The following is a 72,089-nucleotide window of genomic DNA, read 5'->3' on the forward strand; positions in this document are numbered from 1 at the left end:
AGGTGGCCAGATGGTGTGCCCATGAGCAATACGATATTCAGCCCCGCAGACATGACAACCCCGGCCACAGAGGAGATGCCCTTTTATGTGATAGTTTGAGATCCAAAATCTACTTCAACAACATTAGAACCGTCCTCCCTTAGCAGCAGTGATGTATTCTACCTTACGGATGTGGATGCGGATGTGGATAGTAACAACACACCAAAGCTAACATGTTGTATGTATAGCCCAAGGCCCTTAGACAAGCTTTCGTTTATCCATTTCATTTCATTTGTTACCAAATTTTGTAACACAACTTTGTAACTTTTTGTCTCGTAGTCCCTTATGGTCTTTTGAAGATGTTTAAGCCATTACTGACACATAAGGTTGTAGTACTAGAGTTTGGGTGGCTCCATTGGTCAAACGCCCTCTTCTAGACCATCACCTATATCTAGCATGTACATAAGGTTATACTAGTAGAGTATGGGGTGACCCCACTGGTTAAACGCCCTCTTTTGGACCATCACCTATATCCACCATATACATACACTTGATAGGGATCGCCTCTCCCAAGGCTAGTCCTAGAGCCTTCAATGTAGTTATATCACGATAGCGAGAGGGAGTTGGTTAGGCGGTTGGACTACCCTCCTCATTAATACTATCACCATCATTATCCTCACTAACATGGTACTCTAAGGTAGTGGAGTGGTTGATGCACACGGCGTCTGGACGGGTTGTCTCCCCGTTTTAGTATAACATGGACTCTCCATTATTTGATCTCTCATAATAGGAGACCAACCATATTATTCAATTGAATCTACTAGGGCTTCATACATTGAACATGGGTGTCTCCTTCCCAAGCGCTTGGCATGAAAACACATTTTATAGGGACCACTTCTTAAGAGCTTTGGGGGATGGATTCATTGAGATCCTGAGACCATACATATACATATGTCACATGCCATGTGTATCATGATTGGCTAGCTCAAGGTATCCTCTCACTACCTAAAAGTTGAGAATGGCATAACTGATAATACCTCACAGAAGGATGATATGCAAAGTATTATACACTAAGGGAAGGACATGTGGAACGTGACGTGCACTATATGGTGGTGGCCTCTTTTGAGAGGGGTTTGGTCCACTCGCATCATGGGTGATGCAATGTGATGTTTCTTGGGCATATACTTGATGGAGCTCACATGGATGTAGTACTTAGATAGCATACTGAGAGGCATACCAGATTCCATAAGCAGCCTCTTTTGAGAGGGGTTTGGTCCACTTGCATGGGTGATGCAATATGATGATTCTTGGGCATATACTTGCTAGAGCCCAGATGCCATAGGACGTAGTATTGAGATGGCATACCGAGAGGCAGACCAGACATGATACTTCTCAGAGGGCCATTGTAGATTTCTTTAGTCTACATGCATCCATATCAAATCCCACCCCCTGCACTACCAGTTCTGCCCTGCGCTCCAGTCATATACACTAGTCATAATTGTTTTTCATTTTCATTTCACCTACTTTTTCCATGACTTAGTTCACCCATGGTATCATTATATCACTTCTCGTCTCATAAACCCTTGGGGTCTATGAGACCATAAGTGATATGATGATACCCTTGGGGTCTTTCACTTATGGTCTCATAGACCCTTGGGGTCTTTTATAGATGTTAAAATACTTTCTTTGTTTTTCTCCCTGACACTTAACTTACTCCTCCCCCTCCCCTCCCCACCACACACACACCCCACATCAAAGGCACATTCATCTTTACAATTTTGGCCCTTGATAGGAGCTCGAAGATCACCAACCTATAAATTTACCTATTTTCTACCAACATATTAAAACCTATTGTTTATATTTTCCTCACCCTTCCAAGGATAGATAACTCAAAGGCAAGCAAGGTAGGGCCCCAAAGATAACCCATTAGATTAATGCATGTTCTCTATATTCTTTGTACAAAGGTTTAGTAACATCTATAACACCAAGTGCTCTTTTTTAAGTGGGGAAAGGCACGTTCCCCCATGATTATTTATTTAAGGGGGCCTCTAAGAAGAAAAAGTCTCATGAGCCATTTGCTTGAACATGGAACAAAACAACCGAGTTGTATGCACAATGGGAATGTCAATCCAACTTGTTCCTATCTGTGCTATGTATACACTCGACTTGTGGCATCGTTTCAAAGTCGGGAAGGAAAGGCGATCATCCATCTACACTAGGCAATGTTGTTCTCCTTGAAGCTTGTAAGGAATTGGGTATTCACATACTATGGAATAGTATGTGAAGCTTGTAAGGAATTGGGTATTCACATACTATGGAATAGTTGTTTTGCTCACTCACACGCGCTAGGTGGGGACCACATATTTTCACAATTGCTCATGTATTAGACATCTCTGTGTAAGTGTGATTAATGCAATTAATTAATTGCACATGGTGTCCTTGACCGATTTTTAAAATCTTTGCTAGACAAGACTCTCAAGTCACCTACAATGAGCAATAAGAGCGAAATGAAGGGGAAAAAAAGAAACATTCCTAATTAAAACTTTTAAAATATTCTTTTTCCAGTGATGAGAGAAGGCAACCAAATACATCAAGGAACGTATGGTAAAAGCGTCTGAACGTTTTGCTCCTTTCCTTTTCCCTGCATATCAACTCTCATGGACGTATCACCTGATGAACCCAGCACCAAAGATGCAGCCGAGGCCCAGGTAATCTTCCAGTTTTTTATTGCGTCGGGGTAGATGTACCTTGTTTAGCTTGATTCTTGTTTTACTCAGAGATCACGATCAAAGTAGAGTTGGAGCTGGTTAGCTATACTTTCTGTGTAAGTCTGTGCTTTTGTTGAGACTGTGATTTTGCAAGGGGTGAAGAAGTTGTTAGGTCTTAATTTAAGCATATTATCTGGGGTATCTGGATCCCAGTTGTGATGATAAGTGCTGGAGAACCATAGAAATTGTTGCTACCTCACGGCCAGATGACCCTGTAGAGGTGATTGTGAACATTAACTTCTCCGCTATGATGTAGCCAGGCTTGTAGTCCTTACAACGTAATCTAGAGATTAACCTCATGGTGAACCTTTTACACCATTATAAACGACTGTTGACCCTTGCTTTACGGGAAGTAAGATGGATAAATCTCTCAGTGCAATGCCGAATTGTTTCCATATTTGATCGACATGGGACTGAACAGGTGATTCACCTTCACTAGATCTGCATGTGTTTATTTGCAGCCCTAATTGAGTAAACTTTGACTAAATATGTCATTCTGAAGGCTGTGCCCATATCTTAGCAATGGGATTAAAGACACCCTAAGTCATATGTATGGGATTAAATCGGTGATACACCTTTCATGAGTTCAACTTGGACCCCTAAATAAATGATTTTTAGCTCTCTCGATTTTCTGCCAATGCTGTAACCAAACCTTAGCAGGAGCCTTTGTCAGGCCTATTTCACTTATCGTATGCACCCTTTAACTTGTGAGGGCTCTCTTAAGGTCCTTGGTCAAGGTGCTGGGTAGGGTTGCAAGGCATCTTAAGGAGATCTTAACTTCTTGCTATCACTCTCCATCCAGATCTCAAGTTTGAAGTGATTTTCAACACCAAATCTTTTAATTTGAATGAAAGAGTTTTACTTAATCAGTTCATGTTGATCCTTTTTCTTTGTGTTACACTGGATTCTTTATAGCCCATATCTGGCTGCTCTAAGCTATGGGTAGCCTCTTTGAAAGCTTATGCATGTTTTGAGCAAACGCACATGATGAGTCATTACTTTGTGTGTTTTGCATTGTACATCTTGGACTGAACTGATCGTTATTCTAGCAACACAAAACTGTCTTCACTGTGTGCTGACTTCGTTAGGTACATTTGTAGTGTTGATTTTTGCCTTGCATGTGGATGTGCCTTTTTGGGACCCCTTACCAATCTGCCTCACCTATCTGAGAGTTCAGGTGGAGAAGCATGTTTATTAATGAGCAAGGTTTTAGAACATAACCCTTCAAGCCGTTTCAATAAAACAAGTTTTAGGAGAATGAAACGTGTTTTGGGGTTGGACTGGGGTTTTTAATCGTTCTTCATGCCGAGGGAGTAAGTTCCTACAAGGGGTCTTGAGAGGCAGAATGGTGATGCTAATGGAAGACAGCTCCTCTTTCTTGTCTGGGAAGAGACCATGTTCTAAGCAGTGAAGTGTATCAACCAGTCTTGAATTGCTATCCATTTTGCTGCAGAAAAGCAGTGTTACTGTGCATTAGCCTCTGCACAAGTTGATTGCTAGTAATCGAATACCTGCGTGCATACGAAAGTAGCCTGGGGGGTGTTTGGGTGGGGATGTGTCTTGCAAGGTGTAACTTGTGCTGGAGCCTCTTGGGAGTGTGTGCCTCTGGTAGTGTGCTCATTGTTGATAATATAGTTCTGTTAATTTCAGAGTGAATAGTGTCTAATCAAATGTTTTTTCATGGAACAAGTATGCGTCCAGAAAAAGTCAGGCAAGGTGTAAGTGTGCATGGGGAATGGTAAATCAAAGACATGGGGTTGTCAACAAACATGAGGGGAAGCTGGGCAGTACAAGAAAAATTTAAGAATGGGAGCACCTTAGTGCATGGGTGCATGTGACATTCCCTCTTGGTTAGCTTGGCGACAGCTGCATGGTTTCCAAGTAGTCCACCAAAATCTGGGGGTACTCTTGGAAAAACTCTTTGTCGAGCCAAATGGCTTTGTGAGTGCCTCGGTCCTTGAAGTTGGTGTAGAACCGAGTGAGTCTTCGACTGGAACCATGCTTCCACTTGTGGAGGAGAATCTGCTCGGGCTCGATTACTTCTGCCTCGTCGACCACTTCAGGCTGTTGCTTATCTAGAACCTCGTGTAAAGATGGTCATGGTGTATGACAAATAAATCCCTAAAAAAGTTCTACTAATGTACAAATGTAGAACTGATGATGAGCCAGTGTCACATAGCACCTTAGTGCATGGGTGCATATGACATCCAAGGACTATATGGCCAGCAACTAGTTCCCTTTCCTGCACCCGTACTGTACGGCCACCATCTCTTAAAGTTTGAAGTGATAAAAGTGGATTGCTAAAGACTCGCGAAACTCAGGATAAAGAAGGCGGGTTGAGACTTTGTGTGACAGGATTCTTCATTACGCATAATTCTGTTGCATGTTACATTGGAGCACTTAACCATTAATTCAATTGATAACACAATTAGACCACAAAACACCAAGACCATCAACACCACATTGGGAGCCGAAGCCCCTCTTTTAGGTATTTAATTACCAAAAAGAAGTATATCTAGTACAACCTCGTGGGTGACTCAAGTGATCTCTAGCCCATCACCAGATTTCCAAGCACAACAATTTTATGAAAAAAATTATCAAGCAAAATGTTTATGGAGTGGGTTCACATGGATCTTTTGCTAGCAAACCACCAGGCAAGAGATTCCATGTCACAAGTGTATCCGAGACAAAGGAAGTCAACTCTCCCTCTAAAGAACACCCTAGTTCTCCTCGAGCTCGATCCACAGGCCTGCCTATGCCTTCAGCTCCTCATCAGCAGGGCAGCCTGGTTCTCCAAGGCTTTCACAAGTCTATCCGTGCCTTGGACACTCACCACTTCTGCCTGGATAGCTTGGTTCTCCAAAGCTTTAATTGTAGGATCAATTTCCGCGAGTCTTCAAAGGTCTTCTACAAGGCTTCAAAGATCTCCCAAGGTCTTCACATCATCCTCCAAGATTCTTCAATCATTGCAGACAGCTTGCGCAACGCCGCATGGTAGTACTAGCTCTCAAATCCTCCCAAGCCCTCCCTAACAAGATGGCTGATAGAACAGCCTTAAAACTGGACGTACAGCAGCATAAAGCAAAGATAGCACCATACAGAAGTCGGCTTTGAAGGAAGTAGCCATACATGTGAAGAGGGGCCATACAGCTTTCAAAAGCCCGTACTGATGCAAATGAGAAGGCTGTGCAATTCAAACAGAAAGCAAGTAGCCATACAGATCAGGATTGCTATTGAAGAGGCCATATAGCAACATTAACAGACTATACAGCTGCGTGGAGAGAGAGAGAGAGAGAGAGAGAGAGAGCTCTGTACACCTTATTGGGTCCCAAATTACCCACTGAAGGGCCCCTCCTATTGCTAGGAGTATTTGCTTTATTATCTTTGAAGAGAATGAATGAAGGACTGACTTTGGACTGTAGATAAGCCAAATGCAAGACCTTTGGACTGTAGATAAGCCAAATGCAAGACCTTTGAAAGACCAAGAGTCGGGCTGAACTGTACACTGTACACGGCTGTAGAAGCACCAATGATGACTGATCTCAAGCCTATGCAGTCTTTCGATGGAATGTAGGAAGGTTGCAAATCTCAAACTGAGAGAAGGGGGCTGATTGGGACTGTTCTAGGCTATGTGTATATGCTGAAAATGAATGAATGAATGCGTTTTACCTTCACCAATAGGGCTGTAGCAAACCGATGATATGTATAGATGCTGAATTTTGCATGAAGGCTGAAAATGCATGTACTGAAGCCCTTCCTTCCTTGGCTGAATATGGGCTGATGCGTTTGTTGATGTATGCTCTATATGCTCAAGCGATGAAGCTCCAAGAGGCGGAAGACTGAAACGCTTAAGAGATGATGATGGAATGATGTGAAGCAATGTTATTTATATGCACTTTAGGGGCTGGTCGGTTGGCTTTGAAGCTAGTTGATTGGCTCAATAAAGCTACACAGCTCGATAAATAGAATAATGGTGATAAATGCTAGAAAACTATGGAAAAAATGCCAAATAAATAGGATAAAATACTCAATGATATTTTGAGGCTTCTGTAATGGTCTAGATGGTCTATATGCATATGGGATGCATGATATGCAAAATGCAAACATGATCTGATGCAAACCCTAAGGCTTCTACTGACTCTATATGCATGAATGATTCTCTCCAAGTGGGTTAAGGGACTTGACTGACTCACTAAGGTTGAGGAATGACCTACATAGCTCGTGCTTGACATATCTTGGATTGAGGATTACAATGGGGTCACGGCGTACGACAAATATCAAATCCTAAAGGGTTCTACTGTTGTATAGTGCTGCATTGATGATGAGCCATCTTGTCATCATGCACTACAGTGCAGAGTGCATGTGACATCCAAAATGCGCCCCCTCCCCCCCCTGCCCAAAGCATGTTGATCAGGAGAGATTTCCTTCCTCTCTATGCCGATTCAACTCTATGTGGTTGTTTTCAAGGCCTTGCATTGAATAATGCCTTTAATATAACTTGATAGATTCAATTCTACAGTGGATTGTGCCGTGAGTTTAATTTTCTGGAATTTGCTTGGAAGTGGTTCTTTAAACTGTCACAGTATTTGCTTTTAATTTTTTTTGTAGAAGATAGATAGAGAGTTTGATGAGATAGATATTGAATATTGGGGGCACAGGGTAGGATGTTTAAATAGGTGGATTTGTTGACTCATGATTTGACAAATGGGAGCATGTATGTGGTGTTTGTTCTATTTTCACAGGCCTTGTTAAAGGCAATGGCTGAGAATCTTGGACGAGAAGTAAAGGTGTCTATTAGCAAGGCGTCACTCATAACGAAGGATGTGAATCTCACAGGGTCTTCAACAAAACAAGGTAATTTTGCTATTAAAAAAATAAATAAATTGCAGTTGGTCCTCTTCACCTCTCTTTGTCCCGCAGAGGAGGAGTTGGATGATTTCTATGAGTTCACAGAAGAAGACTATGCTCGAATGATGGCTAATAAGAAACCAGGTTGGCTTCTTTCTCCTTAACTTGCAAACTTTTTTGATGGTTGTAATAATCAAAGGTATGGTGTTTGGGATACAAAACTTTTTGAGTTTAAGTTGTTGGAACTCCCTCTAGCCATGCAGCAGTTGCCTGCTTAGCCCCTGCACAGTTTTCTTTCATGTGTGCCCTCCTTGAAACTCGCGGCCCCCGGGGGGACTAGGGTGTTTGGCACACTTGTTGATACCATCAATGCATATTAAAACATTTAAACATGGCCACAGCCTTAACACATATCCATCATCACTTTGCATAAAACATAAAGCTGGACAAAACATCCACAAATGTTGAAAATGGAGCTTGCACATGTGACACCGCATAGAGGTCGGAATGGGCCGATCCCCCCCTTGGAGTATTTTATTACCCAAGGAGAATAATCATGTACAAGCTTTGAGGGCCTTACTCTCCCCACGGGAGATGCCGGATTATCCATATACAAATGCCATAACACAGCCCTACACGAGGCTACCAAGCTGGAACACAGGTTGTAGAAATGCCGAGCCAACAATATAATCCATATACCTTTGTGTAGGTACTGATTCTTCCCCAAAAACCATAGGTCTTCATGCAATAGAGCTGGTACAGCAAGTACAACTTTGCATTCAGCCGGTACAAGTACAATGGCTAGTACAACAAGTACATTGGTTGGTACAGCAGACACAACAAGTACAAATGTTGGTACAGTAGGTACAATGGTTGGTACGGTAGTTATAGTGGCTGGTACAACTGGTACATTGGCTGGTACATCAAGTACAGTGACTAGAAATCATAATAAAGTGAGTAAATACCTTGCCTTCAGTATTTCTTCATGATGGAAGCCTCCAAAACAGTCCCCAACAGCCGGTATAGTCCATGGGCAGCCCGAGAGAGAGAGAGAGAGAGAGAGAGAGAGAGAGAGAGAGAGAGAGAGAGTAGCCATCATTAGGCAGCCTGTAACGGTGGTAGAGGCTAGTGTGCAGCAAGTGAGCCTCCATTAATGAAGAGAGAGGAATCCAATTTATAGATTTGGGGCTCCCATGAGTGAAAATGGAAAGAGAAGGCTATGATGACAAGTGGAGAGCCACACAAAAGCTGAAGTGACAATTGTGAGGCCACTTGTCTCACTTTGATCCACTTTCTAACAAGTGTCAGGCCACTTGTCTCACTTTGGTCCACTTTCTTGCCACATGTCCCAATCTAAGAGATGGGTCCGTCCATACACTTTATCTCTAAAAATATCCCAACTAGTAGACATTCTGTCATAGGCACTCTGCCAACTCTTGGTATCTACTCAACTCTAGATGTAATGACGCGAATAGAATTTCCATCGGAGTCGGGCCAAAAATAGCAACGCTCCTAAATTTTAGGAGTGTGGTCCTTTGTATTCCAGGATAATCTTCCATTCCCAAAGCTTGTACTTTCCAAATATTTAGACATCCTGGAGTCCACCAGACCCCTTTCATACTGGGAAATGTCCAGGCTGGTGACATCCTCCCCAACTTCTTAAAAGTTGTCCGCAACTTTAAGCTTCAAGCCATATATTCAAGATATGATCATGTCCCATCAAGTGGGCGAGACGAGACGGTCTCAAAAATCCAATATAACTGAAGAATCCATGTTCCAAATAAATGGGCAAGACTAAATAAGTCTCCATAATACCAATATCAAAATCATGTCCCAAAATAAATAGGCGAGACAAACAGTCCCATAAATCCACATATCATAATCATGTCCCAAAATAAATGGGCAAGAATTCCATGGAAGATATGCTAGACACGGGCACAAGAGCCAATTGTGTCTTAATCACTAATATCAATGAGATAATCATATGCCAATGAAAATCACCAACCAGGTGCTAAGACACTTAAATAAGTGCCATGCACAAGAAACTAGTGTCTTGCACAGAAACATGTGCTATGCACACAAATTGGTGCCATTCTAGATCACAAATCATGGTGATAGAAAAGCTGGTTCTCCATAGTTAATATCATAGGTATACCCTGTTTCTCCTAGTTTATAGGCATTTCGGCCAAATGAGAAACCATAGATATAGTGTCACCATAAGTCCCGAGGCGGACAAGACTCAATGTCCAGGACCTGATCCTCCCTTTTTACTCATAAATGGGCATCTCCCCGTGTCCCTTCACGTGATTGGACCCCAATTCACTTACTTATTAAGAGAAATTCGTGTTTTCTCTTCATGAGGATTTTTGGAGGCTGAAAACTCTGTTTTTCCACCATTTCTCTCCATGTCCAAGCTCTCCATAGCCATACCCAACTTGCTAGGGTGTTTTCCAAGCTTCCAAGAGTGTTTCCAAGTGCTAATCACTCTCCTACTCACTCCCAATGACTGAAATTCAGCAAAACAGCTCTCATTTTTGCTGTAATTTCTGGTCTTTTTGCTGAAAACCCTAATTTTAGCCTTCCTTTCTCAAGTTGAACCATAGGGGAAGCTTTCCCAAGGTTCCCTTCATCCTCTTGAAGACTTTTGTCGCGAAGGATTGCGGCAAATCGAAGATATCAACACTTCTAAAGCTTCCAACGCGAAGGCTTCCGCTTGCAACAACTTCTATGAAGACTGGTAAGCTAATTGGACAATGTGTTGTCATTACTTACTCAGTAGAAGGGCAGGACTCCTTGTTTAGCCGCCCTGTGTAGTATTTCTCTTGTCCTATGTGCTCTTGAAGATGTTGCTACCTTGCTTGGTAGAACATAGAGCCAATGGTAGAGAGAATATGGGCACTGAAGTCGGGCCGGGCATCAAGGCAGCTCCTTGGTGATCTACATCGACATACCATTGTTTTCTAAATGCTGAATTTCATATGCATTGGCATGGAGGATTTGGCAATGGATGCCCGTGAAGCTATGTATTGAATTTCTCCAATAGTAATACAATTTACTCAAGGGAGGGGTCGGCCGTTCCGGCTCATTGTGTGCCTCTTGTCAATTCAGCAATTTACTTCTTGTATTTGAGCAAGTGTCCTTCAAATCTTAGTGTATTTAAGTGTATTGATTAGCATTGTGTTCAACCAAGTTACATTGGTATCAGAGCATACGGTTCTCTTTCACTTCTATCGTGAGAGACGATCACCGTGAACACTAGCTATCTCTACACTTAGAACATTATGGACAGCCATACAATGAATGTTGGAGATGCTAATACAAGTGGCAGGGACAATGAAATGCATGCCTCCAATGCTTTACAGGATGAGCAAACTCATGTGGTGCACAATAGGGAACATGAATATGTGGGACAGCCGTCTCGTGGCAAAGAGAAGATGCAAGAAGAAGAGTCGATAGTCTTGAGGGCTGAACTTACTCGTATGCAGGCTCTTGTCCAAGCACAACAAGAAGAATTGAATCTCTATCGCCGCGAGGATCCATTGGTACATGACAGTTTGAAGACCAAGAAAGCTGAATCTTATATGGATCATGCAATGGCAATGATTGCTCAAGAGTTGCACATGCAACCAAGGGATGCAGCACGTGCATACTTGGCTCGTACTGAGGATGCCTATGCAGAAAAGGCAACCATCCCACATGTCTTGGAATCCCCACAAGTGCCCGAACAAGAAGTTATGTCTAAGAGGATGAATCTCCATGCTATGGGAGAGGAACAATCAGTGACTTCACGCCATGCAGGAATATCTCATGTAGCCCGTGAAGGATACAATGTTTATGGCAGTGGTCAAAATGTATGTCAAATGCCATTGCCGGCTGAAAATGTACATGCACAACACATGCAACATGGGCTGCAATTTTCTGTTGGTGCAGGTATTCCGCGTATCTCTCATGCCACTCATGCCTTCGAGTGTGCTCGTGAGGGAGAAGCTATGGCTGAAAATGTATCAATGCATGTTGAGGGGCCAGTCATGCCTCATGCTTACAGGGCACATGTATCTATGCCTTATGCATCACCTTTTGGTCCAAAAATGATGCCAATTACAGGGACTGTCCCAATGGACAAACATGGGGGAAAACATGTTGAGATGCACACACATGCATCAAAGTCTCGTGACTTCAAAGCCGGAGACAAATCTGTGAAGTTTGACACATATCATGGAGAATATGATGTATCAAAGGCACTTGCTTTTATTGCCCAGTTTGATATTGCTTTCAGTGATGAGGATTTCACTCAGAAATCCATGATCCGGCATGTAAGCATGTTCATGAAAGGCACTGCTGCCCATTGGTGGCTCACGGAGAAGCTCTCACCGAATCCTGTTAGATCATGGAAAGAGTTCAAGGAGAGGTTCTATGCTCAATTCTTGCCTCCCAATGCATTGAATGAGATAACAATGAAGTGGGATTGGGTAAAGCAAAATGAGGGGGAATCGGTAAATGCATATGTACAAAAGTTTTGGAAAGTGCTTTTGGAGGTGTCTCCATTTATGCATGTCACCGAGGCGGAAAGGAAGAGAAGGTTTCAATCGGGATTGCAACCCGTATACAAAGCGGGATTACAAATGTATCCTGGTCATACCTTACACCAATTAATCGCAGCCGCCACCGCCACCGAGCAATTGGAACTCAAATTGAGTCGATCCAATAAGGCTAAACCCTCATTTCAAGGCAAAGAGAGGGCTGTCCAAAACCTGCAAAATGATGGACAGCCACCTAAAAGGGACCAAAACCAAGCCAAATCAGGTCCAAAAGCTGAAAATAAGTTTGCTAACAAGCGCCCTTATAAGCCGGCAAACTTTGGTCTTAGTGCTGAGAAGAAGGAGCAATATATGCGTGAAGGCAAATGCTTTACTTGTGGCAGCACTGAGCACATGGCAAGAGCATGCCCAAATAAGAAGAACAAAGCTGAAAATGCTAATGTACCGAAGCCTAATGTGCATATGGTTCCGGATGTGCAGGGCAACACTTCACATGATAGCAAAGATAGGGTTGTATGTAAAGCTTGGGGACAGCTCAAAGATCAACCCGCTTTGTTCATGTTTGATGATTGTGCATCGGAGAATTTCATATCCACTCAGATGGCAGCTGCTTTGGGTATTGAAGTGGAGGACATGGGTCCTCAAATTGAAGCAGGGGCTGCCTTTGTTGGTAGAGAAGTGCAGGTCATGCCTATTTTTGGCAAGTTGCGCATACACATTCAAGGCTATGTGGATCATGAGGATTTTCTTGTGGCGCCTTTGAATGGCTGTGATGTATTGCTGGGAAAGCCTTGGCATACACGTATTGATCCGTGCAAGGCTTACAAGACTAACAGGATCACCTTCATACATAAAGGCCGAGAACATGTAATTGATGCTGGTGAAGAGGGTGATACCATTCCCCTTGTATCTCATGTACAAATTAAGAAAGTAATGAAAAAGAGTATTTTTGCGTACTTGATTTTTGTACGAGATCCTATTGAGAAAACTAATGTACATGTAAACACTCTTTGTAATGATAGGCTGAAATTTTTGCAAGAGCACAATGATTGTTTTGCTGATGAGTTACCAAATGAGTTACCACCTGTACGACCGGAAGATCATCGCATTGATCTTGTGCCGGGTAGCTCACCACCTAATAGGCCAGCCTATCGTGTAAGCGCATCCCAAAAAGAGGAGATCATGAAGCAAGTGAATGAGCTTCTTGAGAAGGGTTTGGTTTAGCCAAGCTCTTCTCCATATTGTTCACCCGTCCTCTTGGTTCAAAAGAAGGATGGATCCTTTCGTATGTGTGTGGATTATAGAGCTTTGAATAAGCTTACCATCAAGAATCGGTTTTCGATTCCACGCATAGACGACATCCTTGACAAGTTGGATGGATCGGCATGCTTTAGCCGAATTGATCTCAAGAGTGGATATCATCAAGTGCGTGTAGTGCCTCAGGATGTACACAAAACTGCTTTCAGGACAGCATTTGGGCTTTATGAGTATCTTGTTATGCCTTTTGGTCTTACAAATGCCCCGGCTACATTCAATAGAATGATGGATCGCATATTCCGTGGATACAGGAAATTTACAGGTGTCTTCTTTGATGACATACTAGTCTTCTCGAAGACCGAAGAAGAGCATAAAGCTCATTTGGCTATTGTTTTTGAAGAGCTCCATAAGCATAAACTCTTCATAAATGCAAAGAAGAGTGAGTTCTTCTTGTCAGAGATACATTATCTTGGGCATATTGTGTCCAAAGATGGAGTGCGGATGGATCCTGCAAAGATTGATGCAATTCGGAATTGGCCCGAATTGAGTTCAGTGCATGAGATCCGTAGTTTTCTTGGATTATGCTCTTACTACCGCAGGTTCATTCGGCACTTTGCATGGATTGCTTCTCCTTTGCATGATTTGACAAAGAAGAAGGCCGTGTTCAAATGGACTAATGTAGAGAGAGATGCATTCCTCAAATTGAAAGATGCAACTACTCATGGTCCAGTGTTGATCGTTCCGGATTTGCAAAAGCCTTTTTGTGTGGAATGTGATGCATCTGGAAATTGCATAGGGGCTGTCCTTAATCAAGAGGGACATGCTGTGGCTTATGAGAGTCGTAGATTGCATGATGCAGAGCTATCTCTTGGCATTTATGAGAAAGAGCTCGTGGCTGTAATTCATGCACTTACTATATGGAAACATTACCTTCTTGGGGCTGATTTCACTGTGAAGACAGATCACCAGAGTTTGAGATATTTTCTTACTCAAACTAAATTGTCAGAGAAGCATATGAGGATGGCCAATTTCCTCTCTATGTTTCATTTTCAGATCTTGCACACCCCGGGAAAGAAGAATGTAGTGGCCGATGCATTGTCACGAAAGCCGTATGTAGCAGCTATCTCGGTTGCCTCTCATGGGGACTTGTCTACCATGCGTGATTTGTATCATACGGATGCTGATTTTGCCACTATTTGGGCTGATTTGATGGCTGGTCATGCACATGCCTCATATGTGATCAAAGAGGGTTATCTTATGAAAAATAATTGCCTATGTGTGGTGTCTGACATGAGGCAAAAGGTTTTGGATGAGTGCCATGCTCCTCCATATGCTGGTCATAGAGGCATAATGCCTACTACGCACATGATTGAGCGGTATTTCTTTTGGCCAGGTATGCGGAAGGACATAGAGGCACATGTACGTGCATGTATCACCTGTCAAAAGGTCAAATTTGATAGGCAAAAGGCACCAGGTTTGCTTCAGCCATTGCCTATTCCCACGCAGCCATGGGAAAGTATTATAATGGATTTCATTATGGACTTGCCATGTACCCAACAGGGTAATGATGCAATTTGGACAATTGTGGACAGGTTTAGCAAGCAAGCTCATTTCTTGCCGGTCAAAAAGACCATCAAAGCTGAGCATATGGTTAAAATATATCTTGCACAAGTGTTCAAACATCATGGAATGCCGAAGTCCATTGTGGGGGATAGAGATCCCAGGACTACAAGTCTCTTTTGGCGGGCCTTATTTGATAATATGGGCACCAAATTGGACTTCTCATCAGCTTATCACCCTCAAACGGATGGGCAAAGTGAAGCTGCAAATTCAGCTGTGTTGGATCTCTTGAAATGTTATGTGGCGGATCAGAAGTCTTCTTGGGAGAAGTACTTACCGCTTGTGGAATTTGCATACAACAACACGGTGCATGCATCTACGGGAAAGGCCCCGTTTGAGATTGTTTATGGTAAGGTGGTTTTGCCACCCATCCTTCGCACAAAGGATGAGATATTTGCAGCTGATGAGTATGTAAGAGACTTGGATATTGCTTTTGCTCAGGTGCGGACAGCCATTGCAAGGTCACAAGACAAACATAAAAAGGCTGCCGACAAGCATAGAAGGCAATTGGATGTTAAAGAGAATGATTGGGTATTGCTGAAATTTGAGAAAGCAAGACTTGCAAAGAGGCCTGGCAAAGAGGGTGCATATCCTAAGCTTGCAACTAGGTACTATGGACCTTTTCAAGTGATCGAGAAGATCAATGAAGTGGCTTTCAGATTGGCATTACCTAGTCATTGGCACATACACAATGCTTTTCATGTGAGTCTCCTTCGCAAGTATGTAGGGCCGGAGCCCAGTGAAATGGTCATTGAGGATCCACCAGAAGTGGATGAACTTGAGGAGATCTTGCAGCCAGAGCAGATTGTGTATCACAAGGAACGCAAGCTTGCTGCAGGCAAAGTTGTGAGGCGTTACCTTGTGAAGTTTAAGAACTATCTTCCCATTGATGCTAAATGGGTAGATGAAGAGTTCTTCAAAGATTGCCCGCATGTGCTTCAGACATATTTGGATGCATTTCAGTTGCGGACAACTGTTTAGAAGCGGGGGGGAATGTCACCATTTGGCCACCCAAATGGTTCACTCTTGCTTTCACACTATGTACATATTGGATTGGTGTCCATGGCTTATGGAATATGCCTATGCAGGTGATTGACACGTGTCATGCTGTATAGTTGGATATGATATTCCGCTAGGACTTGATGTTATCATGCCCGGAAACGCCTGGAGGACTTGGCTTTCCGCTGGGACTTGTGCCTTTGTGTACATGCCCGGAAACGCCTGGAGGATTGGCTTTCCAGTGGGTCTGGTATTGCGTATACTTGCCTGGAAACGCTTGGTCTTATATGGTTTCATGAACGGAAATTGCTCATGCTAATGCTGCATTGCATAGCATCTTTATGTGCTTGCCTGCAAATGAAATTGCATGCTGTTTTCATGCCTGCATGACCTATGTGTAGTTCCGGGCTAGGGGACGCCCGCCCGTGAACCGTGCGTGTGAAACTGTCTGCTGACATGGTTGTGTGGCATGTGAACAGGTGGTAAGTATTACCCAATCTAGGCTCAAATAGCCCTTAGGACTTAGCCAATATTTATAAGTGAGTGCGTTCCCACTTCATTAAAGTTTGGGCGTCCAAAAGTCACTTATAAATTATGACCGCTTCCAAGTTCACACTCACTGAAGTCCCGAGGCGGACAAGACTCAATGTCCAGGACCTGATCCTCCCTTTTTACTCATAAATGGGCATCTCCCCATGTCCCTTCACGTGATTGGACCCCAATTCACTTACTTATTAAGAGAAATTCGTGTTTTCTCTTCATGAGGATTTTTGGAGGCTGAAAACTCTGTTTTTCCACCATTTCTCTCCATGTCCAAGCTCTCCATAGCCATACCCAACTTGCTAGGGTGTTTTCCAAGCTTCCAAGAGTGTTTCCAAGTGCTAATCACTCTCCTACTCACTCCCAATGACTGAAATTCAGCAAAACAGCTCTCATTTTTGCTGTAATTTCTGGTCTTTTTGCTGAAAACCCTAATTTCAGCCTTCCTTTCTCAAGTTGAACCATAGGGGAAGCTTTCCCAAGGTTCCCTTCATCCTCTTGAAGACTTTTGTCGCGAAGGATTGCGGCAAATCGAAGATATCAACACTTCTAAAGCTTCCAACGCGAAGGCTTCCGCTTGCAACAACTTCTATGAAGACTGGTAAGCTAATTGGACAATGTGTTGTCATTACTTACTCAGTAGAAGGGCAGGACTCCTTGTTTAGCCGCCCTGTGTAGTATTTCTCTTGTCCTATGTGCTCTTGAAGATGTTGCTACCTTGCTTGGTAGAACATAGAGCCAATGGTAGAGAATATGGGCACTGAAGTCGGGCCGGGCATCAAGGCAGCTCCTTGGTGATCTACATCGACATACCATTGTTTTCTAAATGCTGAATTTCATATGCATTGGCATGGAGGATTTGGCAATGGATGCCCGTGAAGCTATGTATTGAATTTCTCCAATAGTAATACAATTTACTCAAGGGAGGGGTCGGCCGTTCCGGCTCATTGTGTGCCTCTTGTCAATTCAGCAATTTACTTCTTGTATTTGAGCAAGTGTCCTTCAAATCTTAGTGTATTTAAGATTAGCATTGTGTTCAACCAAGTTACATATAGTCCATAAGATTCATGTTAGTGTATAATCCAGTAACAAACAAGCTCAAGACACACAAACATATGCCAATCCACATGACCCTTGGCGTACACATAAGTCCCTTGCAAACCAGGTATCATGTCCACTTTACCACTTGCACTCCGTGTTGGTACTCTGACCACACACCTTGTGGGCTTAAGTAACAAGATAAAACAATCACTCGCAGGCATAGATAGCCTGGTGTTCCATAAGCATTTCTGCTACACGTAGTTTATAGGTGTAAAGCTTTTATAGCTTTATTAACATTATTAAGACTTAATTAACAAACATAAGACAAATGCTATTAGAAAGATTGAGATGAGAGATGGCAAATGATGTTGTGAGTTGAGTTTGAATCCATTTGAGTAGGTCCAAATTAGAGCCACTGAGTGTCAAATCATCCACATAAAGCATATAATACTTGGATCCACCAAGCGATTGTACTTCCATAGGTCCTGCATGAATAAGCTCAAGTATGCGTGTGGCCCTACGAGTAGCCTCCTCTGGAAAAGAAGCCCAATGTTGCTTTCCTTGAGCACAAGAAGAACAAATATGATGGCGAGGTTTCTGAAGCTTTGGTAGACCTGTAACCATGTCATGTGAGACAAGATGTTGCAAAGTAGCAAGAGGAACATGGCCAAAGCGGAAATGCCATAGATCACTATCTTCATTAGAAACAAGTGCTTTAGGAGAAGCAAATAATTGATGAAGATGAGACTTATGTGGTGGCAACTGTGCTGTAAAAGAGCTTATATGATAAAGCCGAGCATTTTGATAACCATGTGCCACACAAGAAAGTGACTGTCTATCAATGATTTCAATCACTTTATCATCAAAGTAAACCCCAAGACCTTTAGAAGTAGCCTTAGAGATAGAAAATAAGTTGGCAGACATCTTAGGCACATGCAAAACATCATGTAAGATAGCATCTCCAAAAGAAACATCACCAATACCAATCACAGGGAGAGACGAAGCATCACCAATGTGTACTGATGACCAATAAGGAAGAACTATTCGTCATGTGAGAGGTAGCACCATAGTGATAGAAAGATTGAGATGAGAGATGTTTGCATTGAGACAGGGGCCTTTCTTAAATAGAGGCCGAAAGGGTACAAGTGAAGAGACACATCCCTGGGAAGGGGTGTGGCTCTTGAGTCAACGGTTATGTCCTTTGGACTTAGGGGTGTGCCTTTTAATGAATAGACATGTCCTTTGATAGTGACCCATGTGTAAGGGTGTGACCCTTCACAGGTGTCCTTTCAGTTAATAAGGGATTAATGAGTAATTAAGGAGAGATTAAGAGAGTTAGTCACAATCGTGACATTCCCTCCCACTTAAAATAAGACTCCGGAGTAGTTGTTGAGACTCTGGAAGAAGGGAAATGATTGAATTGCTTCTGCATCCAAAGCTCTAGCTGCTAGATCCCATGTCATGGCATTATTGTTGACCATAACAATCTTGCATATACCAAACTGAATATTAACTACAACCGCAACTTGTCGCAACTTTACCAAAAGCATGAGAATCATATCTGTAACTTGAGTAGAACTTTTGTTAACATCATTGGTAACTTCGAGCTTTGTCCAAGAAAAGACCGAATCTTCATTTGCCTTTAGAGAAACCATAAGCAAACTGTCTTGAATCTCCAATATCAAGGATTGTGTCACCAAACTTTGCATTTGGTTAGTGACCATCATTTGGAAATCTGAAAGGGATTCCATTGGCTTGTCTGGAACACGGATGTCTTCAAGGGTTGTTGTAGACGAAGAAATATCTTCCATATGCTTTTCTTTGCTTAGAAAGTTGTTCTCGGGACAAATTATGTCCAAAGATTCATTTGCAGTGACTGAAGTCATGCTGCAAGAGTCTGCGTCTGATTTATCCTTTGCACCATTGAAGGTAAGGACTGGAGTCTTCATTTTTGAAGAAGAAGCATCATTCACCATGACGTCAGGTATCCAGTCAGAGGCAAAGACTCCGTTTTGCACGGGCGGTGACGAGGGTATCGCTTCTGCCTGGGTCACGGCAAGAAAAGGAGTTGTGGACATTGTATTTGTCACACATGTACAAGAATCTTCTGAATCTTCAACTTTCTCAGCAAGTATTAAGGCTTCCAATGTAGAAGGGGGAGGTTGAGGTTGTTTGCGCCTCTTAGACCTCTCAAGGATCCTCTTGCACAACATGAGAATGAGTAAGTCTTCAACACTGCCACCAAGAGCTTGCAAGGACTTGAATGTAGGGCATTGCTCGCGAGGGGAAACTTGTCCAACGTCGCGGCGTTCACGACCGAGTACTCGACTAGGGTTGGACACACGTGCCACTAAGTAAGCCCATCTTGATATGGCTGATTTCTTTCCAAGATGTGATCCTTTGGAAGCTTCATGTTGCTGCTTCTGTTGATAGTGATTCAAAGATGGATCTTTCTCATAAATGCAGAGAATGTTTGCGACGAGCATGCAGAGGCTCGAACGAAGGTATTTCATGTCTGGTGGTCTCTACAGAACTGTGCTGAGGACAAGAAACCTGTTGTGGGTGTTGTACGCCGAGGAGTTGCTTGCCAGGAGCTTGAGGAGGCTTTGGTTCACCACGGATCAAGTGTGACGAAAAGGTTGCCAGAGAAGGCTTCAAGAGTAGTTGAAATGCCTTCATTTTGATTGTGCTAGTAAGAACCATTCAATGGAACATGTGCTACCACGAGGATATGTGCCAAAGAAATCTTGGAAATAGACAAGGTAGCCGGAGAAGTGTGAAAGGTAGTCAACATGCATGCCAAGAAAGCCATTGCCGGAGACAAGAGGGGCGTACATGAAGAGGGTGGCATCCTGACAGCCGCCCGGGGGGGCGGGGGGGGCGAATCGCCAACGGAAAGGGGGTGCCGGTTCACATTAGTGCACGCCTGTTGGTAATTTTTTTTTTAGTTGAGAGAGACCCACGTGGCAATATGAGGTAGTAAAATTTGTGTGTTTTTTTTTTGATGCGCTGGTCGGCAGCTTCACGTCGGGTTCTCCCTTTAAAAAAAAAAATGCGCTGGTTGGCTGGCCGTTGGGTTCTCCCTTTTTTTTTAATAAAAAATGTGCGCTGGTCTGCGGCTGGTTTCGTTGCGCTGGCGGGTTGCCGCTGGGTGCTGGTTGCCGGCTGCTCACGTGGCTGGTGGAAGCCACGTGCATAAAGGCTTAAGTATAAGCCTTAGTTTATGGGTGTAAAGGTGACGGCCAGCAAAGCGAAGAGGTGCAGCTTCGTAGGGGCGCTGCTAGCAAAGCGAAAAGGTGGCGGCAACCACGAATCGGCGACGAGGCGCTTGGTCGGCAGCTACATGAAACAAGCGAGGGCGCACAGCCTACAACGCCCGAAGCGAGGAGGGGAGAGCAGTCGATATTCAACAGCTAGGGGCGCTCAAGGCCGGCAGTTGCTCATAGCGAGGAGGGAGCACATAGCCTGTAGAACGAAGCAAGGAGGATGATGGTGCGCCAGATCTGCCATTGCTCCATAACTCCCATACCACACATGTGTGGGTTGTCGAGGGGGGAGAACGCCGAGTGAAGAGGCTAAGTGGCCCGCAAAACCCACGGGGAAAAAGAAATAAATATTTTACATCACCATGGGCAAAGCTTTACGCCAAGTCCACCATCGCTCTGCTGCTTCCATACAACACCGAGAAGAGGGGTGGACGAGGGAGTGCCGTGGAGAGGGCGAGGGCTTCACAACCCACGGGTAGGAAAAAATTTTGCTCTGATACCACTGTAAAGCTTTTATAGCTTTATTAACATTATTAAGACTTAATTAACAAACATAAGATAAATGCTGATAGAAAGATTGAGATGAGAGATGTTTGCATTGAGATAGGGGCCTTTCTTAAATAGAGGCGGAAAGGGTACAAGTGAAGAGACACATCCCTGGGAAGGGGTGTGGCTCTTGAGTCAACGGTTATGTCCTTTGGACTTAGGGGTGTGCCTTTTAATGAATAGACATGTCCTTTGATAGTGACCCATGTGTAAGGGTGTGACCCTTCATAGGTGTCCTTTCCCTTAATAAGGGATTAATGAGTAATTAAGGAGAGATTAAGAGAGTTAGTCACAATCGTGACAATAGGCATTTCGGCAACCGATAGTTTGTAGGCATTTCATTCGAGAAAAGCAAGTAGCTCTTCTCCATGATGCCCATGCATAGTTGCTATGAAACGCATTTCATTCCATCTGCATGAAACGAAACGTTTCATTGGAATGAAACGCGTTTCTTTCATGCTGCCTGGGAAAACCTACGTTTTTTAACGTTTTCTATCCAACGAGCACGTAAAAAAAAAAAACGTCTACAAGCGAATGGGAAACTGATTGAAGGAGCTCCTGCCTTGCACAAATCAGCTCCTCTAGTTTACTATCTGTCATCATTCATGCATGATTGCATCTATCAGGCTTCACTTTGTGTATTTCAGACTTCGGTTTACTTTTTTTGTATCAGCTCAGGATTCAAACTTTTTTTGATCACTTTGAGTGCCATTATTGAGTAGTTGCCATTATTGATGATGAAATCCAGATCTTGATTCTTGATGTTGCCGGTTTATTTATGCCAATTGGTAAGTGACTCAGTTGGGTGCCCATTATAACTGGGTCACCTAGATTCTTTAGTTTTAGCTTGTAAACATGTTTTAATGTGTAAATGATGCATGTTTAATATTGTTTTGCAGGGAAGGCAACATATTTTTAATGAAACGTTTATGAAACACGTTTCATGAAACGCCTGGGAACAATGTGCCCATGACTCGGTCCCTTTACTGGCCAAAAATGAGGCATGATATATATTCACATGTTCAAGCCTGTAAGATTTGTCAAAAAGTTAAGGTTCCACATGTCACAAAATTCCTTATAGCTTCTATTTTTCTATTGTTCATGTGTGGCATGTGGAGCCTGACATGACATACATGTATGGTTGGTGTAGCTTGACATGGTGTGTCTGTGTGGCATATGGAGCCTGACATGATAGTACATGTATGGCTGGTGTAGCTTGACATGATAGTACATGTGTGGCTTGTGGGGCCTGACATGGTGTACATGTATGGCTCATGGAGCCTGACATGGTGTACATGTATGGCTCATGGAGCCTGACATGATGTAATTCCCTAGCACTAGCTATCCTGGAGATCTTGGCTCATGGAGCTTGACATGATGTAATTCCCTGGGACTAGCTATCCTGAAGATCTTTTGTATTAAGGTTCTGGAAGGATCATGAGCCTTGGATATTTTATCGGATACAGATGGGAGTTTCTTCCGGTTTAGCTGCACTCATGTGTGTGCATGACTTTGATTTTATCTTTGGATGACTTGTATTGTTTGCATGATGCTTGAGATTACTGCCTTCGTTGTCCATGGGGCCGGGGACGCCTGGGCACCGTGTGGACATGTATGTGCACACCTATTTGGGACCAACAGGTGGTCTACATGTGTTTTGCAGGTGGTAAGTGTCCCCAAAAACCCAACTTATAGCTTTACGTTTTCACATTCTAATAAATATTTGTGCAGGTTCACACACACTTAATAAGTGGCCGGGCAACTTATAAGTTGTACAGGACTTATTTAATACATGTGGCAGCCATAAGGTGGGCACCGGACTTCATTTATACCCACTTCTAGTCCTTTTTGGACCCAAAAAGCACACGTTTGAGCTATTTCCGGCGGGGAGCCCTTATTACTGGCAAAAAACTCAGATTTGGAGCATGCACCTGCTTTTTTGGGTGCATGGGAGCTGGTCGACCAGTTTTGCAGCGTGGGCAGCCTTTTCTCACCATCCATCGCGATGGAAACCATCTAGGTGTATGGTAGAAGTTAGTTGACTACTCCTGGGAGCCTTTCTTACTGCTGGTCGCTTGTTTACAGCTCTTAAAAAGCTGCTGGTTAGGGCACAAAGCTGGCTGATTGGAGGGAGAGTCATCTTTTGCTGATCGGAGACTTCCTGGAATGTGTGCTGCTGCTAGTCGACCCCTTCTGTGGCTTCTGAGAGCTGGTTGACTGTTGCTAACAGCCCTATAAGGCTGGTCGACTAGTTCTATGAGCCAGACAGGAGGAAGTTGAAGATGCAGAGCTGTCCCGGGCTGATGTGGGAGTGCTATGGGCTGTCCATGGTTGTCCTACATATGCTTTAAGCCAGGAATGCTCACTTGTGCTGAAAATTGTCAGCAAATTCAGTTGATGTTATGTTTTCTTGTTTTCATATTGTATTGGAAGAAAACAGGTGCAGCCAGTGGTGAACCTTGGGCACCCGCAAAGTTGTATTGGAAGCAGACTCCTTTTTGGTAATCTAACCATAAGGGGGGGGGGGGGGGGGGGTCAGCCCATCTTTTGGCCCCTAGTGTGGTGTACTCTGTAGATTTGCCATCTTGTTTTATCTGTCATGCTTATGTGTATTTTCAGATTTCATGATTGATAAGATTTTTCGTGTATAGTTGCCCTGCCGTTTACACCACATACAAAGAAGGTTGGGTTACTTCAATCTTTGCGTATCCCTGACGAACCTTTTATCGACATTTCTATGGACTTTGTAGGGCCTCTACCAACATCCATTGGGTCCCGTAACACTTGGTGTTTTACCATTGTGGATCGCTTCAGTAAGTATTGCATGCTCATCCCATGCAAGCATACGGCTGCAACAGAGGACGTAGCCCACCTTTTTCTCAAGCATTGGTACCCCATTTGTGGTTTGCCTAGCACCATTACATCAGACATAGATTCCAAGTTCACCTCGCATTTTTGGAGGGCATTGTTCGAGAACTTTGGAACCAAGTTACAGTTGTCTAGTGCATTCCATCCACAGACAGACGGCCAGACAGAAATCTATAACCAGTTGGCCTTTGATGTTCTCAAGTTATATTGTCATGACCAGCAGTCAAATGAAGCCCTCTTGAACAATACTTATTCATCTAGTGTCGGATGGACTCCGTATGAGGCAGCCTTTGGTCGCCGTTTCTCCTCTCTTTTGACGAGAATGGTGTCTCCATCACTCGAGGCTAACAAAACGACAGAAGCATTTTCTGAAATCATTGAGTCAGTTAAGCAGGAGGGAATGTCACATGCACTCTGCACTGTAGTGCATGGTGACAAGATGGCTCATCATCATCAATGCAACATTGTACAATATTAGTACCCTTTAGGATTGATAATTGTTGTACGTCGTGATCCCATTGTAATCCTCAGTCCAGGATATGTCAGGCACGAGCTGCGTAGGTCATTCCTCAGCCATAGTGAGTGAGTGAGTCAGTCAAGTCCCTTAACCCACTTGGAGAGAATCATTCATGTATATAGATGTCATAGAAGCCTTAGAGTTTGCATCAGGACACGTGTGCATTCTTGCATAGCATTCATCCCATATGCATTTAGGCCATCTAGACCTTTGTGGAAGCCTCATATTATTATCTAGTATTTTTTTCATATTTTATATTATTTATCTGGCATTTTTCCACATTATTTTCACCATTATTCATTTAATGTAGGACATGAAGCAGTCGGCCAGCCGACCTGCTCATGGATTGCATATAAATAGCATCACTTCTTATTCCCTCATTCATTCATCATTATTCAGCATCCATACACTCATCGTTTTGCTACAGCCCTTCCGGTGAAGGTAAAACGCATTCATACATTCATTTTCAGCATTCATTCACAGCCTAGAACCAGTCCCAAACAGCCCTCAGATTTGCAACCTTCCTATATTCCATTGGGAAGAGTGCATAGGCTTGAGATCGATCATCATTGGTGCTTCTATAGCCGTGAGCAGTTCAGCCCGACTCTTGGTCTTTTAGAGATCTTGCGTTTGGCTTATCGTTAATCCCAACTCATTCTCTTCAAAGTAATAAAGCAAATACTATTACGGTAACGGGATAGGGGGCCCTTCAGTGGGCAATTCGGGACCCCATACGGTGTACAATTTCTCTCTCTCTCTCTCTCTCTCTCTCTCTCTCTCTCTAAATCTCTTAAAGTTTGAAGTCATAAAATGGATTGCTAAACTCGTGAAACTTAGGATACAGAAGGCGGTGTGAGACTTGTGTGACAGGATCCTTAATTACGAATGCTTCCGCTGCATGTTACAGGTATGCAGTGGTTGCCGGACCATTGCATGATCTGACAAAGAAAGCAATGGGGTTTAGGTGGGCCAAGATGGAGAAAGAAGCTTTTGAGGCTTGGAAGTTTTATGCCAGTAAAGCACTAGTATTGATTGTTCCAGATTTGTCAAAGCTGTTTATTGTAGAATGTGAAGCTTTAGGAGAGTGTATTGGTGCAGTCTTAAACCAAGAAGGGCATGCAGTTGCTTATGAAAGCATAAGATTACAAAATTTGGAAAAGAATGCTCCCACGAATGAAAAAGAATTAATGGTTGTCATCCATGCTTTGAAGATTTGGAAGCATTACTCTTGGGTGGTGAGTTTATCATCAAAACGGACCATCAAAGCCTTGGGTATTTTCTATCTCAGCCTAAGATCTCTGAAAAGCATCTTAGATGGGCCGACTATCAGGCATAATTTCATTTTCACATTATGCACACACTTGGAAAAGGAAATAAGGTAGCCGATGCTTTGTCAAGAAGACCCCAGATACTCCATAATCAATTATACAGATTTCATTGTTATGAGGGATATGTATGCTTTTGTTGAAGATTTTCAGCTTGTATGGGACAAATTACAGTATGGTGAAATAGCGACTTCTTATGTCATCAAGGATGGATTTCTGTTAATGTAGGATAGGTTGTGTGACAAAGGATTTTAGGTCTAAAGTGATGGAGAAATGTCATGCTCCTCCTTACATGGCTCATTGTGGTATTTTAGGCGCACAACTTAGGCCTCGGAGATGTATTTCTTTTAGCCAAGTATGAGAAGAGATCTTGAGCGGTATATTAGGGAATGCTTGATCTGTCAAAGGGTCAAGTTTGATCGAGGGAAACCAGTTGGACTTCTGCAAGCGCTGTCAATTTCCAACCAACCTTGGGAGAGTATTGCTATGGATTTCATTTTTTGATTTGCCAAAATCAGCCAATGGAAATGATGGGATATGGACCATCATTGACAAGTTCAGTAAGCAGGCCCATTTTATTCTAGTGAAGAAAACTATCAAGGTAGAGCATATGGCTAAGTTGTTCATCCAGCAAATCTTTAAGCATCATGGATTGTCACAATCCATTGTGGAAGACAAATCTGAGAACTACCAGTCTTTTGGGCTCTCTTTGATAACATGGGTACGAGGCTAACTTTTTCTTCTTATCATCATCCCCAAACAGATGGACAGAGTGAGATAGTAAATCTCACCATGGGAGAATTACCTACCATTGGTAGAATATACTTACAATAACACAATACACACTTCTACAGGTAAAGCTCTATTTGAGTTTCCACGCCAATGAGTTCGTGCGAGATATTTGCTCAGGTCACCAGAGCAATACAAAGGTCTCAGGCCAAACATAATAAAGTAGCTGATAAGCATAGAAGAACTCTTACTTTTGAGGAAGAAACTGAATTCCTAAATTAGCCGCTAGAAACTATGGACCTTTTCAAGTCAACAAAAAGATAAATGATGTTTGTTACAGGTTGTAACTTCCAGATCATTGGAGGATTCATAATGCCTTCCATGTTAACCTTTTAAAACCCTATGCAGGACCACCTCCAGAGGAACCTGTTATGGAGAAGCCACCAGAAGTGGATGAAAATGAAGAGATATTGCAACCAGAACAGATTATCTTTCACATGGTTAGGAAGAAAGGAAGGAACATCACCAAAAAATTCCTCTTGAAGTTCCAAAACTATTCTCATATGGACGCTAAATGGATGCCAAAGGAGTATTTCAACGATGATCCTAAAATACTCACAGCTTATGAAGAAGTTGTCGAGCTAGAAGCACTTCATTCATTGTCTTGAGGCCATGTGTATGTGGAAGAATGTATGTGGATGCGTATGTGGAAGAATGGATGTGGATGGAAGAATGAACGCATGCAACTCCTAGAATCTAGAACATAGTTGCCAGGCGTTTCAGAAACGGCAGGTATGAAACGGGTTTCATACGTTTTGAAACGTTTCATAAAAGGTAAGAAACGGGTACAAAAAGGTTTCATACAAAATAGAAAAAACATGTATATTTTTTACTTGAAAGATACAAAAGAAAAAACTGTTGACATAACTTATAAGAGACCACATTGAATTCATTTCAATAAAAACAAAATACATGTAAGATATGATGATATCACAAATCACGTGGGTGATCACTGATGACTAAACAGAAATCAAAAGGATCACCACGTGGGTGATGAGTCATGACTCAAAATCCAAGATCAAAATAAATAACATGTCCAAAGTTCAAACTAAATAACATGTCCAAATAAAATGATACTGGCAGCTGCTAGCTACTATCTGCATCCTCATCTGCATCCTCATGCTCATCCTCATCTGCATCTTCTGCCTCTACAGCCTCACTCTCAAGGTCACTGCCGGTAGCCGAGTCCTCAAATGCCTCATCCTCTAGAGGTGCAGGCGCACCACTAGTACTAGCCTCTCGAGAAGATCGTGTAGTGCGAGCCGGAGCCATGATCTCCTCATAGAGCATAGAATAGATGTCTCTCTCCTCCTGAGGAATGTCGGGAATCTCCTTGCACTTCATGATATCAATCTTATCTGGATTCACTTGGCGAGGCTCAATGGGATGACCCTTTTGTTCTAGCAATCGGAGATTGCAATGACAAAAGACAAGCCTCTCCAATTGTGCTGAGGAGAGTCTATTTCTCTTTTTCGTGTGAAAAAGAGCCCATGTACTCCAGTTTCTCTCACAAGGCCCTGAACTGCAATCCTGTGAGAGAACTCTCAATGCAATCCGTCTCTACATTGTACAAAAAAGAATGTTAAGTTAGAGTCAAAAAGAGAGTAGCATTTGAATGTAGATTTTGAAAGAGTAGGACTCAGGAGACAAAGATACAAGATTCAAGAATCAAGAAACCTTACCAAGTTGGGTGTCCCAATACCGTATTTCTCCCACCAAGACACGGGCTCCAACTGTGTCTTCCTGAGCAATGCAGTAGCTCGCCCAAACATATGGCTACCGTTGCGGTAAATGAGAAGCTCATCCTCGAGCTTTCTCATAAGCTGTATATCACCTCCCACTCCCACCAACTTGGTAATGTACTTGACCCATCCTGACTCTAGCTCCTCATTGAGGTATTGCTCCTCATTCCTCCAAAGGGGATGCAAAATATGCATGATGTATGAAAGGAAACGTTTTTTAAGGTTTTTAAAATATGCATGATGTATGAAACGCGTTTCATACAGGACGAAACGTTTCGAAACGTTTCGTACGTTTCGAACCTGTATGAAACGCGTTTCTATGCAACTGTGATCTAGAAGAGGCTATTTTTGGCATACTCTATTGGAAATTCTGTTTGTGTCGAAACCTCCAGATTTTCGCAACGATCAAGAGTTACTAAAGCATCTTTGTCAAATTCTTTATGAGTTGGGATATTTTTTATCATAGAAGGTTATGGAAGAATCACCTTGTAAATTAAGACATGTGGCATTTAGAATAGGACATGTGGCATCTAGAATGAGACAAGTGTCCCTAACTTGTCAATTTAGCTTAACACTTGTCAATTAAAGCAACCACTTGTCATTTGTCAATTAAAGCAACCACTTGTCATTTGGAGCTTACTCTTTCCATTCTAGAGCATTGACGCCTCAAACCTATAACTTGGAGTACTCCCTCTTCATTTGGATAACGCATTTCTTATCTAGTAAAGATTTAGGCTCTTTGTGCCCGTGGTTTGATTCAATAAATTTTTGCAAAGAGGGAGGGGCGTGTTCCCCTCTCAGTGAGGTCTCATTTCTCTTTTCTCTGAATCGTACTTTCTTTCATTATTTGTGATTGTTGATGAAGTGGGTTTGCTAGTTCTTCAATTTTGTCGCTTTCACGTGCCCTTGCGTTACAGGCAGAATGGTGGCAAAGGCAGGTGTCCAAAGGTGGCAACCAATGTTCTGATACCACTGTTTGGTTTAGGGTTAGTAATGAAGCACACAAAGCAGAGCCGGCTTGCAGAAGGAGAGAGGATGAAACAATACATGCACACAATAATGAGACAAGGGTGCAAGTACAAAAGCGAGTGACTTAATAAGTCACTTTACAAACTTTGAAAAAGAGCGTTCACATGCAAAGGGAAAAAACCCTTAAGTGTGAAGGTAAAAGGTGCCCCAATGTCCCTAGTTCACGTGGTCACTACTATAAATCTCACAAATTACAATGTACATGCTCAGAACCCTCATAAGAGGCAAAAAACAATTTGGCGAGAGGTGGTTTCCTCTTTGACAAAAGGGAAGGCTATTCGTGCTTTGCTTGGACTTGCAAAGTTGCATTTTGTACTCGGTACTTAACCTTGTGATCTGCACTGTACTTTGTGTAACGCACCATATGGGCATATTGTACCCCGTATGCACAAGCTTCTATATAAATTTAAAAATTCCCTTTTGTCCTAGACCTTATTAGGCACTGCCTTCTTTATACCTGTGAGTCTATGCAATTCCACTTTAAGAGAGAAGAGAAGAGAGAGAAAGAAGATAGTAGTCAACATAGTATTGGGTCCCGACTCCCAATTTACCCACTGAAGGGCCCCCAGTGCAAGGAGTAGTATTTGCTTATATTTTTTGGAGAACTTTTACAATAAATATGAATGATGACTGAGGACTGCCAAACGCAAGGACAAAGTAGACCGACCGCAGGCTGATCCAGATGCTGTCCAAGCTCCCTTGAATTGCTCTTCAATGGCCACTATGCAATCCCAAAACTGAGGGATGCACATAGAATCTTTGTGGAAGCCTTGGGAATGCTGCAGAGAGTATGCACAAGGGAGCTGGTGGCTGTAGGCACACTCGAATTGCTGAGAACTGCTGTAGGACTGATTTGAATACTGGATGATAATGCTGAATAATAAGCACTTGCTTATATATGATCTAATGATGCTGGTTGGCCAGGCGCTGTTTGGACATAAAACGCTAAATAAGCATTAAATGCTGGCCGACTGGGTATTGCTCCACAACTTGCTGCTGATGGGATTAATGCTGGCCGAATTGTTGTTTGATGAGCTAGATGATAGCTGACTGATGCATGTAGGCCTCCAGTGCTGGCTGACTAAGATAGGGGGCATCTGTAGGCTGCCGACTGGCTGCCTATGCCCTCTATGACCAAGGTATTGCCCTTATGCGCTGGCCAAGCTATGGGCAATTGGGCTGGGCTTTGCCTGGGCCATAGAACTATCAATGCACTTATATGCAACTACTGCAAGACCTATGCTAGGGATCTGACTTCTTCATGCCCTAACTGATGAATTCTCCAAGTGGGTAAGTGGACTGACACATGTAGACTCTCTAAGGTTGTGGAGACTGACCTACATAGCTCATGCCTGACTTGTCCCGGACTGGGGCTCACAATGGGGCCATGGCATATGACAAATTCCTAAAAAGATAAAATCCTACTGATGAATGTTGCACTGATGTAGGGCCAATGTGTCACATAGCACTCTAGTGCAGGGTGCATGTGACACCATATGCCTCATTCATGCATCCCATATGCTTTTCCATGCAGCCTGCATACATTGTGTACAAATTATTTTCAATTTATCATATTTTATATTTATACTATTCATACAAAAAAAAGATTGGTGTACTTAATGCACCTTATCTTACCAATACGTTATGTACTTATATCAACACGTTTGTACATATCGTACCTGACATTTCTAAACATCTTGGCTTGGAGATTTTATAACTGAATTTTGAACACTCTCTTTTTATACGAAAGTAAGCCTCCAAGTCAAGCAAAGTTTTTGTTTGAACTGTGCAAATGGTCCTTTTTTGTTTTTTTTGCAGAGATTTTCCTGAAGACTAAAAAAATTAGAGATGCTGAAGCAGCATCACGGCGTGCACGTATCACCAAGGTATCTGCATTTGAAACACGACTTGTATTTTGTCTTCATGTTTTTGGTTTTAACAGCAAAAGATCCATCACTAATAGACACTGTTTTTTCCATGTAGGCCATCATTCGTGTGCAGTTTCCAGATAACTATATCCTGGAAGCAAAGTTTCAACCTTCAGATTCTCTTACAGCATTGGTTGATTTGCTGAAAAAAGTGATCTCAAGGACAGATTTACCCTTTTATCTTTGTAAGGTCCTCCTTCCTTTTCCAACATGAACGCATTAGTGAGAATACATTTGAATGCCATACACAGCCAAGGTGATTTTACTATTTGAGTTCGATGGAAATCTCACAACTGGTTTTATGTTCAAAGTTCCCACCAAACTTGTGGCCTATCTTGAGAGTATATTTTATGTTTTAGCTCTGCCCAACAATTTGGTCTTTCAGCTGCTTTTTCTTTGGAGTCTCACATTTCATCCTAGGCTCTACTGAACATGTCATTCTCTTCTTCTGAATGCAGTACCGAGCGCATATCAGCAAAGTTCTCCTGTCAACTCCCTGCTCGTCTAAAATAGTTGGTCTGATTACAATATATCCCAGTGAATTCTGTGGACTACCAAATGGGGTCTCTTCTAGATCGGTCTCTTGATATTTTTTAATTTCCTGGCCTTCAGTCCCTTTGTCCACCCAACTTTGCTGTACATTTCAGTGCCTTGATGTTCGGCCATAACATGAAGCCTAATTCAAAGCTTGGGTTATTGTTTGATCGTGAACCTTTTAATGTTGTCTTTAGGTACCTCAACCATTTGTTTATATCCTTTAGAAAGTCCTTATCGTCTTCTTTAATTTTTATTCTTTAGCCTCACTAGAATGCTGAGAACATCCCCCCTCCCTGCACTTCCCTTCTTCCAGTGGTGCTAGACACAGTGATGCCAAAGAGTTGTGCTTTTTTTTGGTTATGAGAAGTGCTGCCAACAGGTCGTATGACAATTCTATGCCATGGCAAGACAAGAGTCGTGCCTTTTCTGGTTATGAGTAGTGCTGCAACAGGTCCTCTGATGTCCTTAAGTTCCAAGTGTCATCCTTTCCTTATTTTGAACAACTTTAAGAGATAGAAACTTAGTTGTACTAAGGTCATCTTTTGTAACTATTTGACATTATAATTTTGTAGAGTTTCCCTTCATTGAAGCCCTTAGTTGTAAGGGGCATGGTGCTGTTATACCAAGGACCAATAAGGTCATCTATTGAATGGAGTGCGGTACTGCTGCTTTCAACTTGTCCCTATCCTTCTCCCCACCCCCTTCTTTCAAACAAAGGAAAGTTGCATTTTATCCTACCCTAGGGAAATTTCAGGCTAATAAGATGATTGGCTGAGATTGTTCTCCTTTCGGTTATGGGAAATGCTATACCTGGTTTACACATTTAATCAAACTCCAAGTTTTCATTCTTGCCTTCTTTTGAATGCATCTCAGAAGATTCATGTTTTCCACGGCGAGCTTCAAAAATTCATTGATTTCCTGGTAATTTGAAGCTCTCAATTGGGTAGATGGCTGGTATCACTGCTGCGGTGCCATAGTTGTCAAAACTTGGTGTTGTCAAGGCTTGAAGGCCGTTCTCATGTTTTTGCCTGGATGAGTGGTCGACAACCCTTTGAGATGTTTGCAGTCCACCTTGCTGGTCAACGCTTTTGAATGCCGGTTGTCAATTTAGGAAATTGGTGCCATAGTTGTCAAAACTTGGCGTTGTCAATGCCTGAAGGCCATTCTCACATTTTTGCTTGGATGAGTAGTCATCAACCCTTTGAGATGTTTGCAGTCCACCTTGTTGGTCAGCACTTTTGAATGCCGGTTGCCAATTTAGGAAATTTCAAATGCCATATTACAAGTTTAATAGTACCCTACCTAGTTGTCACATGAAGAGGCGAGTGATGCTTTTGATGTGTTAAGCATAGCTATTTCCATGGTGGTGCACCTTAGACTAGTTAGCCCTCATGCATTCATCAATCTAATTATGCCCACTCCTATGCGCTGGACTATGGGGCCTAGTTAATTCCATGACATGGCATGATGATGTGGTGGTGTAAGATGCGGCTCAACTTACCACCGGTCTTGCCTGCCTAAGCTTTCTGGTGTGGAGTAAGTTTAGGTGTGTTGGTCAAGTTCTTGGAGCCAGAGGCTCCCGTGCTTTGTCCTGGGCTAGACCCCAATTGGTTCTAGCCCTTGCCACTCGCAGTAGCTGCCTTGGGCGATCCAGGCTAGGAAATCTTGGGCTTTCCACCGTTGTACTTCATTTCGGCACTTTGCGCAAGTGCGAGTGCCCATTCAAAGGTTGGTGGTTCAAACATACGCATGTCCCAGTTGATTTGTGTGTCTAAACCATAAGGGAATTTCCCTCAGTTGGCCTCTTAAGATTTGCTCAACTGTAAAGCCAGGTGAGTGACTTTGTTGGCAAATTGGAGAATTGGCTGTGCGTTCTGGCGTAATCACTTGAACTCGGCCTCAAGCCACTCAAGATAATGAGGTAAAAACCACTTCTTGAGGAGGTTGGTGACGAACTGGTCCCATAGATAGTCGACAACTCCAAAATATGAATTGGCATGGGCCCAATGAGTCCACCAAGAAATGGCCTCACCCTCAATGTAGCAATTGGCTAACACTACGATCAAGTTTACCAGTATACTTACTGAAGTTCACCTTCTTGTGAAGATGAGTTGAGGAAGTCGTTGGTACCATCCTTGCGTCTAGAGCTGCAAGGAATCACTCATGTTCCGCGTGTCATCTTTGGTCTTCTTGCTTAGCGGCATGAGTTGTTGCTTCACAGTCCGCCTTCGTCCGAACCTCCATCTCCTGCATCTGCAATTGAAGTTGAGAACGGGCCTACTGCGTTAACTCCTCATCGGAGTTAGTAGAAGGAGAATCTAGGGTATAGATCTTGGTGAGCGCTAGCAAGTGGGGGGAAGTAGGAATGGGGGAAGAAGAGGCTTGAAGAGGTAATCAAGGCCTAGATCATAGCTTTTTGCTCAAGCAATTGATCTCCCTGTTGCTTCATAAGATGCATGAAACTTTGGAACATCACTATCATTTGGTCCCCACTGAGAGCAGTGCTCCTTGATGCCGTTGCTGTAGAAGTGACTCTCTTCGTGGATCTGTTCTATCTCATCGTTGTCGGAGGTCGCCATAGTGGGAGCGGTCAAGGTTCTTCCTGACTGCAAACAAACGATCCATTATGTGTGTGGGAGACTTGTCTGGTCGCGTTCCAGAGGCTGAAAACCAACCGTCCTTCAAGGGACAAGTGTCACACGGGAATGGAGAGTGATTCCATCATCTTTAAACCAACCATACAAGTGGAAGAAAAGATCTTTTTTTTTTTCTTGGCTGAATCTTTTCACCAACATAGCACCATAACATGCAAAAGCTTGTAGACGAGGATTTACTATGATAAACAGCTTTCAGCATCCTTGACGATGCATAGCACAATGTAATGAAAATAATTGCAGAGAGAGAAGAGAGACAATACAGAGGATTGGCCCAAGTACCCATCTGAAGGGCCCCCACCAGGTATGGTGTATTTGCTTTATTGAATGAGTAGAATGAGTGCCTGCTGGCTGTAAATAACCAGGACTGAACTGACCTTGGAGACCTTCACTCGGCGAAGGTAACTCTCAGCCTGAAGATGACCCTTGATCTTCACCTTCCACCTTGCCCTTGGTTCCTACTGGCTGTCTAGGCCCTTGAACCCTTCGCACTTGCAGAAATATAAGATGATTTATGGACTGGACTGAAGGGCTGCAGTTGGCTTCTAGAACTGTTGTCGGCCTGTTTTAATATGCTCAGGACATGGTGAAAACAGCCTTTTAAGTCATCGCTTTTCACATGTGTGAGACGGGTGCATCATCTGCACGCCGACATGGCAGTGGGCTGGCCTATGGCTAACCCCCACGCCAATGTTCAAGCTCTTGACCCTTTTGTAAGGCATTGCTTTTCACACATTTGAGACGAGTGCATCATCTGCTGGTCAACGTGGCAGTGGGCTGGCCTATCACCAGCACCCATGCCAATGTTCGAGCTCTTGACCCTTTTGAGGTAGATCATGGTGGCTCACAAAGGGCCGGCTACCACACTTAGTCTTGCATCTGCTGTGCAGATATGTCCACATGGCATCCAAGTGTGGGATGCATGTGATAGGTGGTGGAATCTGTTTTCTTTTGGAGTTGCTTTCAAAATGTTTGATAAGGTTTCCATTTCATTCGGTTGGGACTTTTGAACAACTATGACTGGCTTCCTAAATCCATCCATGGCCTAAAAGCATGCATGATTAAACCACTGTCTAGCATCCTAACTCTTTATTGCTTTTGTTGTAGTGGCTTTCTTAACGTGCCCATATTTACCATGCATGATTGATCCCTGTTGAAGGGCACTGTTAATGAGCGAACTTAACTTACATTTTTGAAGCTTTTGACAATGGTTTATGTGCACATCTCTCGTCATTGTACACGTGCTTGGACCATTTCTGTCAACAAAATTCTGAACCCGTTGAAAAGGTCTTACGAATTTTTTGTGTTGATAGTTCGAGCAAAAAAGTCAAGGCTATCTTGCGTAAGGAAGCTCGTTTTGATGCAAATGTTTGTGTGTGTGGCACATAAAAAGTGCTTAGTTCTTGCATGTGAAAAAAGGTAGGAAGTAGTTAAAGTTTAGGATTTACCGAAGAGAGCACTAACAGCTTGAAAAGAAGGCATGCAAAGGTATCCATGATCTTTTATGAAAAGCGAATATTTGTAATTAAGTGTTGTGAAGTAATGATTTGCCTGATCAGGTTATAGTAGGCTTTATAAGACTCAGATTGACCATGGTGCTTAAAATCATCTCTCAGGTTTTAGCAGGCTATATGAGCTTTGGATCACTGTAGGTGCTATAGATCACATGTTTGCCTCTAATGCAACGGGGTTTTCCTGTTTGTGCGGATGCTTGTTTTTTACAAAAAAAAGTTAGTTGTAGCTTTTGATTTCACCAGGATGAAATGATTTTTGCTGGGCAAAATCCTTGATTTTCAGAGTTTGCATCCATATGAATCAGTTGTCTGGTACCTGCAAAGAGTTTAGGGACTCAGCATGTTTGCCATCGAACTGACAAACTTCAGCTTGTATTGCTACAGTTTTAGAGGTGAAGTATGCTAAATCTGAACTTGTGCAATAATTCTGCTTGTAAATGGCAGATACAACCCCCCCCAAGCAGCGATTGCAAGACCTAGGGAAAGATTTTTACACTGCTGGACTCACTCCTGGGGCCCTAGTTTACTTCAGTTATGACATACCGAAAGGTATGATCTCAATCCTTTCAACATCTTGACTGTTCACTCTTGTAGCTTTTGTGTATTTCCTGTTTTCAAAAGAGCATCAATCCTCTGATCAAATGTAAGCTTTTGTTTGATAAACTGTTTTGTCAAATGAAACTAACTGACTTATACACATATCGTGTGAAAACACACAACTGTAGATTAAGTTTAAGTCCTTCAGGTGCCTGAAAATGGCTCGCTGAAGCTCCCGCCCTCTCTCCCTGCTCGCGTTGCTGCACAGCACCCGTCGCCCTCCCTGCCTGCTCGCCCCTTCGCCTTCCCCTCGCTCCTTGCCCCGCCGCCTTCCCTGCTTTGCCCGCCGCCTTTTTCTTTTAGCCCCCCCCCCCCCCCCCCCCTCTTCCGCCTGCCTTCGCTGCCGCCGCCTTGCTCTGCTCGCCGCCTTCCTCTCCTTCGTGCCTCCCCCCCTTGTCTTCGTGCCTTCCTCCCCTCTGCAGCGCCTCATCCCCCCCCCCTTCGCCAGTTCGCTTTCCTTTCCTCCCTATTGCGCGCTGCCCCCCCGCCCTCCCCCCTTCCTTTTTTTTTTAGGTTTTCTCCTTCGCCTGCCCCCCCCCCCCGCCCCCCCTCCCTCCTTTTTTTTTTTCCTACTTCCGCCCCCTGGGGGTTTTGTTTTCCTTTTTTGCTCCGTATTCCGCCTCTGTGTGCATCTCGGTTTCAGCAGGATCCCGCCTTCGCCTCGCCTTCGCCGCAGCTTCAGACTCTGATGGAGGCTCCTCCCGCCCCGCCTCAGAGGGACTCTTCCGCAGCCCCCTCGCCCGCCCCTGAGGACACCCCCATCAGGCTTTCTCTTTCGCCAGAAGAGGAAGCGAGCCTCACCGCAGAGGTGGAACGCCTCCAGGCTCACTCCACCATCTGCCGTATAGTCGGCACTCGCCCCAGCAGAGGGGAGATCAGGGATCTTCTTCAGGCCCGCCTTCTTGCAGATGTGGGCAAGATCCTGGATGTACAGCTTCTGGGCCGGGGACATTATCAGATCGAGTTTGAGGCCGCCCAGAGCGTTGCCAAGGTCCTTGCCATGAGTCCCCTTGACATCAGGGGTGCTCGGGCTTTCTTCAGACCTTGGCAGCATGGATTTGACCCAGCAGCGGCGGAGCAGGGAGAGCGCCTCTTCCATGTTACTGTTTGCTTCCCTGGACTCCGCCGGGAGTATCTTCCGCTCCTCTCCAGGCTCGGATCATTGGTGGGCTCGGTACTAGAGACTGGCCCCTCAGCAGCTTCAGTGGTGGCCAGAGCAGCTGGGCTACCTTCTGTCAGAGTGTTGGTGTCTGACATCTCCTCCCTTCCTAAGGTCATTCAGCTACCTAGGATAGGGGGGGGGATGGATAGATCAGAGAGTGGAGTTCTCGGGGCTCCCGAATCAGTGCTTCATTTGCAGGCAGGTCGGTCATCTGGCCAAGGCCTGCCCTCACAGGAGACCCCGACCCACACCACAGCAGCAGGCTACTGATGGCCCGCCCACAGATTCGGCTCGGCAGGCTGCCTCCGGGACGCTTGCTCAGGCCACAGAGACCTCGGAGTGGCAGCCTGGACAGGGGCGCCGCCGAGGGAGACAGCCACAGCCACACGCCCAGAGACCGCTGCAGCAGCAGCCACAGTCTCAGCCTCACTGGGTTCCCGTGAGGAACAGCTTTTCTCCCCTCCAGGAGGAGACCCCCGCGGCGACGACTGAGGACCAGGAGATGCCAGCTCCCCCTCCTTCACCCCCCCCACCCACGTCCCCTCCCACCGCCTCGCTTCCACCATTGTCTCCTCCCGTCTCCGCTCCGGTTTCGGCAACGGCTCCCTCTCCACCCCCCTCGCCTCCCTCCACCCCCTCCGCCCGCCTCACCTTCCCGGGAGGCCCTGGCAGTTCCCTGGCGTTCACCTGCAGTCCGGAGAGCGCTGAGCATTGACCTCGCTTGAGCATCACAGAGGAGACCTATGCCGATTAGGGCTTCACGGATTTCATCTATCCGCAGTCGGCTGAGTCGCCTTGGCATTAGACAGCGCTTGGAGGCTTTTGATTATACCTTCACACGGCTTTTTGGAGCAGAGGGCCCCCATGAGCCAGCACCCATCCGAGTTCATGTAGTGATACCTCCGGCCCGCGGGGAGGAGGCACTAGACTCAGCGGTGGCCTTCTCGTTCCCTCTATGTGGCCCTTGTGACCGGGAGTGGACTCTAGAGCTCGCTCTCAGCACTTTGAAGACTCAGGCAGTTGAGTTTTCTCACCACATGAGCGATTTGGAGGTGACAGATGTGATAGGCCGACTTTGGGAGTTGGCTCATTTTTTCTTGGATCCCGGGAGTGTGGATACCTCAGGGATTCAGCATTTGGTCGTGCGCATAGTGGCAGACTTAGCACGCGACCTGGGATATGTGTGTATACAGAGGTTGCTCTGAAAGAGCGGGAGGCAGTCGCCATGGGCCACAGCCACTGGCGCCTGATCCGGGATTCTTGCAGTACACCGGGTGGGCAGATTCGCAGCCGCTCGGATGGGGACTACTCTCCATCCAAGCCGCTTGCGAAGGCCCGCCGTACGGCTGAGACAGCATCCACCTCAGCAGGGCATCCATGAGGATCATCTCATGGAATGTACAGGGCCTTGGCGGAGCACACTTTATACGCTATCGTGGTTGCTTGAGGCAGGAGCTTCAGAGATGCCTGGTTGGTGGCAGCATTGATATTTTGATGATGCAGGAGCACCACTTGGGTGAGAGCAGGATCCGGAGATATGGTTCGGTGATGCCTGGTAGATGGGACACTTTTTGGTTTGCAGGGTTTGGTCCTTTGGGTGGACAGGGAGGAGTATGCATGGTCATTGCAGATGTATGGCGGTAGGCCATTGTGGATCGAGGGATCATTGTGCCTGGTAGAGCACAGTATGTCATTCTGAGGATGCATGATGAGCTATTGGGTGTGCTCAACGTCTATGCGCCCAATCATGCTAGTGCCAGAGCAGAGTTCTGGACCCAGGTTACGGATGCATTGCCAGAGGCCGCACATTGGTGTGTCGGGGGAGACTTCAACATGCTTGAGGACCCGGCAGATAGGGTGGGAGGCAGTCATGTTACAGTGCACGGCACGGAGCTTGCAGCTTGGGACCGGTTTTGTATGTCACTGAGGATCACTGGTGCATGGCGCATGGGGCTTTCTCCCGGTCTCAGGACAGTCTTAGTTTCTCTCGGTCGGATCGTCGGCAGGGAGGGACTAATCTATCACGGATTGATCGCTTTTATGTGGGCGACTGGTTAGGGGAGCGAGGGGGCTCCGTCGGCATTCTTGCTGGCACCTCATTTTCAGATCATGCGCCAGTTATATTGACATTGGAGGAGGGGACACGGGAGCCCAGCTTGCAGTTGAGGATCCCAGAGAGGGTACTTACAGATCCCAGTCTCGCTGAGGACATTGAGAGGATCTGGCATGATAGTCAGTGCTTTGACCAGGATGCAGCGGGCCAGTGTGCCCAGGGACTCACCGATCTTAGCTCTTTTCTTCACGCTGTAGCTTTGACACGGCTGGGAGAGATTCGCGAGCGGGAGCATCGGCTGAGACGCAGCCTTGCTTCGCTACAGCGCCTTCAGGAGCAGCAGCCTGCATGTGAGTGGGTGGCGTCCCAGTTGAGCCAGGCACGCCAGGAGGTTAGAGAGGTAGAGGAGCAGAGACACGAGTTTTACTATCGTCGTCAGGCCTCTCAGTGGACACAGCTTGGTGATAGAGTGACTGGAGAGTTTTTTGAGATCACTGGACCCCGTCATGCGCGAGTAGGAGTCCGCCAGCTTGGTAGACCGGATGGATCGGTAGCTACTGAGCTCGGAGAGATCAGAGACATTGCCACTGCATTTTATAGAGACCTGCTTTCAGCGGAGCCAGCCACTGAGGATCGAGATGTTTGCAGACAGATTGTGTGGGCCCATGTGCAGAGGAGGGTCACAGACCGTATGCGTACAGTTCTAGGTGCGCCTCTATCAGAGATTGAGCTTGCCGAGGCCTTGAGGGTCCTGCCGCCGCGACATAGTTGCCCAGGGGAGGACGGACTGACGCCGGCCTTTTTTATGCGCTATTGGGATCTTTTGGGGCCAGGCCTCCGCGGGGACTTTCAGCATGTTTTGGACACTGGGGTGATGCCGCAGAGCTTTTCAGAGGGCTTGATCTGTCTTATCCCCAAGGGGGAGGGAGTATCAGATGATATTCGGCATTGGAGGCCTATTACGATCCTCAATACTGTCTACAAGGTCTTAGCAAAGGCCTTGAGTTTGAGGATCCTGCCCTTCCTGGGGGAGTTGATTCATGCTACTCAGACAGGATTTGTCAAGGAGCGCAGTATCCTTGACAACATCTTTACTTTCTGGGAGGCGACGGTCCGAGCTAGATTTCTTGGCGAGGACTTGGTCGTGATGCTTCTCGATTTTGAGAAGGCATACGATAGAGTTGATTGGGGTTTCTTAGAGGGCACTATGCTTCGCCTGGGCTTTGAGCCAGGATGGATCAGAGGGGTGGCGGCTCTGTATTCCACAGCTCGCAGCCAGGTGCTGATTGCAGGAGGACGGGGGCCGAGTTTTGAGCTGACCAGATCAGTCCGTCTCAGGGGTGTCCCCTCGCTCCTTTTCTTTTTCTCTTCTTTGCGGAGGCTATGAGCATGTATTTGACGGCAGAGGAGGTTGGGTTGAGAGGACTTCAGCTCCCAGTCCGGGGGGAGGACTTGCTTGAAGCTGAGTTTGCAGACGACACGGGCTTATTTTTGCATGGCCAAGAGGCCAATCTTCTTCGGGCAGAGCAGTCGCTCCAGGTTTTTAGTGCAGCTTCGGGAGCATTGATCAATTGGCGCAAGACAGTGGCCTTTTGGATCAGTAGTGCTCCCACTCCGGCATGGAGCCCGGACCCCGGTTTCAGATGGATTCCTCCAGGCACAGCAGTGCGGTATTTGGGATGCCAGATTGGTCTAGATTTGTCACCTGAGCAGCAGATTGCTCCGCTTCTTCTGAGCATTCGGAAGAAGCTTTTGTATTGGAGTACAGCTCGACTATCCTTGGCTGGGAGGGTGGTGGTGGCAAATCAGGTGCTGTTAGCGACCATGTGGTACATTACGTCTTGCTGGATTTTCTCGAGCTCTTGCATCAGCCAGGTACAGAGGCTGATCAGGAACTTTTTGTGGTCTGGGCGGGACGGTCAGCCAACTCGGGCAAAGGTTGCATGGGCAGTTATTACACTTCCGCTGGCTCAGGGAGGTTTGGGCATTATAGATCCAGTCGATCAGAGTAGAGCCTTATTGGGGAAGCTAATTGTTCGGGGGTTGCTTCCAGGCGCTGAGCCTTGGAAAGAGCTCCTCTTGCAGCGGCTGTAGGCTCGGGCGTCCCCAGCAGGGGGTACTTGGGCACCAGAGATTCGCTGGATCTTCATAGAGATGAGGAGGACAGGCCTCAGTAGAGGATGGGAGGACAGATTTGCTTTGAGTATCCTGAGAGCATGGGAGCTGCTGAGACTGGGGCTCTCTCAGCGACGACCTTCTTGTGTTGAGGAGCGGGCCAGATAGCCGCTCATCTGGAGCCCAGCGGTTCGCACGGAGCAGGGTCATATGCTGGGTTCTCGGCCTCGTCTAGCCTGGGGACCTTTAGCGGCAGGCCCAGCTCGTAGTTTTGGAGACTGGCAGGCCTTCTGCAGTCTCCCAGAGGAGATCCAAGTGGAGAGGCCGAGTCACTTCAGAGGGGGGTTGATTATGAGGGATGATATTCAGGAGGCACTCACAGAGGAGTGGTTCACGCCTCTCGAGCCAGTGGCCCCACGGTGGATGGGAGCCTTTACATAGTTGGAGATCCTGATTGCAGTCAGAGCTTGCACTGAGGATGGCAGTTGCCTCTACTTTGAGATTCAGGATGAGGACAGACTCCAGAGAGTGGATGTGGAGTCGCCTTTGGTTGCAGAGTGCACCTTTCAGAGGATTCGGGTAGTGGCCGCCGCTTCTCGGAAGTGGCATATTGACCCCGACCCTGCAGATGTGCTCCTGGATTGGCGCATATGGGCATATGCAGCGCGCCCCTTGGCCCGGCTACAGTGGGACCCCGGGGAGTACGAGTGGCATGATCCTTATGCATCCCTTGAGGCCACAGAGATTACCTTTTTCCAGTATACTGTTCGGCTGGGGCGGCATATTTTGACGGCAAGGAGGACGGTCTCTCCAGCGGCAGTGGGGCATTGGCGGCTACAGGGACTCTCACAAGAGTTCCTGGAGGATTTTTGGACTCGGCTCTGGGCTAGTCGACAAGCCCGCAGGATCTCGACTTTTCAGTGGGGCTGGTCGCCCACAAGGGCTCAGCAGTTGGCACTTGGCTTGTTTACAGCGGTCTTCCGGCGGCCTGCGTCCGATGCGGCCACCCTATGGAGACACAGAGACATTGCCTTTGGGATTGCCCTCAGGCGCAGCAGATCTGGCTGCGGATGCTGCGTATTCTGGCTCCCCTCTCCAGAGGGTATGTTTATGTGGGGTGCCGCTGCTTGGTCGACCTCGTCAGGGCCTGCGATGGGCTATGCGATGGAGCAGGGCAGTCAGGCCATCAGATTTATTAGGGGCCAGCCTCGCCTGGTTCCGGCACCGGATTTTTCGTCCGCCAGCTGGACACAGGAGAGGGATTTACGATGGGAGCTCCTCAGCAGCCTCACCATCTGGTTCACCTGGAGGGCCCGGTGCTTCACGGCCTTTGAGGGGAGATTGGAGCCACCAGCAGAGACTGTACGGGGGATTTGGCAAGAGTCGATCCACACCTTGCGAGGACAGTACGACCGCATCTGGGGAGACTCGGATGAGGCGATCTTGCGGCGCCAGGCCTTTCACACCACTTGGCGCTGTGGCCCCTTCTACACCTTACACACGAGGTCCCCCCGTTGGCACTACAGGCCACCTATTTGGCTCTTCCCCCCCCCTATTGTATGATTTAGCCTCTCAGTCCATTGTGCTGATGCTTGTATTTTGCAGCACCTAGGGAGAGTCTCCCGGGCTGCCATGCTGTATTCATTGCTCCTCTTCTCTTATGAGTAGGAGAGATTTTTTGTAGCCCTACGGGCGTTTTTTATATAACTAATGAAAGGATCTTTTCTCGGAAAAAAAAAGTTTAAGTCCTTCAAATGACCCTCTTATTAGAGGATATAAAGTTCCTTACCCTAGAGTAAACTATCTTCATTCTACTCTTTTGAAATCAATAAAATACCTAGAAAGCACGCTCACTTCTCTTGTTCTCTGCATTTTCATAATTTGGCTGGTTGGTCTGCCATGCAAGGCTGTAGCCATACACGCTAGTATGAGAAAGATTTATGCTCAGAAGGTAATCATATTCATGTATTTGACAAGCTCCATTTTATTGTCATCCTAACAAGAGTGTATTTCAAAATCACCCACTGGCAATTTGTCAAGTTCGTCATTTAACATATTTACCTGATGTAATCCATCCATGGCCCACTTCTCAGGAGTCACTAGTCCTTAAAATTGTGGGGATTTTCAAGGTGCACACGAACATTATGATAATGCAATTCACTGGTGTTGTGGGGTCTAACCTTTCTTTTACTTGCTCTTTTTTGCTTGATGTCACAAGATTAAGTTTTGAATGGCCTGCATTGTTGGTACTGCTTAACACATACTCGATTGAAAGAGCCTGCTTCTTGCACATAGTGTGGGATGACCATGTCGCAAGCATAGTTGCACAGCAAGATCATGGGTTTGGCTTTGCTATGCACACTATGCGCTTGTCCTATTCATAGCTTGTGGCTCGCACTTGTTGTTTTTATGGCTGCTGGCCAGTGCTAGTTTGCCTCTACTGATAAGCTCATGTATGCTGTTGCTCAAGCTGCTACTTTGTTGTTGTTGTTGTTGCAACTATTGCAAGTGAAAGCCCACAAAAGCCTTTCAATAAGGTTATATCTAATGCACACATCTTTTTGCCTGTGTAAATACCTTCCTCGAGGCTGCCAATTTGTTATGGGATTGCTAGATGCTTGCCACAGTGGAGTTTTGATCAATGAATTGCCGTAAGGCTTCCTTGGGTCAAACGCTCATCAAAAGCTAATAAACACTGAACTTGAAAAGATGAAGAGGCAAGACTTTCCCTCCTATCCTTGAGTTCTCTAAAGGATGTGAGGAGAGGTGGGTAAGATGCGATACCAAGAGAGGAATATACCAGCTATGTAGACACCTATCAATAGATGTGATAACTATGTGGAGACCAATCACAGAACAAATGGCTGGGTGGAGGTCAAAGGTGAGGCTTTTAGAGCAGTCCCCAAGTGGTGCTGATTGAGGGAGACAAGACAGGATATGCGGTCGAGAATTGGCATATATAGGTGGGAGCCACCCAAGCTGACAGCTAGCAAGGAAAGGCACAGCATACCTTAAGAGCTCTTTGCTTTGGAGGATCTGTGTAAATGGGTGGCACTGGAGGGTGCCAGTTAATATATACTCCTATGTGGTGCTCAAGAGCATGGAGAGGGAGAGAGTTTGGCATGGTTAACTTATCTGGGATGGGGGTGACAGGACTAGCTTAGGAAGCTAAGAGGCAGAGTGGAGGCAACATCGTTGCACTGAGAGGAGTGAATTATCGGGCAAATTTTTTATTTCGTTTTAGTAACAGAGAAGTTGAATTTTGAAAGTTTTATTTTCTGGTGAATTTGCTGTTAAGGCCTTAACATTGAACAAAATATGATTGGTTTTCTTTGAGAGACATAAAAGGCAGGTCTGTGGTGAATGCACTTCACTTGTTTCTTATTTTGCATGATTCTCTTCATTACCATGATGCAAATAGCATCCAATTGTCAAACCACTTCTAGCATATGATCTCCCTTTTCACTGTTCACAAATAAGAACATGATTGCAGAATGAAGTGAGGGATTGGGTGTACACCTCTTAAAGTACAAGATTTATGATTGCCAGCGGGCTTTAGATGGAGTGGTTTTGACTCACCTTGTTTTTTAATAAGAAATGCACAGCCTGCTAAAACAGCCGTCTCGCCACACTCACATTTCTCTCCGGAAAAGGGAACACCTTGAAACTGGCTGCCAAACCGCAGGTCCTTGGTTCAATCCGTGGCACATCTGAATCTCTCAACCCCCAAAAAAAGTAAGAGAATTTCAAAGCTGTGCTGCCTTGATACATTCCTCTAGTCATTTTCAATCCAGTACCAACCTAGGGTAAGTCACCTGCATGCAACTGCTTTGTAGAAGTGTGGATTGTCAGGCTTTATTTAATGAACCCTTTGTTCACCCATATTACCCTCAGCTTGGGCTCTTCTCCATTGTACCTTGAAAGTTCACTTCGCCACCTTTTTATTTGCATAGGCAAACTAATAACATACCTCTGTATTGATTACTTTTACCCAGCAAATTCATGACACCTTTCTTCTTATAAGAACCTTTTATGTTTTTCAGCCGAAATCAGATTGAGGCAGCCTATTTAGGCTTTGATCAACATTTAGACTATTTATTACCACTTATAAAATAGCTAGCTGTGTTGGGAAGCAATGTGTGGGAAAGAGAGGTAGCGAGTGGTTAATGGCTCTCAATTGGGAACCTGAATCTCTACTTTGGTTTGATCCTTGAATGATTAAAGGAATGCTCCTGGCTGCTGGAAAATTCACAGATTCAGTTCACATGTTTGCTATACACAATTCTTGATGTTTTGGCCTCAGAGGTTGGGAAACCAACCATCATAATAAAGTTTTGTTGATGTTGCACGTAATGTATTACTGTGGACTTGCAGGGGTTGCTGAAGATGAGTTGAAAGGGATTATGGGTGCACCATATCTCAGAAGTGATGTGAGGACCTTACGAGACTTGCATTTGTTGATAACATCTGCTCCTTCTGATGTTGAAAGACCAGTGGATACAACTGTAACAGATTTTTCTCAAGACAGAACACAACAGTATGTGGACCCAAGACCAAGAAAGACTGGAGTAAAGCCCAAGTGGATGAAATTGTGATGTTTGGTCATCCTCACTGAGGTTTAAAGGTGAAATGCGTACTTCTTTACAAGTCCACTACGCTTATCGATGTATATTGTACCGTTTGGACAGTTGTAAGCCCTGTACTAAATTGTACAATATAGAGTAATTGTCTCTCTCTCTCTCTCTCTCTCTCTCTCTCTCTCTCTCTCCCCCCCCAGTGACTGTTTTCTCTTCTAAATGTACAGTTCTCATTTCATTTCTTTATGCATATAAAGAATTAACTACAAAACTTAATGGGGTTTCCAAATTTTCGTCTATGATTGCACGTGTGTGGATGGGGCAAGACACTTTTTCAGTCCATCTTTTTCTATTCACATAAAAGAGAGAGAGTTTTGTCGCATGGAGTCCATATGTGACAGGAAGATTTGTGGTTTGGCCGATGGCCATGGGTTCTTGGTCTCAATTATCAAGTGTGCTAGACTCTAAAACTATGAATCATTTTATACTGTCACATTGGCCAGTGTGGTACTTTGATTCAAGTTAAATTGAGTTTCAAAATGTAGGCATAAGCTAATTTCTCTGGTGACCTAAACAAGTAGCACAACCATCATAGGTAGTGTCTGGAGTTATAGTGCGATCAAAAGATGATACGGACTTGATGCAACAAAATCATTTTGTGAGTTACTTTTTTTTTCTACTTCCATCCTAATTCTTGAAATACAATGTTGTGATATAGTTAGAACGCAATCGCTAATATTACCTCTTCTGAAAGATATTGCAAATAAGGTAGAAATTGCATGGAAGGATTATTTAGAGCGGTAGCACCAGAAAGTACACTTTGTTAAAAGGATAGGAGAATAGTTAAGTATTACACGACGTGCCTCTAGAGCTTCTTAAGATCTTTTGGGTGAGTTGGTCCATAGGTGCCAAAACTGTTATTAATGATATTTGCTTGGCCATGAAATATTATCAAATAAGGTTAAAAAAAAGCATGCAAAACCTTTTTCATTTATTGCTTTTAAGTTACGTTTTGTTTCAACAATTCCATGCAGTTTGTCTCTGGGTTGTTTTTGCATGGTCATGTAGGTTTTTGTGTGTCTCTCTCTCGGAGTTCTAGAAGTATGAAGTTTGGCTTTGTCCAATTCTTGCATGTCAATCTTTGTTCAAGGATTTCCATGTATAAAGATTTGATTCACTATACTTTGTGACCTTACTTTGTGTATAAAGATTTGCTCCACCATGGCATTACTTCTTTTGGGAGATGAGATGTTCATAGAATATAGCATATAGGAAGAACGAGAAAGTATATATTATTCTTCAACCTTTGGAGGACTCAAAATTTCATGTTATTGATGACGGAGTAGAGGAGTCGATTCCATTACCTTTGGAAGGATTGCTTAGTTGATTAGTTAGTAGAGAAAGGGCTTAAACAAGAGGGATTGCAACCCCAAACCCTAGGCAAGAAACTCCAAACCTTGGAACAAAGAGTATTGTACAACCGCTCCCTTACATTCTACCATCATGTGAATATGTAGAAGACATGCCTAGGATGGCATTTGTAATGGGAAAGGGTTGCCACAAAAATAAAACCTGGAGGCTCAGACTTGGGCAAAGCAAAGTCATGCACATCTTCATTAGAATGATGATCAAATTTGATGGAATTGGAGATGCTATTCAGTATCTATAGAAGTTTGATCGAATTTTCGAGGCCATGGGAAGGATTGATAATCCCATCAAGATTTGTTCCTTTGGATTTTGCCTTGAAGACAAAGCAAGCCAATGATGATTAGGTCTCTAAACCCACATGAAAAGGCTAGCCTACAAGGTCTTAAGACATACCCAATGGATCCATATAGAGCTTCATCGCACAGATCATAATCTCAAGCAAGAGGAGGTGAAACAATGCGGGACTACATAGAACCAAGTATCTCCACATGAGATGCGACACTTGCAAAAGACTAGTATTGCACATTGATTGGTCTTAAGAGAAAGAGGCCCAAGAGATAGGGAACATATTAACCAAAGACTCAATAGCTAAAGGCACCACACCAGCACCAGTTAGAGTTCTAGTCAAGCACATGACACATGGACAAGTTAGTAGAAAATCTGCTCACTCATTTAGGCTAGTAGTGGCAAGGCCAGTCAGCTAGTTGTTCAAGTGGGACACGCACATTTATTTCCATAGAGGGGTATGGTTTTGGTGTGCAAACCATACAAGCACATAGTGTCCACTACTAAGGCCTAAATAACAATATTATTATGCTCATTGCCAGTGCCATGGGGACCAAGATACAACCAATTGTTGGTATTAGAAAAACTTGGCACCACAACCTATGCTCCCAGTTCCAAAACAACCACTAGCCTTACTGTCCATACCAAATGTTTCTCAATCGGTGCATAATCCAATGCCCGTTTTTCAAAACCCTATACCAAGAGATATGTACAAACTACCACCAATGCCATATTAACCTCCTTGATATTACTATCCCATTCGGTTTCTCTCGGAACCATACTGGTACAAAAGTTCTCAGTAGCTTGGCCAGTGGACTCCAAGAGTCCAGAATAGGAAAGCTAGGAGTCATAAAATATCCTAATTTATATGGATATCCAGAAAAGCCCCCAACCATTAACTATGCCTCTTGTTTGAATGTATGATGCCACAAAGGGTGAGATAGTTCAATGACGTCACACATGCCACCACTTCAATGTTTCCATTATTGCAAGGGCCCGCACACCATGTTTATGAGTGTCCTCGTAAAGCTGTCTGACCAAGTATCTCAACTCCATCCCCGAATGCACTACCAAATCCCAATGCCATTCCATATGAAGTGCATATATTACAAGTGTGCATTCAAACATGATTTCAACGATTGTCCCAAAAAAGTGTTACAATGACCCCAGTGGAAGAAGCATTAGCCGCTTTGGTGAGCCTTAACTTGTTAAGCGTACAAGGAGGAATTAGTCATATATTCCCCCTTAATGTCATCACAAGACTGCATATGAAGGTGAGGGAAGTTGTTAGGGAAAAATGCAAGGCATCTAAGAAGAAAAATGCTCATGATTCAACCTTGAAATGAGTAGCCAAAGAGCCTGAGGTGCAAGTCCAAAGGCTGTAGTAGCCCCTAAAAAAGCTAAAGGACTAGAAAGAAGAAAACCTTGGAAATGCAATGCACGATCAATTGTCAAGGGTAATGATATTATGACCATTGAAAGTAATGATAGCTTTGACTTTGCCTCCCTCATGGAGATAATGGGCAATCTCCTGCTCAAACCAGCTCTTCCCAAAGAGAAAAACCCATTAACTATGTAAACCTTTAAAAGAAACGCAGAGAGTATCACAACTCCTTCTTGGAGAAAGAGCGAATGAAACAAGCCCAAGCACTTGTAAGGAAGGTGCAACCTGAACTAGAGCTAGTACTTAAGCAAGTGGTCGAGTACAAACTACTGAGACCCTGCTTGAGCATATCCCAGACCCTATTCCAGAGTCAATCAAATGACTAGTGTGAGGGAACCTCAAAACGTGCCAAAGGGCATAGCCAAACCCATGTCTTCTTCAAAAGCCGCAAACAAAGCTAGAACGAGAGCCTCTAGCTCTAGAACCAATCAAGCAAGATTCCACATTGCTAGTATAGTGAAGCATGAATTAGTGGGAGGTGAAAGTTGGCCTTCCATGGGTCATCATAGTCACCATAACATTTCTCCATTGTGATAGGCGACGACTTCATTTTGAACCCATCAAAGGCACCACTTATTAGAGAAGGATTAATGTATATTCCCTAACTAATAAAAGTACGATGGAGAGTCACTTCATTATTAATTGTACATATGTAACGTAGCACTTCATATTAATTGTACATACACATATACCCGAGAATGATGAAAAACTTGAAACCCAAAATGAAACTAGAAATGATCAAAAATTAAAAACACGCACATGCACCTACATGCACACATCACACACATACACACACACACACATATGCATACACAATCCCCCTCTAAAAACTAACCCTTCCCCCTCCCTCCCTCTCTCAAAAATGCACGCACAAATACGCACACATATATGCATACACAGCCCTCCTCTAAAAACTAACCCTCCCCCCCTCCCTCTTTGAAAAATACCCCCTGTAGATCCTTTAAATTTTATCCCCCTAATTTTTGAAACACCCCCTCTCTTGAGAAAAAATTTCACACACACACACACACACAAAATTAAATATTTTAAGAAACAACACATAAAATTAGATATTTTAAAAAACAAAAAAAAGTGTTATGACATAGGCTTACATGTGCCATTTGGCAACGTAAGCTCACAATGCCATGTCATTGCCCAAAAAATAGTTAAAAATATATTTAAAAAAGTTTCATGAGGAAACATAGGCTCACGTGTGTCACTTGGCAATGTAGGCTGATTATCACTAAAAAAAACCATGTGATGATGTAGGCTCATGTGCCACGTGGTAACATAAACTCATGGCACCACATCATCACCCAAAAAAAGTACTAAATATAAATTCCATGGTCACGTGTGCCACATGGCAACACATGCTTACATTTGCCATGTGTCAAAGAACTTAAGAGTGTATATATATATATATATATATATATATATATATATATATATATATATATATATATATATATATATATATAAAGAGGAGAGAGAGAGAGAGAGAGAGGAAGACAAGAAGAGACAAAGTGAGAGAGAGAGAAGATTTCCTCCCTGCCATACACGAACCACATGTTAGAAAGATTCGTCAAAGCAGAAGCTTACAACTTCTCTTGAATTCTTGGGATATAACTAAGTGACAATTGATCTAATAGATCCATACAACAAGATAACTTTAAGGTGCAAAACGATCAAGGTAAAGAGCCTATTACATGAATTTCAAGTAAGGATAAATGGTCAAACAAGAGCCAGGATAAGCTCGTTGATGTGAGATTTGTGTATAAGACTAAGCACACCACCTGCTGATAGTGATTGTTCCCAAAAAGAATGCAAAGCTTAGAATGTGCATTAACCTCAAAAAGTTTAATGCTGGCACAGAGTTCATGATCACTATCCCCTACTATACATAGACCACATGTTAGAAAGAGCAAAAGCTTATAGCTTCTTGGGCTTCTCAATTTACAACCAAGTGATGATCAATCTAGCTAATCTAATTGCTGTTGAGGGGAAACTTATGCTTATTGCATCATACCAATGGGGTTAACCATCGATGCCCCTGCCACCTTCTAATGCTTAACATTTACATCCTTTAAGGCTCTCCTTTAGGAGATATTTATTGACGGCCTTTATTTGTGCACTCAAAGTGGAACATCTTGCTCATCTTAAACTAGTCTCTTTGAGATATTCATAGATTACCTTTGTGTGTGCACTCAAAGTGGAAGGAGCATCTTGCTCATTTTGGACTAGTGTCTTTGAGAGATGTAGAGACTCTACCTCTCAGAGCATCATTGAATCCACTAAAAATACCAATTTTAGGTAAAACACAAAGTCATCCTTGGACAAATCATCTCCAAGAATGGCATTTCCACATATAAGAACAAGATTCATGTGTTGTTAGAATTGTGCCATCAACACAAAGGGGTGCAAAGATTCATGGGGCACGTCGGGTATTACATATTAAGGTTTATCTTCTTTCATGCCATATATGCCAGACCCTTGTACAAGGTGCTAATTATCTTTGAATGGATAGACGAATGCCAATGGGCCATACAAAAATCCAAAGAAGGCATTAGTAAGCACATCCATCTCGAGATCCCCCCCGATAAGGATTTAATTTTCCATGGGTGTATAGGCTCCTCAACATTCTCTATTGGATGTGTGCTATCACAAGCCAAGGGAGTGTAACATGGACTTTCTTGTGACCTTTGCATTAACTTAATGACACTAAATGCATCTATACCGCCATGCACACATAGGTTTTAGCCATGGTGTACATTATAAAGAAGTACAACCACATTGTACACTGTTGTTAACCACTCTATAGGGTTAACATATATTCACTTGCCAGACCTACCACCATGCACACATAGGTTTTAGCCATGGTGTACATTATAAAGAAGTACAACCACATTGTACACTGTTGTTAACCACTCTATAGGGTTAACATATATTCACTTGCCAGACCTACCACAAGGCACTTTGCCATCTTACCTGATCAAATGGGAACTTATCGACGGTGCTGGCTAAAGTGGCCTTACCTTGCGCTTAATGTTAAATAGGGAAAGTCTATGGACTTTGTATATACATACTTGCTAAGCTAGCACACCCACATCATCGAGAAGTTACAATTGTGGCTCTAAGGCAAGGCCCTATGACACATGCTTTGGCAAGCTAAAGTAAGATCTTGACTTAAACACATTGGGTGCCACTTCTGGGGGGGACTAGCCTAGGCTTAGCTATGTCGATCCATCCATTCCAAGCTAAGGTGAGCTCTTGAATTGAGCATATTTGGCATCACTTTTTCAAGGACTAGCCTAGGGCATCATCCATCTATTCTAAACTATTAAGTTAATCCAATCTTGCCTGGTGTGATTAGGAGGTCACACTAAAAAAAACATATAGTTTTGGAGTCATTGAATGTGTTTATTGTTGTGTTTGCTTTTGATTTGGCTTTATTTATGTTAGATCATTCTAGTTTCATCTGTTGGAAGGGAAAAATCCTAATTTCATTGGTGATTTGCATAAAATTGGAGTCCAAAGCTTAGATTTCATTGCTTTGAGCTAACGACAAATAGCTTAGCAATTGTGATTAAAAGTGGAATCCATGTCAAAAACATGAGCATTAAGCTCCATTAGGGTGGATTTGAGTAGGATTGTCAATTATGTTCATGCATTTGATATATTTTCATGTATTGCTTGAATTGGTAGCTTAGGAGAACGCAAATCCATTAAACAACACTTGATTATTTGTATAACAACTATTAACTAGGATTAAGACCATTAATCACTCCTCATCAAGTCCAAAAAATCTTGAAAAACACCAAAAACTAGAACAAACCAGCTCTCAGGTTAGCGATATGCACCCATAGTCCTGCACAAAAAGACGTGAGGCTATATATATGAGCATGTGGATATGTAAGCCTTGAGCCTAGACATGTGAACCATGAGTCTAGACATGCGAGAGAAGATGTGAACTTGGATACGTGAGCCTACATGTGAACTTGTAGACTGTGAACGTGCATACATGAGCGTGCATATGTCATCCTACGTATGTGAGTCTGGAGGTATGATCCTAGACACATGAGCCTACACACGTGAGTCTAGAGGCATGAACCTAGATACGTGAGCTTGTAAACATGAGTCTAGAGGTGTGAGTATCCAACATGAGTCTAGAGGTGTGAGTATCCAACATGAGTCTAAAGGTGTGAACCTAGCATGTGAGCTTGTACACATGAGCCTAGTAAAAAAAACATGTCAAACCATTTTTAGACCTGATCTCTAGAAACATTAAGTACCTTTGATATGAACCCAACCTAGACTAATTATTGAAAACAATAATACGATTGACTGTAGTGCATTAGTTGTAGAGTGTATCAAACCATACTTCCAATTGACTTTAGCACATCGACTATAGCGCATTAAACCACACTTTCTTAAACCCACCAAGCCTTCAATCCCAACAATCAACAAGTGCTCCCTTGTTAAAAAGGATAGACTCCTTTGGATCCACCTCAAATGAGGAGATTTAGAAAGAAATGAGCTAATAAAAAATAGACATTAGTGGAGAAACACCTAGAAATAGGAGCCACCATGAACCGTATTTTTGAGTATTCTCATCGAGTTATCGCACACACCAAGTACCCCAACTCCATCTTCGAATCCAATGTCATTCCATACAAAAGCACATGTTACAAGTGTGGATTTAAACAAGGTTTTAAACGATTGTCTCGATAGAGCGTAGTCACTAGATTGCCAGGAGAATCAACCATTTTGCAGCCCCAAAGGTTGCAATATCCCATGAAAGCTAAAGGACCGGAATCAAAGGTCCAAAAGAAGAAAACCTTGAAGATCACAGGGAAACGCGGTGGACGATCAGTTCTCAAGGGTAGAGGGAGATATCTCGCTCAAACACATTCAATTGTTAAGGACATGGCGATCTCTCGCTCAAACCAGCTCTTCCCAAAGAGAAGAAACCCTTTGACTATACAGACCTTCCAAAGAAACTCAGAGTAACCCAATCCCATGTTGGAGAAAGAGGCAATGAAACAAGCCCAAGCACTTGTAAGGAAGGTGTTGGCTAAACTAGAGCCAGTACTTGAGCAAGTGGTCGAGTACAAACCATTGACCCCATATGAGAGTATCCCAAACCCTATTATAGTGCTTGAAAGAAGGTGCAAGCTGAACTAGAGCCAGTACTTGAGCAGGTGTGGTCGAGTACAAATCACTGACCGTGCTTGAGCGTATCCCACACCTATTACAAGTAGGGAAGGATCTTTGCACACAGATTCAAGCCAACCTCCAAGTGAGTACAATCCAAGTAAGTACAATCCAAGTAAGCATAAATATCGCACAAGGGACATAACATGCCTCATAGCCTTGTTATCCACCGCGCGGAAGTTCAAGTCCCAATAAGTTCTCTTTTACAAGGAAATTCTCAACTTTGGAGAGACTTCTCAAGCTCGATGATTGGGAATCTAAGAGCCCATACATTTGAATGTAAAGAGGAGGATGAGGATGAGTTGTGCCACATTGAGAGTTCTTCTTCCATGCCCAAGATAAAAGGACATAGCCAAAACTACCCATAAACAAGCTAGAACACTCCTTTAAAAGTGATAAAATGAACGCCGTGTTACCTCTCATTCATAAAGGCATGATAGTGTTTATAAATCTTGGATGGTGATTATGTTAGTGTCAGTGTAATCACCAAGGATTTTTGAGGCACGAGAACACAAACCTTTGGTCGTTCCTAGCTAGGATGTAAAGATTAAGACCTTTGCACTAATCTTCCACCACACATTCATGGTGATGGATTTTCAAAAAAGAAGGTTATACACCATGATCCTCAGAATGCCTTACATGAGAGATGCAAGGTTGGTTCACGATTGGGAAATCAATAACATTTACATATGTAAAGGTAATAACCAGTCCTTGAAAACATGGAGGCTAAGGCATTCTCCACCAAAAATGAAACTAACACAACCGCTTGGACCACGTTAATTAATGGGCGGTTGCAAGATGAGGGTACTCACTTTCGTTCACTCTCTCTAAAATTGGGACATCCACGCATCTCGGGCGGAGTACCTCAATCGTGACATCGTCCTGAATTAAAACACGACACGTGCCTCCCAAGCCTAAAGCGACATATCTCAAACGAGATACCAACTAATGCCATGCTAGTAGGTCCAGGTTTCCAATCATCATCTGTGTCACCAACATAGGTCACCGCCACCACACTATCTCGATCGAGATATTCATGCCACTCGGAACCACATCAATGCCACGCTGTATCCCCCTAGGCATATGTGACTAGCCCATCTCCACCGTCCATGTATCTCGAACGAGATATTGAAATAAAATCTCGACCATTCATTGTTCGAGGTATAGGGATACAATCTACACTGTCCACATATCTCGAACGAGATATTGAGATCAAATCTTGACCATTGAAATACCTCGTTTGAGGTAAAGAGATGCAATCTCCACCATCCACATATCTCATTCGAGGTACAGAGATGCAATCTCCATCGTCCAAATATCTCGTTTGAGGTACAGAGATGCAATCTCCAACGTCCATTCACGCACATTAGAAGATGCGATCCTAGCCGTTTAAATATCTCGATCGAGGTATTTAATAAATCTCGACCGTTGACATACCTCGGTCGTGGTAATGACTTAAAATCTAAGCCGTCGACATATCTCGGTCATGGTAATGACTTAAAATCTAAGCCGTCCATGTACCTCGAACGAGATACTAATATCAAATCTTAGCCGTCGATCCTTCACCAATCCTAAAATTAAGTGTGTATCTTGGCCGTTTGTTTCACTAACCCTAAATTTAAGTGTGTATCTTGGCCGTTTGTTTCACTAACCCTAAAATCTAGAGCGTACATCTTGCAAACCCTAAAGTGCATGATGCCACTGAACCTCATTCAAGGTTATAAAATTGGAAAACTTTTTTTTTTGCCTCATTGTCAGAAGTCGTTTTCACTCTCCTTGCTCTTGATTTGGATTAGCATTAGTGGGCCCATTAGCATTGTTTTATAGCTTCATTAGTGCTACTTAGCACTAAGCATTGGACCCTTCACATTGGACCTTTCACATTGGGCCTTTCACATTGGACCTTTGTCTTAGGCTTAGGTTTTAGCATGGAGTCACACGAGGAGGGCCGCTCATCTATTGTGGACCTCATCACAGAGATAGACCGCGAGTTAGCGGCTATCCGTAGGAGTGCTAGAGACACACCGTCTACATTACATATCGTGGCAGACTTGGAGGCGATGCTTTCGTCCCTTCGTAGCCTTCACGATATTGTTTATGTAGATGAGTGGATAGCCCACCATCGCACTGCTCCTGTGTCACATGGCCTGACATATCGTCAGGTTTGTGATCTTGGTCCGATTAGGGATGGAGGTCTTGACCAGCCTCGGTATGGTTAAAATGGTGTGCAAAACTGGTATGATGGACGAGGACCGACGAAGCAGTCCCTGAGTGAAGCGCTAGGACGAAGCAGTCTCTAAGTGAAGTCCTAGAGGGTTCTGACCAAGCGATGCATGGGCTCGCGGTTGCTAGGACACCCAGGCATACGTTGAGGAAGATATCTGATGGACAAAAAGGAAAGGTTTTTGGGAACAAAAGTTTGATACTGGATCTCGTTGGTTGGCCAGTTGGTCTTCAACGGAGAGTTCAGATGATGCATTTTTGTAATACAATGGACTTGGAATTTTGGAAAATGATGATCGAAAATATTATGATTTTATTCAAGGATTGTCTTAAAGCCAGTCGAATCTATTATAAATGGCAATTTCATATTGGGTGTATACTTTTTTGCCTATTTGATTTTTGTATGAATCACCGGCTAGGGGGCCTGGGAACTCTTTTCCTCGGTACCCGGGCAAAAACCCAATCAAATCTTTATAAAGGAATCCCACCAATTCAGTGGTCGGGTGGTTGGCTAACCCATGGGTAGATAGGCTGGATCGGAGGATTCCTGAGAAACAACTAGATACGATTAGTTACGTTAATCAGTTTAAATCCTAAGAAGACCTTGTTCTGTGGGAAGGGATCATCGGCTGTGCCTCTCGAAAATGAGGAAAAAAGCGATGATTCCATGGACCAAGTGCAAGTCTCTTCTTGATCTGACCATGTGACTTTAGGCTTGGTCAGACCAGTTTAATTTAGTCATGACTTGACTCGTTAGATTAATCTCCTAGTTAAAAGATTTTTCACCTTCCTTGCGAAATCGACCATGCCTTTCGGGCGAGGGGAGTCTTCCGGGCCCGGTCTCAGAGGGACCACCCCCCGGGCTAGCCTCTCGTCTCCCAGACATTCGCGGGCAAGGCCCCGAGTGTGCAGGACCCCCGCCCCGCGCAGGAGGCCGATGCCGCTTCCACCGCCGGCGGCAGGAACCCCGGAGCGGGCAGGCGGGGATCTCACAAGCCTCTCCCTTTGTAAAAGCTTAATGGTGTTTATGCATTGATAATTCAATTATTTTTTGCTTAATCCTCTCCAAAGTAATTAGTGGCCACTCTTGCTTCAAACAAGAGTAGAACCCTCAATCCCTCAAGCCAAAGGAAAGCTTACAACTCCATGTAAGCTAAATTTTCTTACTTTTTTAATTTTAAATCTATGGTTTTCTTGATTCTCTTGTTTTACAATTGCTTGAATTAAATTCAAATGCTATGCCTTTGAGAAAAAGGCCACCCCCTTCTCTTCTTTACAATTCAGCCTTTCTTAATCCTAGAAAGATTAGTAAATGATTAATTAAACTTTCTTATTAATTACTCTCTTGATTTCTAAAAATTGAGTAGATTAGAGTCATATACATCTAGATTGGGTTAATTTAAGTTGAAATTAGAATGAGAAAAATGAGAAATGGTCAGCCATACAAAGGAGGTTATGGCAAAATTTTCTAAAACTTTGTGAAAAAGAAAGTTGTTTTTATGTTATTCCAAAAGAGTAATTCCCACCGTTTATGCATTCTAAAAGAAATATTCTAATTACTCCATGTACATATTCACCTATGAATATGCATGGATATCACTGATATTAATAATTAAAATTGATTTCTATGCATAGAACGATGCATAATGGAAATTATTTTGTTATAAAAGTGTTATTTTCATTAAATTTAATTTCTATGCATAGAAAGATGCATAATGGAAATTTTTTTATTATAAAAGTGTTATTTTCATTAAAATTTGATTTTATGCATAGAAAGATGCATAAAGGATTTATTTTTATTTCAAAAGTGTTATTCTCATTAAAATTGATTTTATGCATAGAAAGATGCATAAAGGATTTATTTTTATTTCAAAAGTGTTATTCTCATTAAAATTGATTTTATGCATAGAAAGATGCATAAAGGATTTATTTTTATTTCAAAAGTGTTATTCTCATTAAAGTTGATTTTTATGCATTAAAAAATGCATAAAAGGATTTTTATAAAAGTGTTATTCCCACTGAAGTTGATTTTTATGCATAAATAGATGCGTAAAGAATCTTTATATCAAAATTAGAATTCTCTTAAATTCTATGTTTAATTTCTATGAATAGGTGTAATGAGATGTGATGAGAATCGGATAGGTGTGAATGAATGGATGGATGAATGTGATGTGAATAGAGGTAATGAGATGTGAGATGAGAATCATAGAGGTGAATAGATGTAATGAGATGTGATGAGAATCATAGAGGTGTGAATGAATGATGGATGGATGAGATGTGAATAGAGGTGATGAGATGTGAGGTGAATAGATGTAATGAGATGTGATGAGAATCTGATAGTAGGTGTGAATGGATGGGAGGATGGATGTGATGTGAATAGAGGTGATGAGATGTGAGGTGAATAGATGTAATGAGATGTGATGAGAATCAGATAGGTATGGATGAATGGATGGATGGATGTGATGTGAATAGAGGTGATAAGATGTGAGGTGAATAGATGTGATGAGATGTGATGTGAATCAGATAGATGTGAATGAATGGATAAGATATGATGTCATGTGAATCAAGATGTAAATGAATGATATGGGATATGAGTGGATGATATGTGATGAAAATAGATGTGAATGTATAAGTGAAGAATGGATGTGAACGTATATGTGAAGAATGGATGTGAATGTATATATGAAGAATGGATGCGAATGTGTATGTGAAAGAATGGATGTGGTTATGGATATGTATGTGAAAGAATGGATGTGGATGTGTATGAGAAAGAATGGATATAGATGTGTATGTGAAAGAATGTGATGTGATGTAAAGAGATGTGATGTGACATGAATATATGTGGATGTGAAGTGATAGATATGAATGTATGGATAGATGTGAGAAGTCATACTATAGGTGACCGATTGGATGGATGTGGATGAATGAGATGAGATGTGTATGAATGAGATATGATGTGGATAGATGTGATGTGATGTTATGTATGTGATGGGATGGTGATGAGAATGAATGTGATGGATATGAGTGAATGTGATGTGAATCAGGATGTGAATAAATGAGATGTGATGTCATGTGAATCGGGATAGATGTGAATGAATGAGATGTGAGGTGAAATGGATGTGATGTGATGTGATGTGGATGGGGGTAGTTATGAATGAATGAGATGTGAATGAAATGTGATGTGATGAGATGTGGAGATGGGTAGATGTGAGTGGATGAGATCTGATGAGGATAAATCAGGAATGATGTGATGAGATGAAAATGATGTGATTGGATGAGAATGGGAATACATATGAAATGGATGTGATTTAAATAATGTGGATTGATGTGGAACAATGTGGAAAGACGAGAGTTCGTTATAGAAACTATATTTATGACCTGTTTTTAAACGACTATTTTACGTCAAGAATGCTGGGGAAGCATTTTGACCGTCTTGTGAATGAGGTCGTGGGGACCTAATCTGATAAAGTTGACAGAGAGTCAATGGAGGACATCTCGCGTAGCAAGGTCCTAACCAGCCTCGGTTCGATTTAAATGGTGAGCTTTTGGTACGGTGGATGAGGGACCAAGGAAGCGGCCTATGAGTGAAGCGCTAGGTGAAGGATCCTAGAGGGTGCTGACCATATGGTGCTTGGACTCTGGGTCACCAAAGATACCCACACGTGCGTCGGGAAAGATATTGGAACAAGGAGTAAGAGTTGTTTTCTAAATTTGGGCATGGATCTGGTTGATTGACCTTGCTGGTCCTCAATGGATGAGTCCATGGCTCTTTTATATGGATCTGTTGGTTGATCTTGCTGATCTTCAACAGAGATTCCATTTTGATTTTTATAAGCAAAAATATTGCTGGTTACTATGAGCTAGGAACTATCGAAAAGGCCCCTGAGTGAACAGGTGGTGAGCGTTCTAGTTGCCAATGATGCCATAGGTACACTGATGAAGGAAAAATTAGAAATTAGGATTCAACCAGATATTTTGGAGGATTATGATCAGTTACACTATGGTTTCATTAAATGATTGTTTTAAAGACAACTGATTCTGTGAAAAAGGCAATTTCATATTGGGTGTGTAAGTGGTTTGACTAGTTTTAAGTTTGCGTGAATATCCGGCTAGGGGGCCTGGGAACTCTTTTCCCTAGTACCCGGGACAAAACCTAACCAAATTCTTAATTGGATACCATCACTATAGTGGTAACCCACGGGACTGGCTGCACTGATGGATCCCTAAAATGAGACTCAATTCTATTATGGTACGATAGATGAAGTAAATCCCAGATAAAAGTTGTTCTATGGAAAAGAATCAATGGCTGTGCCTCTCAATGAGGAAAAAAGCGTTGGTCTCTATGATCCAAGTGCAATCTTTTCCTTGATCTGACTATGGGACTTACGGGTTCAGTCAAATCAGTTCAGTTAGTTAAGGCTTTTGACTACATATTATCAATAGAGGAATCTATAAGATTCCTCTCCAGCCCCTCAAAATGTCCAGTATCTTCCCCGTGTAATCGATTCCCAGTCCCTCAAGATGTCCAGTATCTTCCCCGTGTAATCGATTCCCTCTTCAAAATAATAAAAGATCTTGTTTCTACCTATTTTGGCTTAGAGAGGGAAAATGTTCTAGAGAGAGGTTATTCAAATTTTAGATATTTTTGGATGGAAAAATATCTCTTCTTATTAAAATAAATTTTCCCAAAACAGAAGTTCAAAAAGATTTTCAGAAGGTGCATTAGAAATAAATTATAATCTGTTCAAAAGGCCTTATCCTAAGGGTCCAGATTTTTTGAAATTTTAAATTAAGGTTTTGAGGGGCCAATCAGATTCATCCAAATGTATGGAGGAGATAAATTAAAGAAATAAAGAAAATCCCCCCCAAAAATGAGTAAATACTCACATAAGATGAAGAGTGGACTAAGGACCAAAGGAAATACTAAAAAAATGAATTTTTGACACCTCAAGAGTGGGGATTCCCCCTCATGAAGGAGGCTCCTATTTCACATGTGTGGTGGAGTTTTAAATTCTCAAATATTAAGATATTTCATCTCTCCTCTCTCCTAATTAAAGTCTAGTTCCAAAAAGTAAGCTAAACTGACCCAAAAATGGTCAAAATTTGACCAAACTGATCTGGAAAATTCTAGAATCAGTTTGCTTGGTTAGAAGCTCACTTTTTCCTATAAATAGAAGCCTCCCCCTTTGTAGAAGCTTAATAGTGTTTTATGCACTGTTACTCTACTCCACCCCAGAGCCAAAAACAGTGAATTTATTGACAATTCATTAGTTTTTGACCTTTCCCTCTTCAAAAGAATTGGTGGCCACTCTTGTTGCAAACAAGAGTAGATCCCTCAAACCATCGAGCCAAAGGAAAGCTCGCAGAAATTCAAGTAAGCTAGAAATCCTACCTTTTCTTTATTCCTTTTAATGGTTTTCTAATTTTTGTTTTCTTTAAAATGAAAAAAATGATGTTATGCCTTGTTGGAAAGGCTTTCCCCCTCTCTTCATTCTTAAATTCAACCTTTCTTTATCCTAGATAAAGCTTCATGGCGTATCCTAATGAAAGATTATGATGTGGGCTACATATGGCTGAGTGTACATATCATTTTCAGCCCAATATATGGAGTCTAAATGAAGGATTTTCAAGGGTCTTCATCGACTAGAAGGGCTGTCATAACAGTCCCACTCATACACTTTGGGCTTGAAGCTTTGTGGACTTGTATACATCCGGATTTTCATTATATATGTGCTTTGGATGTACTTGAGAACTCTTAACCACTTCCCATTGATTACATTAGAGTCTCATACTTTGAGATTGTACATGTTATTGATTTTGAGGACAAAATCTTTGGGAAGGGATGGTTTGTAATAAAGTAGGAACTTTATTCAATAGGGTTAATAATGGGACAAGTCCATGTATAAAAGAGGGGACTTGGACCATGGTTGTAACTTTTGATGATCATTTTTAGAAATGGAAACTTATGTTTCTTGGAGCTCATGGCTTCTCTCTTGGCTTGTGGAAGGCTATTTCCATTCTCTTGGTGAGAGACTAAACACACTTAGGCATCATGTTTACATGGTGATTACTCATATTTTTCATGCATTACATTCCTTCATTCCAAAAAGGCATTCAATTATGGGTGGGTGAGTACTTGTCTGGTTCTACTAATTCCAATGGTTGGGCAGTGGGCCGGATGGGGTTATAGGCCAGAATCAGTAGAGTTTTAATAATAAAATTGATTAATAGGAGTACGCTTAGAACTCGAGTAGTTAAATAAAAGCCTGAAGACTTCTCTAATGAATAGATCAACGGCTGTGCCTGATCCAATTAGAAAAAAAGCGTTGATCCCTTCAAGTTAAGTCTGTAATAGTTATTTGGTTTATTCACATGAAGGTTAGTTCAGTATCTTGACCTCATTAGAAAAATTCGTTAAGAAAATAAATGGTGGAATCGTCCCCGTTTTTCGAGCATTGAAAATTTTACCGATTTCGGTTTTCGCAATGACTACCAGCTTAGTCTCGTGCCCGGACATTCGAGGGTGAGGCCCCGAGTGAGAAACCCTGCCCCTGCGCAAGAGGAAGCTACTTCCGCTGCTACCTTCTGGGAATCCGATGTGCAGAGGGGGCAGTTGGGATCCCACAATTGGTATCAGAGCGCTGTTGTAAATTTACATAACAGCAACAGAAATTGCTTAAAATTTTAAAGTAAATCTGGGAAATAATGTTTTCACTTGTTAATATTATGTTGAATGAACTTCAAAAATTGAAAACTCATAAATTGAATTAAAAATGCATAGATGGATACCCTGAATCTATCTGGCATTCCTGAACTCTCCCAGAGTCAGGATATGATAGCCTTTGCATTTTACCACCTCATCAACTCTGCTACGACCCGAGTAAGTAGAGTGAGACTCGCACGTCATTTTGAGAGTCTTTACTTTCCTGATCCCATTGAGCAACGTCGATATATGTGGTTCTTTGGAGGACGATGTATTAATGTCAGTACCATGATTCTGATAAGGCTAGGGCTTGTTCAGCATGTACAACTCTTTGATCATTCACCCAGGAACTTCACAATTTCATGCCGAGTTTTTAGGCTTCTTAGCTGCTTAATCCCTAGAAGTAGAATTACAGTACCTCTTTTTGTTATGAATCATGTGTACCATGGTATGTCTCCTTCGTAGTTTCGCTTCTTTATGCGTACGCGATTGAGGCAGTGATTTTGGGAGCCGTGATGCTCTATGTATATATCGAAAACTTTTGATAATAAACGATGTTTTGTAAAAAAAAATTCCAAATTGCTTTCATGATTGTGAATATGGTTAATAAAATTATCAGAGTAAATCTTGTTTCATGAAGTATGATGAAATAATTATTTGTTTGAAGAATAAATCATAAAAATTAAATAATCATAAATCTGTTGGTCAAAGTTAAGTTGACGAAAATCTTGTTTTGTCAAAATCATGAGGTGCGTGGCCCGTGCAAGGCAACCGGATCCTCTAATCGATGATGAAGAGTTAGATCCAGATGTTCGAAAAGCCCTACACATATCCCAGCCTGGTCCCTTCAAGGGTGAAGAGGAGCAGTTAGGCGAAGTAGTGGAGAAGTGGATTGAGGCTATGGAAGAATACTTTGATGTAACTGGCTATAATGAGAGAAGAAAGATGGCTCTCTCTAGGTTAAAGATTGTGGAAACGGCCAGGGTCGCTTGGAGGAATCACTGTGAGACTAACTGTCTCGACCGGAATACCCAGACCTGGACTGATCTTAACGCTTACCTCAGAAAGAGGTTTTGTCCTCCGGGCTTCCTTGAAACTAAAATGAATGAGTTCTTGGAACTAAAGCAGGATAGCCGGACAATTGAAGAGTACCATCAAGCTTTTGCCCTTCTCCTCAAATATTCCCTGCCGCAATTGGATGAAGGTGGCCAGATTCATTCGAGGAATGAACAAGCCATTGGACACCTTAGTGAAGAATGCCAAACCTGTCTCAATGGCCGAAGCTGTAAGAAGCATGAGCACCATGAATTCTAACAAAGATGCGGGGCCATCTTCCCCACACGAGGAGAGCAAGGTGCTGCCAGAGCTTGAGATCAAAGCCTTTATTGTTAAGGTCCCACAGAAGCCTGCACCCTCTAACTTTAAAAGATTTCAAACCCCGGGAAGTACTTCAAACTTTCCTCCCCCAAAGAGGCGGCAAGGCCCAAATCAGAATCAAGATACTGGAAGATTCAGAAGTGAAGGAAGACCCTTCCCACAAAACACTTTCTCAGGAGCCCCACCTCTTTCAAGGATTCAGAGGGATGACCTCAGAAGTGAGAACCGATGTTTTGGATGTCAGGGTTTTGGTCACCAGTTGAAAGACTGCCCGACACTCTTGCCATGTCAAGGGGACAGGGAAGTCAAGGACTGAGAGTGCAAAGACCAGCCCCTTCCTATCAGTCAACCTCTCATCAAAATCAGGGCAATCCCAGGAGAACTCCAGCTCAGCCATCTGTCTCTGTCTAGAGTAGCCTCAGAACTCCTTCCCAGAACTAGGGCAACCAAAGAGAAAGAGTTCTGCCTCAGACTGTAGCAGCTAAAGCAGTCACAATAGTAGAAGTAGTGGAAGAGGAAAGAGGAAAGAGGATAGATTTATGTAGCAATTGAAAACCAAGGACCAAATCACCAAATCTCTGTCATTCATACTCGAGCTGAGTATTAGGGTAAGCCTTTTAAGCTTTTGATTGATTCACGCAGTACTCATTCTTTCATTTCCCCAGGATGCTTGCGTAAGCTAGTCTTAGAACAGAAATCAAGAAAACCTATGCAAGTTGAATTGGCTAGTGGGAAGATTCTTTTCACTCACCTTGAGACAGATCGTTTTCAGTTCAATCTAGATGGAAATTTAATTGACTGTCAGTTCAGAGTTATACCTTTGGGAGTTTTCGACGGGATCCTTGGAATGGATTGGCTCCACAAAAATCAAGCTGACATTCACTCTCTCACAATGGAACCATTTCCTTCCGTGACCTTCATGGAAATAAAGTTCAAGGAATCGGAATTTCAGGATCCCCAAGTCTGCAATCAGTAAAAGCTTCTAAGTTACTAAAAGGACTTAGAAAGAAGCAGCTCATTTATGTTGTCAAAATGAATCCAGTAGACACAAAGTTAAAAGCTAAAGAACCTGAATGGTTAAGTGATTATGATGATTTATTCCTAGCAGAATTAACAGAGATGCCTCCAATTCGAGAAGTAGATCATGTGATAGAATTGACCCCCGGAGCTCAGCCAGTAGCCCTGCGCACGTACAAAATGCCAGTTCTTGAAACCATCAAACTCAAGGAACGGCTTAGAAAGCTGTTAGAACAAGGGTTTGTAAGACCCAATGTTTTACCTTGGGGTGCACCAGTTCTCTTTCAAAAAAAGAAAGATGGAACGCTAAGACTCTATGTGGACTACAAAGGCCTCAATCAGCTGACAATTAAGAATAAGTATCCTATCCCCAGAATTGATGAGCTTCTAGACAGGCTATGTGGATCCCAGATCTTCACAAAGATAGATCTCAAATCAAGGTATTATCATATCAGGATTAATGAGCAAGATATCCCGAAGACAACCATCAATACTCGGTATGGGCATTATGAATTCACTGTCATGGTATTTGGATTGACAAATGCCCTAGCTACATTCAATCATCTAACGCAGGACATTCTCAGAGAATACTTGGATGATTTTGTTCTTGTTTTCTTTGATGATATTCTGATTTACTCAAAGAATACAACTGACCATGAAACTCAATGTCAGAAAAGTTCTTGAGATTACAAGCAAGCACCAACTCTTTGCAAAAAAGAGCAAATGCACTTTCTCTGCCAACCATGTTGAATACTTGGGCTTTCTGGTATTCAAAGATGGAATTTCTCCAAATTTTGCTAAAGTCCAAGTAGTCATAGATTGGCCTGAACCAATTGGCCTGAACCAAAAACAGTGAAAGAAGTCAAGGGATTCTTGGGATTGACTGGTTGGTATAGAATTTTTATACCAAAGTATGCTCTCATAGTTTCCCCCTTGACTAATCTTCTCAAGAAGAATATTCTGTTTCAATGGTCTACCAAGTGCCAGAGTGCTTTTGATAAGCTAAAGACCACCTTGGTAACCAATCTCGTTCTGAAGTTGCCAGATTTCTCTCTACCCTTTGAGGTAGTAACTGATGCCAGTGGTTTTGCCCTAGGAGGTGCACTCATGCAGGAAGGTCATGCAGTGGCCTATGAATCCCAAAAACTCAGAACGCATGAGAGAAATTATGCTGTCCACGACCTGGAACTACTTTCAGTAGTATATGCCCTGAAGTTGTGGAAACATTACCTACTAGGTCAAAGATTCACTTTGATGTGATAGATCATCAGAGCTTAAAGTGGATCTTCACTCAGAAAGATCTCAACAGGCGCTAAAGAAGGTGGATGCAGACCCTGCAGGAATTTGATTTTGAAATCAAGTACCACCCACGCAAAAAAAAAATGTGGTAGCAGATGCCCTCAGCAGAAAAGCCTCCTTGCTTGCAATTACTGTAGTGTCAAATCCTTTGATTATTGAAGCAAGAGAGAAGATCATGCACGATAGATTCTTTGGCCCTATTGCTACCCTACTTATGCAGGAAAGCAAAACTCTACAGGAGTTGAACCGAGTTCAAGGGTACGGCCTGGATGATGGAATTATGTATTATAATCACAGGCTATGCATTCCCAATGATGAGGGAACTAAGGGTCAAATTCTGAATGAAGCCCATGACAGCCTTATTGCAGGACATCCAGGTTTCATCAAAACCTACATGTCTGTGAAGAAAAGCTTCTTTTGGCCTGGTCTAAAAAAGGATGTGCTTAATCATGTATGTCAATGTCTGACCTGTCAGAAAGTCAAGGCCGAGAGAGTAAAAATGCCTGGGGGAAGTTACATCCATTAGACATCCCCCAGATGAAGTGGGAATGTATCAGTATGGATTTTATTACTGGATTACCTTCTATGCAATCATGTTACAACTCCATCTTCGTAGTAGTTGATAGACTAACCAAAGTTGCCCATCTGATTCCAGTAAAAGAAACCTACACTGCAGTGGATGTGGCCAGAGTGTTCCTCAAGGAAATCTTCAGATTGCATGGCCTACCCAGAAGAATAGTAAGTGATCGAGACCCCAAATTCACATCAAGATTCTGGACTGCATTTTTCAAAGCAGTAGGAACTTTCTTGGATCTCAACACAGCTTACCACCCTGAGACCGATGGTCAAACTGAAAGGGTGAACCAAGTAATCCAAGATATACTTCGGTCATGCTGTGGCAGGGAACCCAAGAAGTGGCTAAGCTATCTGCACCTAGTCGAGTTCGCCTACAATGCTTCTTATCACCGAAGTATTGGGATGAGTCCTTTCAAAGCTCTGTATGGACAATATTGTTTAATTCCATTAACTTGGTCCGACCCATTGATTAGGGTCGAGATGTCCAGACAGATACTTGACGACATGGAGCAGCAGATGTAGTCAATTCGCAAAGATATAAAAGCTTCCCAGGATAGACAGAAGTAGTATGCAGATAAGAAGAGGTCAGATAGAAAATTCGAAGAAGCAGATATGGTCTTCATTCGAGTACACCCCAAAAGAAGTTCTCTATCTCTTGGGAAGTACAAGAAGTTATCCCCCAGATATTGTGGGCCATATCTGATTACAAAGAAAGTAGGTGACTTAGCCTACGAGCTTCTTCTGCCTCCTCATCTCAAAGTACATAATGTATTTCATGTCAGCCTTCTTAAAAAGTATATACCAAGCCCGAATCATGTGCTTGATGATGAAATCTTAACTTCTTCAACCCAAGGGCAGATGGAACTCCAACCTGAAGAAATCCTTGATGTTCAAGAAAAGGTTCTCAGGGATAGAATTATGAGAGAATTATTGGTTAAATGGAAGTTCTATCCTTTTGAAGATGCCACCTGGGAGAGAAAGAAGCCGAACTGTTGCGGGATTACCCCTAGTTTGTGAGATGAGGACATCTCGCATTTTTCAAGTGGGAGAGAATGTAAGATTCCTCCCTAGCCCCTCAAGACGTCTAGTATCTTCCCCCTGTAATCAATTCCCTCTTCAAAATAATAAAAGAACTTGTTTCTACCTATTTTGGCTTAGAGAGAGAAAATGTTTTAGAGAGAGGTTATTCAAATTTTAGATATTTTTGGATGGAAAAATATATCTTCTTATAAAAATAAATTCTCCCAAAATAGAAGTTCAAAAAGATTTTCAGAAGGTGCATTAGAAATAAATTATAATCTGTTCAAAAGGCCTTATCCTAAGGGTCCAAATTTTTTGAAAATTTTAAATTAAGGTTCTGAGGGGCCAATCAGATTCATCCAAATGTATGGAGGAGATAAATTGAAGAAATAAAGAAAATCCCCCCCAAAAATGAGTAAATACTCACATAAGATGAAGAGTGGACTAAGGACCAAAGGAAGTACTAAAAATTTGAATTTTTGACACCTCAAGAGTGGGGATTCCCCCTCATGAAGGAGGCACCTATTTCACATGTGTGGTGGAGTTTTAAATTCTCAAATATTGAGATAGTTCATCTCTCCTCTCTCCTAAATCAAGTCTAGTTCCAAAAAGTAAGCTAAACTGACCCAAAAATGGTCAAAAATTGACCAAACTGATCTGAAAAATTCTAGAATTAGTTTGCTTGGTTAGAAGCTCACTTTGTTTAAATCCCATGAATAATTGGTAAATGAATAAGTAAATACTCTGTGAGAGATAATTCTACCGTTTCATATTCTCTAGGATGGTATAATGAGAAAATTCAGAAAAACTATCGAAGTTAAAATTTTTGATAAATGATTAATTTATTCCTCATAGAAATTCATGATTAGTTAGCTCTCTTTAGTGTTAAACATAGAACTAAGATCATTAATTCTAAGATCATTTAATTGTGTGTTTGTTGTTTGTTGAAATTTTTTGGTTTAGAGTGTTAGCAAACATTAGGAGTAGCTTAACCTTTCAAAAAAAATTTAAAACCATCAAAAACCCTTGAATTTGACTAATTTCTCTTAATAGACTAGTTTTTGTCATTAAGGGTGATTAATCTCGTTCAAGAGGCTAAAAATTTAGAAAATGTGTTAATTAGGGTCTAAATTGATCATATGAGTAGTGGAAATTGAGGTTTTTGAGTGTTTTGAGAGCATCTAGATGCATGAAAACACCTAATCACATCAATTTTTTGATCAATTGAAAAACTTTGAATCTCTTTGCTTAATTTTACCTTAAAGAGGAGACTATAATTAAGAGTCTAATTAATCTCCTAATGTAGATTAATTTACACAATTATTGATGCACAAAGATTAGTTTTTTCTTTCTCTATCTAATGATGTGCTCAATTGTGTGAATTAATTAGGGATTAATGGTTAATTAGAGTCCTTGATTAGTATAAAAGAAGGAAAGATTAGTAAAAGGATTAATCTTGGATTAATTCTTAATCACTTTTTTACATAACTCATTAAGGCTAATGAGCATTCAATGAGTAGATGCTCATGAGTTGTCAATTTGTCCATTTTGGGGATCATTTAAGGGTGTAAGGGGTGTCATTAAAAGGTTGACTTTTTTTATTCCCACTTACCTTTTTGGAAAAATGCACATATCCCTTTCATTTTAAATTCAAAAAATATTCCCCCCCCCAAAAGGGAAATTCGTATTTCCCACTAGACTTCAAAAAAAAAAATCTGGCCGTGAATGGATAAAAAGTCCGTCCGTGAAACGGAAATCTGGCCGTCTGTCCGTGAACAAAAATTTCGGTCGTCGTGAAAGAAATTCCGGTGAAAATTTTCGACTGTGAAACGGTCCGCCGTGAAAGTGCAAGCCATGAAACGGTCCACCGTGAAACGATCTGACCGTGAAAGTGCATGCTGTGAAAAAAAAACTCTAGAAAACACGCCTGTTTGGAGGCCCGTATCTACTAAATCGTATATCTAATGAAGGTGCTCTAGGGCTCATCGAAAAGCTAACATCAAGCTCTTCGACTTTGGACGTAGTCGTCCGAAGTCAAAATCGACCATTTTGGCCTCCGACCAGTAGCCTCAAAATTCGACCTAGAAATCGAGGCAAAAAACAACCCAAAAACCACGAAAAATACAAAAATAGCACGAAAACAATGACGAGCCATATTTGGGCTACTTTTTGAGGGTCTAAATGATAAAATCACAGATGACTCAAGGAAACAAAGTTGTAGTAATCCAAAAATACTATAACTCCCTCATGCAGAGTTTTTCAAAATTCTTTTTGGAACACCCTTAAAAACGTCATGCGAAACAAGAACAAAATTCTCGAAAAAAATTTCCGTCTTGAGACAGTGATGGAAAATAGGTTTTAGGACCTCCTCTTCCATCTAAGAAGTTCCTAGCATACGCTTTTTCCAGAAAATATCTCAGGTTCACGTGCATATATCGCCTAAGCTAATTGGGATGAATGGACACCCGTTTGACCTAACGAAGAGTACACCAAGCCTCTTGAGGCTGTAACGGGCTATGGAAGAATATAAAAAGCAAAAAAAAAAGGTTGTGATTGCTTATTAAGGGGCATTTAGGCACTCTAACATGGCCACGATAGAGAGATTGCCAGGGATCACACAAGGACTAAATCCAATGGCTGACATCTTAGAGCCATTGAGATCTATGCCACAAATTCACCTCCCAATTCCATTGCCCA

At 42.9% G+C, this 72,089-nt stretch overlaps 1 protein-coding gene across 2 annotated transcripts; it reads left to right on the forward strand.

Annotated features, from left to right (window-relative positions):
• The first annotated feature begins 2,529 nt into the window (after positions 1-2,529).
• On the forward strand, positions 2,530-46,968 carry LOC147640623 (plant UBX domain-containing protein 1-like). 2 transcript variants are annotated; one of them, XM_086813588.1, is made up of 7 exons: positions 2,530-2,687; positions 7,490-7,601; positions 7,668-7,739; positions 31,491-31,558; positions 31,656-31,785; positions 36,750-36,854; positions 46,607-46,968. In XM_086813588.1, the coding sequence occupies exons 1-7, from the start codon at positions 2,637-2,639 to the stop codon at positions 46,825-46,827; spliced, it is 759 nt and encodes a 252-aa protein (XP_086669714.1). In that variant the 5' UTR covers positions 2,530-2,636; the 3' UTR covers positions 46,828-46,968. The 2 variants fall into 2 exon arrangements, with proteins under 2 accessions (XP_086669714.1, XP_086669721.1); XM_086813595.1 differs by lacking the exon at positions 7,668-7,739.
• Positions 46,969-72,089: the final 25,121 nt, after the last annotated feature.

The sequence above is a fragment of the Cibotium barometz genome, chromosome 2 (assembly GCF_041138505.1).
Source record: "Cibotium barometz isolate CiBa-2024 chromosome 2, ASM4113850v1, whole genome shotgun sequence".
Taxonomy (NCBI): Eukaryota; Viridiplantae; Streptophyta; class Polypodiopsida; order Cyatheales; family Cibotiaceae; genus Cibotium; species Cibotium barometz.

Coding starts and splice junctions, on each gene's coding strand:
- LOC147640623 (XM_086813588.1), top strand. CDS start 2,637: ATGGACGTATCACCTGATGAACCCAGCACCAAAGATGCAGCCGAGGCC. Junction 31,559..31,655: donor GGCGTGCACGTATCACCAAG/GTATCTGCATTT, acceptor TTTTCCATGTAG/GCCATCATTCGTGTGCAGTT. Junction 36,855..46,606: donor CAGTTATGACATACCGAAAG/GTATGATCTCAA, acceptor GTGGACTTGCAG/GGGTTGCTGAAGATGAGTTG.